The sequence below is a fragment of the Euprymna scolopes genome, chromosome 12, assembly GCF_053919585.1.
Source record: "Euprymna scolopes isolate OS-2025 chromosome 12, ASM5391958v1, whole genome shotgun sequence".
Taxonomy (NCBI): domain Eukaryota; kingdom Metazoa; phylum Mollusca; class Cephalopoda; order Sepiida; family Sepiolidae; genus Euprymna; species Euprymna scolopes.
In genome coordinates, this window is record NC_136493.1 from 89,470,238 (window position 1) to 89,521,608 (window position 51,371).

The 51,371-nt window shown below is 35.2% G+C and overlaps 1 protein-coding gene across 2 annotated transcripts; it reads right to left on the reverse strand.

Annotated features, from left to right (window-relative positions):
• Window positions 1-10,891: 10,891 nt before the first annotated feature.
• Window positions 10,892-44,474, reverse strand: LOC145291412 (uncharacterized). 2 transcript variants are annotated; one of them, XM_080137219.1, is made up of 5 exons: window positions 44,318-44,474; window positions 30,320-30,457; window positions 20,938-20,952; window positions 14,172-14,319; window positions 10,892-11,016 (listed from the first exon to the last, which is right to left on the reverse strand). In XM_080137219.1, the coding sequence occupies exons 1-4, from the start codon at window positions 44,406-44,408 to the stop codon at window positions 14,201-14,203; spliced, it is 363 nt and encodes a 120-aa protein (XP_079993345.1). In that variant the 5' UTR covers window positions 44,409-44,474; the 3' UTR covers window positions 10,892-11,016; window positions 14,172-14,200. The 2 variants fall into 2 exon arrangements, with proteins under 2 accessions (XP_079993345.1, XP_079993346.1); XM_080137220.1 differs by lacking the exon at window positions 20,938-20,952.
• Window positions 44,475-51,371: the final 6,897 nt, after the last annotated feature.

The window sequence follows — 51,371 nt, forward strand, 5'->3', positions numbered from 1 at the left end:
ATAACTTATACATTACGTATGCATTTACGAACACTTATTTAAAATTCTCTCTTTTCTCATTTAATCTTCTCATAAATTTCCATTGAGATTTTTATCCGAAATTTTATAGTTTTACATATTTATTTTATCTTACACTTCATAAGCATAAAAATGGCAGTAAATCAACCCCCGACCAAGGTCGGGTAATACTGCTAGTATTTAATAAAAACTCTGAGTTTCTTTAGTAAATATCTTTGTAGGTATGAATTTAAAAATATATTTGCCAAAAATAACCTCTCAAAATTTCTGAGTTAATTCGTATTAATTTTTATTTCAAGATTGTTTTACGATATTTTACGCTGACGGACCCAATCGATCGCCTTTAATGAGAAGTAGCGGCAATTAGTTGTACATTGATCGTACATAATTTTTAGTCGTACAGTTTTAACAAAAACCGAAGAAACAACCCTTTTTATATGATTTCCTCTACAGGAGCTGCGAACAACTTTTAAAAACTATTTATTTTAATTCCATTTTGTCTTAAAGTCTGTATTCGTAAAATTGCTTTCTCTTTAATCTGAGTACTATAAAAGACATCAAGTGGTAAAGCCATATTTAAGGGTTGTGGGGAATGTGAACTTGCCTCTTAGTTATGTAGTGGTCGATGTTTACATATCGACGTACAAAATCAAAATGCGTAAACGCGTTTGTGCGCATGTCGTCTGCGCATACAGTATCCTGAAAAAAAAACAAAAAACAAATAATTATATTTTTGGTCAATCAGAAAACTTTCTGTATTTATTTTAAATGGTCTTTCTGGGCGCCACTTAAATCCTTTAAAAAGCCAAATTTTTTCTTCAATAAACTAGTGGAACCCAATTGACCCAAATCGATGGATCGGTGTCGCTGGGTACCCCTCTTTGGGGGGCTGATCTCTGCAACATCTCTCTATTCACATATATGCAAACGCTAGCGAACACACAGGCACATACAACTTATCGACATTATCGTATGGCAATTTGTGGAAACTTTATTCATTGAAATATTTCCAATCTTTATCATTGAACTATTTTTCTAACATAAAATCAAATGAACAGTGACTCAATGAATTCTAATTATAAAATCAAATGAACAGTGACTTCAATGAATTATAATTTATATAAATGAGGGAGAGAAGTTCTAAAAACGATTTTCCTGACCCCTGAAACTCACGTCTCTTAATTGATTCAGACTTCTTCAATGTTTCAGCTAAAGAATCTTCCTTTATGTTTACAAGAACTCTAAAAACATTCATGAGCATTCTATCTTTTTTCTGTTGCTGTAAACTTCTATTTTAAACATAAAATATCTCTTTGTAAATATATGCCTTCTGAATTCTTTGTTTTGTTTACCGTATGACAAAGTCTTTCTTTTTTAGCACTTTTGATTATAAACCCTGCAAATTTTTTTTCACGGAAAATATTTCTCTGAATCTGGCTCATCCTAAAAATATTTCTTCCATTACAAAACACTCTAAAGTAAAACCCCCAAAACTGGCATGAACATATCCCTAAGACCGGCGACTGCATGCTAAGGTTACCATTGCTTTAATTAATTTTTCTTTACTCTTTGCAAAACTTGACAAGTTTTCTTCTTTAAAATATTCAAACCAAATACGACGAATAGATATTTGAAAAAAAAAAGAAAAAAAATTTTTAAATAAAACTTAAAACAAAAATTAAAATAAAACTTATTTCCAAAATACTGGATTCAAAATTAAATTACGCAAAATGAGTTGATACAACGTAAAACCGAACCAAACGTTTTTATGTTTATTAGTCGCTGTCATTTCTCGGTTTCTTTTTGCAACGTAATATTTGGGCCCTGCTTTATAAAGCCGAGAATTCTTGATCTAACTTATTTGTCCTTAGGTAATGTTAGACCGCGGACAAAAATGAGATATTTAAACATATAACTTTCTAACTTCTTTAAGTTAACTATGCCTCACACTGTGGGTTAACCATACCTGCGTAGGTGACAAAATCATCGTTTCTTGGTTTACGATATTCAAACACTTATATCAAGTTTGAATCAGATTTTCTTTTATCAAAAATTCTCGACACAATTTCTATTGTTACTCTAAATGAGGTTTTCAATTTTTAAAGGATTAAACTCGCATATTTAGTATTTTCTGCTAGAAATAAATATATTCCTTCAATATAATTTGCATAGTAAAATAAAATTATAATAAATAAATAAGTATAATAAAATATCATAACAATTTGTCGCTTAATTTAATTTTTATGAATAATTAAAAGACGCTAGTTTTTTGTTAAAATTAAAATGCCGTCTTTTGCGTCTGCATTAATTAAGAAGACTTTTTTTTGAGTCAATATTTAAAAACTTCTTTCAACAAAGAAAGTCAACAAAACTCTTTCTAAAAGAAAGATAGTACTTTAAAAAGACGTCGCTATGACCAACGTTTTGGAAAATGAAGAGATACTTGGAAAAAGCTATCTTTCGAAAGAAATAATAGGAGAAGACCAAAACTAACTGTTGATTCAGTTGTATTTTATTGAGTATTTCATTTAATTTCATCACACACACACACACACACACACACACACACATATATATATATATATATATATATATATATATATATATATATATATATATATATATATATATATATGACAGTCTTCCAAAATATATTTCGAGAAAAATCCTCTTTCTTAAATGACGGGTATTTCAAATCTTGAGATAGCGAGTATGAACAAGGACGCAGAAAATATCTTAGCAGTAAATGGAATCAATTTATTTATTTATATATTCAAAGTTGACACCGAAGTACTCTGTGTTATTTATTTAAATGTTAATTTATCATTATTATTATTATTATTATTATTATTATTATTATTATTCGCTAACAAGGAGCTTTCACACAGGTTATCAAAGATCTCTCCTTGAAACCAACCTGTGGCGTTCCCTGGAAGCTGAGTGACAACAAGTCTCCTCAGATTTCAAGTACTCTCCACCTCTTTCGATTTTATTTGCAAATAAATTCGAATTATTGCAACGGTCGCTTACTATTGATTTTTCGCTGGCAGCGACCATTAGTCTCCACTGGTATTTGAGTGGCAATAAACCTCCCCAAGTTCCCAATTCTTTTCGCACTTGTCTAACGGTGGCCTGGCCAACGCTCTCTCCTCAGTTTTCCATCCTCTTTGATCCTTTTCGACTGTTTTACATCACTCTTTTTGGGGTGGTGAGGGGGGTCGACGATGAGAATGAGGAGAATGGCATAGCAGACATAGATATGCAGCTTCAATGTTCTTGTTTCCATGTAACGCTTCTTCATCTTTTGCCTCTGCAGCAGTTTGTCTGGCCTGCGCATATGACTCATGTGTATTAGTCTCTGCATTCATTAATATTTCAGCTGCTTTCATTAATGTTATTTACTGTATCTTTCTAGCCATTCCTCCGATTCAAATTTATCCCATTTTTTTTTCAAAGATTTTTGGAATTGTTCCTAGTGCTCCTACTATTATAGGTATTATCTTGATTTTCTTCATCTTCCTTATCCCTTTCGGTTCTCTGGCTAGCTCTGTGTATTTGTTCTGTTTTTCCTTTTTCTTTGATATTTAATCTGTCGTCAGCTGGAACAGCAAAGTCTGCGATTTGACAGGACTTTCTTTTTTGTAATTATTACAACATCCGGTCTTCTTGCTTGGATGAGTTTTTCGGTTTGTATATCCATGTCCCATAGGATTTTGTGATTGCCGTTTTCAAGTACTGTTACCGGCTTATGCTTGTACCATTTATCTGTGCGTTCAACTGCAGTTGTTTGCATAATTCCCAGTGTACTGCCCTTCTCACTTGGTTGTGCTTGTTCTTGTATTCTTTTGGGGCCAGTTTGCTGCATTTACTTACTATATGGTTTATCGTTTCGTCTTTTTGTTCGCAGAGTGTACATTTGTTGTTTTCTTATGTTTTGTCGATCTTTGCTCTGATGTGATTGGTTCTCATCAAGTTATCTTGTGTTGCATTTATTAGGGATTAGCCCACCCTGTGAATGGTCCAGAGTATCTTACTAGTGATACTGCCCATGTATTTATACCTTTTATTATGTTTCTGTTATATAATTTATTTTCTAGGAGTTTTCTTGTTCTTCTGAGGCATTCCTTTCCAATTCTCTCTTTCATTTCTGTGTCTTTGACGGTATCTGCTTTAAAAACTCCCAAGTATTTATAGGCGTCTCGTTTTCCTAGTGCCCTCATTTCCATTTGGTTGGGTAGTTCCATGCCTTCTGTCATCTCCAGTTTTCCCTTTTCTTATAACTAGTAGTGCGCATTTTTCCATATCAAACTCCATTTAGATATCATGGCTGAAGATCTTGATAGTGTTTATTAGTGTCTTAAGTTCCTTTTCGGTCCTTTCAAAAAGTTTCAGATCGTCCATGTACATCATGTGGTTCATTTTTTCCTCTGTATTAGAGAACCTGTATCTGGCTTGGCACTTTCTCAGTATACTGTTCAAAGGCATCATAGCTATGATGAACAGCAATGGTGACAGTGAATCTCCTTGGAAGATGCCTCTTTGTATGTTAATTTCTGTTATGTGTTGTCCATCAGCTGTCAATTCCAGTCTCCATGTTTTCATTGCATTTTCTATCACGTTGATGATCCTGCTTGGTATTTTATACATTTTTAAGCATTCTATTATCCATGCTTGGGGGATGCTGTCGTATGCCTTTTTTTTTTTGTAATCGATCCATGTTATGGTCAAATTCTTTCTCCTTCTTTTTACCCCCTTCAGGATCTTCTGATCTATATATAGCAGATCATGTGTGCCTTTTTTCCTTTTTGCCTTCCTTTCTGTTCTTCAGGAAGAAGTCCGTGGCTATTCAGGGAATGGTAGATTTGTTCCCTCAGTTGTGCTGTTAAAATTTTCCACATAGTGGGTAAGTACGTGATAGGCCTATAGTTGCTTGAGACGGTTCCTTTCTCTGTATCCTTCTGTATCAGTGTGGTTCTATCTTTTGTCATCTAATCTGGCACGTTTGCTTCCTGTATACATCTTTTCAGTTGTTAAGCTATCCTTTCGTGTAATATTGTCAATTTTTGAACCAGTATGCATGTATCCCATCGTGTCCTGATGCTCTCTAGTTTGCCATTTTTCCTATGGTTTTCTTTAGGATTTACCTGTTCCTTTTTCGATGTGTTATAATTTTTCTTTCATGTCTTTCAGCCATTTGTCATTTTTATTGTGGTCCTGTCATTCTTCCTATATCTATTCCAGTAAAGTTTTGTGTCTGTTGGGTTTGGTTGTTCTGTTTTTGTTTTTCCTCCATTCACATTCTTGGTAGAATTGGCTCTCATTGTTTTTAAATGTGCGGTTTTGTTTGCACTGTTCAGATTTGTATCTATATCGTCTTAATCTCGTTCTTTTGTGTTATTTTTTTTGGTTCAGTTCTTCATGTTTCTTGTTAAGCCTCTCCCTGCTAGTCACATTTTTGGCTTCTTTTTTTATGTTTGTTGACTTGGGTTTCTAGCCTCATTTCCCATCCAGGTTTTGTCTGTGCATCTTTTCCCGGCTGTTTTTCCTACGGTGAATATTGCCATAATTCGTCGGTCACTAGGATTATTATTATTATTATTATTATTATTATTATTATTATTATTATTATTATTATTATTATTATTATTATTATTTACTCACTAGGAGTAGTCACACAAACCATCATTAAAGATTACTCTTTGAGAAAAATTTAAGGTGTATCCTTTAGTCTGAGTGACAATAAGTCTCCCCAAGTTTTCAGTACTCTCCGCCTCTTTCGATAACCTTTGCAAAAGAATTTGCATTATCGAAACAGCCGTTTACCATTGATTTCTCGTTGGTGGCGATCATAGGTCTTCACGGGAATTTGGGTGACAATAAGCCTCCCCAAGGTCATAGTCTTCTTTGTACTCATCCAGCGGAGGTCTGCCTGGTGCTTTCTTTCCTCTGTCTTTCCACCCTCCTTGACCCTCATTATTTGGTGTGGTGCTCATTTATGGTGACACGTACAAAAAGGGGGTTGGTATCTTACAATTATGCAGTTTCAGTTTTCATGATTGTGTTTTGCATCTGTAGTTGTTTCTGTGTCCAGTTTGTGTGAAGTTAATGTGTGCTGTTAGTCTCATCATTCAAGGGGGTTCCTTAATATTTCTGCAGTTTTCATTATTGAAATTCATTGTATCTTCTCTTTCAATCACTCCTATTCTTTGTTCAACATTTTTCGGTATCGTTCCTAGTGCTCCCACTATTAGTAGTGTTATCTTTACTTTCTTTATTTTTTAGATCCCTTTGAGCTCTCTGGTCAGTTCCATGTATTTACTCTGCATCTCAGTCTTTTTTTTTTTACATAGGCGTCACTACTTATCAAGGCCGATAGGCCACTCAAGGATAAGGGTTAAAGAGTGTAGAGTAGTCAAAAGGACAATATAGTAATCAATAGTAATGGAAGTTCGGTAAATTTGTTAACTTAAGTGGAACGGCTGATCAGAAACTTGTTCACGTTGGACTTGAAGACAACCATATTATAGACAGCTGGAAAGCAGGAAAACGGAAGACAATTCCACAGGCGTGCAGTTCTAAGAAAGAAGCTTTGATCATGGAATCTATGTTTAGGTTTAGGCACAGATAAAGAGTGGGGAAAATTATTGATAGTGTTTTCAGCTAGTCTAGTGTTTCTTGTGAAAGTTTGGCGAGGGGGGGGACCATAGATTGAAGCTCAGTCGAACACTTTCCATGAAAATAACGATAAAGCAGAGACAAACTCGCAACATCTCTTCTGTGAGATAGAGGTTGCAGCGAAGAGAAAAGGACATCTCCCACCAGGCCACAAAGTCTATTTTGAACCCTATCAAGGCAGGGCAAGTCTTTTCTAGCAGCTCCTGCCCATATGTGACAACAGTATTCCATCCTTGGACGTATCTGGCTCTTATATAGATAGAGAATTGCATCAGCAGTGAGATATCTACTGGATCGATAGAAGGATCCGACCATTTTTCCAGCGGCCTTGGCAACAGATTTGATGTACGTATTCCATTTAAGATCAGGAGTAATGGTCAAGCCCAGAAGCTTGTCAAAACTTGAGGCCTCCCCAAGACGAGAGCCATTCATTTTAAGTGATGCCAGATGGGGATCAGAACGTTGATGATGTAAAGAGAGAAGCTTGGTTTTAGATGCATTAAAAGTAACCAGCCACTCCTTTCCCCATTGTACAACATGATCAAGATCAGAGGAGAGAGAATCGGAGAGAACTTGGTCGTTTACTGTCTTAGATGTGCTACCATAGATAGTAGTGTCGTCAGCAAAAATGTCTACGAATGATGTAAGGATGTGATTTGGAAGATCATTAATGTAGATCAGGAAAAGAGTTGGGCCCAGGATCGACCCCTGAGGGACTCCAACATTTCCTTGATCTTCACTCTATGGCCTGCTTGAATGGCAAAATCTACAATCTGGCAAAGATTTCCTTCTTGTTAATTATTATGAAATCCGGTCTTCTTGTTTGAATGGGTTTATCCGCTTGTATATCCATGTCCCATACTACTGCCAGTTTGTGTTTGCACCATTTTCTGTGTGTTCAATTGTTTGCATAATTGCCAATGTAATCCATACCCAACTTGATTGTATCTATTTTATATTCTTTTTTGGGGCTAGTTTACTGCACACATATTATGTAGTTTATTGTTTCACCTCTTTGTCCACAGAGTCTGCATTTGCTGTTTTTTTTTTTTTGTCTTGTCGATCCTTGCTTTGATGTAATTGGTTCTAATTGTGTTATCTTGTGCAGCTGTTATTAGGGATTCAGTTTCTCTGTTTAGGTTTCTTTTTCGTTAGTCTCCTCTTTTGTCACCCTTATAAATCGTCTGTTTCTCTTCCCATTTTTCTTTTCTCGGCTTATTTCTCGTCTCTTTTTCTATCTTGTTTGTTTCTTCCATGTCTCTTGATTCTTTTGGTGTTCTGTATTATGTATTTTTCTTATTCTGTTTTTTTTTTTTTTTGTTATTTAAACAGTCTTCTATACAGACCAGCCTTCTTCCACCGTCTGTCCTTTTCACATATAGTTGGTCAGTATCATCCTACAGGAGTAGCACATTGTGCATCATCATGAGTCTCCTAGTCTTCTATTCAATATTTCTTAGTTCTACTTTGGTCCAGCTTATAAACGTCCCAGCATATCTTATTGATGACATTGCCCACGTGTTCATTCATTTGATTAGGTTTTGATTATTTAGTTTAGATTCGAAGAGTTTTCTTGTTTTTCTGAGGTATTCCTTTCCTATTTTCTTTTTCATTTTCGTTGCTTTGAAGGTGTCTGCTTCCAGCACCCCCAAGTATTTGTAGCTATCATGTTCACTTAGTACCCTCATTTCTGTTTGATTGTGCAGTACTATAACTTCTGTTGTTTTAAGTTTTCCCCTCCTCATGGTCAGCAGTGCACATTTTTCAAATCGAATTCCATTTGGATATTCTGGCTAAAGATTCTGGTCGTGTTTATTAGTGTATCTGGTTCTGCCTTTGTTTTTGCAAACAGTTTCATATCATCCATGTACATTAGGTGGTTCATTCTTTCTTTCGTGTTAGTAAACTTATATCTGGCTTGGCATTTTCTTAGGATGTTGTTCATGGGCATCATGGCTATAATTAACAGTAATGGTGATATGGAATTACCTTGGAAGATTCCTCTACGTATTTTGATTTCAGTTATGTGTTGTTCATAAGTCTCCCTTTTCTCCTTACATATTGATTATATAACCTGGTATTTTGTACAATTTATTTATTTATCTTTTATTATTATTATTATTATTATTATTATTATTATTATTATTATTATTATTATTATTATAAATAATAATAATAATAATAATTAATTTCTCTATTTTTTAATTATTTATGCTTAAATAGCCAGAGTGACCTATTTATTATTCGTTTTTATTTTTATTATCTTTTTCTTTATTTATAGTTTTTTAATTTTTATTTTTTACTATTAGTTAGTCTCGAAGGAAATGAAATGATAGAATAAAAACAGCCATACGCAGAGCAAATCGCAAAGAGCAACTAGACATACAACTTACAAAGATCGGTCCAACATTAAGACAACACCTATCCAAAACCAAAACTACACCAAAGCATGCTTATTATCTAACTACCCCATAAAAAACACAGGACTATGCGAACGCACATATTTAGAATATTAAATTCAATGTACCATATGCAATGAATCATATATCCGAAGTTCAATCAGACCGTTACATATTCAGATCAAAGAACACATTACAACCAAAGCCTTTTCTTTTTACAAGCACGTGTTTTACAAGCATAACCCCAATAAAAACATAATTGTTAAAATACTAACAGCTTAAAGAAACCAGAGAATTCTCAGATTGAAAGAATCAATACTGATCGAAAAATTAAAACAAAAAAAAAAATAATAAAACAGAAAAATCCAACATAGTTCTAATAAAGACACAAGAAAATTAATTACTTTCCTTAAACAGTCACAGTACTAATTGCCACATTTTAACAAAAAAGCTACCGAATTCCATACTAAACAATCAACGTAATTTTAGAAATATGCCTTAAAAGATACAAGCAGACTAATTACTTCCTTTAGACTAAGATATAATTATTCCCCTTAGATTAGAGCAGGAAATTTAAACAGAAATACACAATTACTTCACTTGGAAAAAAAATATATTGAAAAGCTAAAAAATGGAATTACCTCCCATTAACAGTTTACATAATTTTTAAACAAACAAAAAAAAACATTATTCAGAACAAAAGTTTAAACATAACGGCCGTTTGAGTTAAACACTTGTCGACAGCATAAGGAGTGGATTGAAAATGAGAGCTGTTCTCGAACATATTCGGAAATAAGTACCATATTTAGTCAAATATACTGTTATCAGTAAATAAATAAACAACATTATTGAATTACTGCTATTATTTATTTATCTGTTAACAATGACTGAATAAGGCCTGCATTGACAAGCGTTCAAACACACCTTATATATATATATATATATATATATATATATATATATATATATATATATATATATATATATATATCGGCGTATAAGAAGACCGTCAATAAGTCGAGGTACAAAATTGGAGCAAATTTTTATAAATTTATCATATATCGGTTTAAAAGACGGCTGCTAAACCATGTTTGTTTAGGCTAGAGATTGCAACACCCAGTATTTTATGAAATATTGGTTTTTGAAGATGATGCTTAAACTTTAATGGTCGTGTTGTACGCCAAAATATACGATATATATATATATATATATATATATATATATATATATATATATATATATATATATATATATATATATATATATATATATATATAATACGAAATCTGCATCAATAAATTTAAGCGTATTTTACGAACCGGCAAGGTAGTTAATATATTAATAAAAACATCATGGTTGTGGATTGACTTTTACAGCAGATATAGAGAAGACTATCATTATCACCGACCACACATATTAAGTAAAGAAATTAATCCCTGCTGTGATTTAATACTGTCATTATTTTCTTCGGTAAGATAAAAAAAATAAGATACTTGACGTTAATTCATATCTTAATTACATCCTTAAATAAGAAAGAAATTGTTGGCATTTGTACATAATATGGCGTCAATGTTGAAAATGAACGATCACTTGGGATCAGGAAACTCATTGATGAGAACATTACATTATCGTTGCAGAACTGTAGAATCGCCGATCAAAATACAACCTCTTCGCAAAGTTGAGTTAGGATACGTGTTAGTTACGACAAATGATTACGATAATCGAAAATATATTTTTTTTTTCGATAATTTTGATAATTTGTTAATTAGCGGTAAAAAAATGAAAACATGAATTTGAAATGATTTGAATAATTTTTATTTGGATTTGTTTCAGTTGATCTTGGTGTGTTTAACAAATTATCGTTCGTTGAGTCGCTCTCTCATTGTTTTTCACGAAACGCTTGCAACAGTTCGAAACTTCATCCCTACAAAGAAATAATTTATTAAAATGTTTGAATCATGTTAAGTGTATATTGTTTATGCATATATTTAATAGAAAGAAATCAGCATGACGTGTTTCCCATCCAAAGTCGAACAAAAAATCATCCTAATTATAAAGTACTGTTTAGAAGAATATACGAAGCGTAAAGTTATTTCTTATTTTAATCTACTTGATGGTTTTCGAATGAATAAAATCCAACGAAGATAATTATAGATTTAAAACTCTTCTTATTCATACTGTATTACTGGACGGATGTTTAATATAATCATATCCTTTTTTATCTAAAAGAAAGAACAGATCGTAAACGATGGCCATCATGTATGAAGATTTGTTAATGAGAAATGCGTTTTTTTTCACATTCGATCAAAACCAACAATCTGTCGACGATTTCAACACAACAAAAATAAATATTTGGCAATGTATGAATCATGAATCCATCGTTTCACCTCGGAGTCAAATTAGCAACTGACTGGACAGAAGCTGGTGAAAGCCGTCCAAAATGACCAAAGACTCAAACGTAAATTGGCAATGTATTAAAGATCTTTTAATAATTTCTCACACTCGATCAAAACCAACATTACACTCATTTACATTCATACATAATTAAAAATATATCTAATATTAATCATATAAATAAAAAAAAATGATTTAACTCCACTTTAACTTTTTCTTTATTGCTACACAATTTTTCTAATTAATTTCTAGATTCAGCAGCCATAATCACTTCAATACGCTAGTTTAAATTTGGCGTCTCTTTCAATCTTACCCCCACCCCCGCATTTTTTCTGACGAGGAGACAATATCCAAAAATGTTTTATTTATCAATATTTTATTTGTAAATATTAAACAAATAAATTAATATCGTTTCCGAAACGATCGTACACTTACTCTGATTTGTTATGTTTCACCCTATGAAGTTGATTAATAATTTCACAATTACTAATCTTTCATCCTCTGTATATATATATATATATATATATATATATATATATATATATATATATATATATATATATATATATTTAGTAATGTGATTGATAATTTAAAAGTCAAATTATAATTAAATTAAAAATCCGTTTCATAAGAAGGAACAACAACAAAATCAATTAATATAATTGATTTTGTTGTTGTTCCTTCTTATGAAACGGATTTTTAATTTAATTATAATTTGATTTTTAAATTATCAATCACATTACTAAATATTAAATAAGCTCTAGGATATTTACCTATCGAGCTTATTATAGATCTAAATTAAAACGAGCACTTTTTCTTTCCTTTATTTTAATTAAACTAGTAATTTCACTATTACATTAAAATACACTCTGCTCTTTAGACTATTGTTCTAATCTCATTTAAATTATATATATATATATATATATATATATATATATATATATATATATATATAAGTGAAATTGTCTCTGCGTATGTGTGTGTGGGTTTAAATTTCCCTGAGAAACCACTCTGTCAATTTTCAGTCTACAGAGTCGAGATTCGACATAAGGGATATTAAAATTTGCGAAAATCTTTTCAGTTTTCGGACAAGAGGTCAAAGTTCAACGATTTGAGCTTTGATAATTCTACGAAATTCCTCCCCCAACTTTTTGGTATAAACACTTGAAATTTTAGATGTAGGTTACTTGGACATAGATCAAACTTTTAATTTGATTTGAGCCCAAAACAATTAATATCAAGAAGTCAAAATTTGCGTCAAATTAAAAATAATTGACCTCTGCGGTCTCTACCAAATTACTCAGCCAATTTTTTGTCTAAAAATTTGAAATTTTACATGAAGCGTATTTAGACATAGGGCAAGTTTTTTAATCGTTTTTTTTTTCGAAAATTTGTCTACTAAGAGGTCAAAATTCAAAAGATTTGACTATTGCAGTCTCTAGCAAACTATTCAGACAATTTTGGACCTAAACATTTTAAATTTGACATAAAGGATATTCAGACATAAGTTTTGGGGCGAAAATGTGGCTGCCAAGAGGTCAAAGTTGAAAGAGGTGATCTTTAAAGACTCTATCAAACTCCTCCGCTAATTTTGGGTCTAAACACTTGAAATTTTAGATGTAGGTTATCTGAACATGAGTCAAACTTTTTAATTAATATATATATATATATATATATATATATATATATATATATATATATATATATATATATATATATATACACGAAGTATTTAGGGCCTTTATCCTGTTATGGCTGATGTAACAAGAGCATTCCACCCCAGGAAGTAAATAAAAGGTTCCGTTCGAAATTTTATCCAAATTCCTGAGTTGGAAAGCAACATTCCCGAGTTCATCAATATACACCTAAAGATGATCGGAGGTTACATCGACCGAAACGTTGTGGAAATGACACTCAATGCGAAAACAGTAGTCCGAAGTATCCAAATAATACGAATAACCAATCCTCATCTCCAAAATTCAGAAACGTAATACTCAGCCTAACATTCACAGGCAACATCAATTGGAACAAATACATTGAGGACATTGCCAAGGTTGCTGCAAATAATGTGGGCTCCATCTACTGTGCTAGAAAATTACACCAGAGAACACCCTATATCTTCAGAAGGCACAATTGGCTCATGCATGGAGTATCGTTGTCACATCTGGACTGGTGCATCTACGACTGATTTCTAACTTTTAGACAGGGTCCAAAAAGAGTCTCAAATCTAATAGGTTCAATATAGTCAACCAAGCTCCAACCTCTATCCCATCGCCGCAGTGTTGCCTTTTTATACAAGTATTCAATGAAATATGCTCTGATGAATTAAAAGCCTTTGTGCGTTAAATTATCGACTTAAATATCTTTGACTAATACGATAACCAGCAAAATCCCACCATTTTACTGTTGAGAATTCTAGATGCCAGAACGCCTTTTACTCTAATAGTTTTTTTCACTAGAACTGCTAGAATTTTGAATTCCCTCCCTGTTTCCTGCTTCGCTGATTGTACTAACCTGCGGAAGTTTTAATGAAATGCGATCAGACATCTCGCTATTCAACTTCCCAGTCTCCTTTTGGACACGATCCCAAGCAGTAGCCCTTACGTTTCAAGTAGCAATATGTCTTGCTCCTAGGGGGGGGGGTAAACTAGTCGAATGATAAACTCTATAGTAAGTTGATCTTACCCTTTGTCTGGCTTCTTTTTAAATAAGTCTCATTTCCTTGGCAAAGTACATACTATTACACCGACGGAAGCGCATACACATTTTTGATTTCCTCTTACAAAACCATCACCAATTGTATAAATTTTGTTATTTGCCGCACAATCGCCGGCTGTAAAAAACAAAACAAACAAAAAAACAACAACAAAAGCAAACAAAAAAAAACGTATCTACAAAAGTAAAGAAATAACAACTTAAATAAGAAACAAATATGTCTTTCATATTAACCAAGCTGAAGAGAATTAGTAAAATATAAATAGTTGAAAACTATGGAAATTGACATTAGACTCTTTTTATTGATGACGTAATTCACACTACCTCTTAACTGCAATCTGTTCTCTCAGCTTCTAACAACACGTCACGTTTCAATAAAAAAAATATTGGATTTTTAGATAACAGCTCATGGCAAAACCTTTGTCAACATCGGGGGACGTAGCTAAAATATAACCAAATAAAGCCGGTTTATTTCTATGATCTTTGTGATCAATAGTTTATTTTTTAAATACAAAGTATCAACTTAATTCTGTTTCGATATAAACATATAGTTTTCGTCCGAGTATCTTCTTAAAAAGAGCATTTCCAATTAATTACATACTATCTTCTGAAAATGAACGAACTTGACAGCACCATCTTTTGTGGAGTCGGACGTAATTCGCACCATCTTAACTGCGACCTGTTCTCCCAGCTTCTAACAACACGTCACGCTTCAGTGTAGCACGTGTGTGCAACTTACCTTTCTCAAAATAAGGAATCCCCCGTTCTTCAAACAGTTGCTTGTATACAGCCCAAGATCGTCTAATTTGTATACGGCGAGATTTCGGCGTTATTTCGCGCGACCATTGAAGACAAAGTAACCAGAGCGTCTCTATTTTTTTTTCTATTCTTCAGCAGACTGACCCTACCAAACGCACAGGCACGTAGGAGTTCTTTGAATCAAGTAATTTCCGCCCTCGTTACAACTTTCTCTACAATAGTTTATGTTTGAATCTTGTAAGAAATAGTGGAATTTTCCTTTTAGAAATCAGCAAAAAGCGTACTTCAATATGAATAAGTTCCTTTCCTCTTTTAGAAGAGCTGAACTTCATTTTAGATAATTATCATCGGCATTAAAATTACATGTCAAGGTTACTACAAATGGAAACAAATCACGGAAATTAAAACTATATTCAATCTAGAGAGATCAATGAATAAATACGACACGTTTTTCTGCTTTTATGTTAACTTCTTTAATTCTCTAATAAAGTGGTACATTTTGTCATACCGTATATATATATATATATATATATATATATATATATATATTGATATATATATATATATATATATATATATATGAACCCTTTTTCGGGGTCAATGGCCAACTAGCACCATGTGAGTTTGTGTGTTGGGGTGGAGAGGGCTCCCGTAAGCCGTGGTGAAGGCAACCTTTCTAGGAGAAGCAAATCTCTGATTTAAAAAAAAAACATAAAGCAGGAGACCAGTACCCGCATTAAGCTGGTCTGCAGTTTAACTTGTTGCTGGCTATCTTGCTCTTGCTTGTTGCTGGATCTCAACATTTTGAAACGAGAGAGAGACTTACCTGTCGTACAAAGCTAAGACTCTGTAACATCATCTGTGTATAGATACTCCATCAGGCATTTGTCTATGAAAATGGCCCTGTGGCGATGGAAAAGTTATGACGCATGGAGGCTTGAAATGCTGGAAACATGTAATAATTGATCTCAATGACCGTCTTCAGTGTCATGCCTGCTAGAGCGTGTGAATTCACCGGTAGGACTAAGAAAAAAAAAGTCATTTTTGGGCTCATGGACATTAAATGTCTGATGGAGTGGCACTCTCCTGACAAGACGTTGCAATCATCATATATATATATATATATATATATATATATATATATATATATATATATATATATATATATATATATATATCGTATATATATATATATATATCGTATATATATCTCGTATATATATATATATCTCGTATATATATATCGTATATATATCTTGTATATATATATATATCTCGTATATATATATATATATATCTCGTATATATATATCTCGCATATATATATCTCGTATATATATATATATATCTCGTATATATATATCTCGTATATATATATATCTCGTATATATATATATATCTCGTATATATATATATATCGTGTATATATATATATATATCGTGTATATATATATATATCTCGTATATATATATATATATATATATATATCTCGTATATATATATATAAATCTCTCGTATATATATATATCTCGTATATGTATATATATCGTGTATATATATATATCTCGTATATATATATCGTATATATATATATCGTGTATATATATATATATCTCGTGTATATATATATATATCTCGTATATATATATATATCTCATATATATATATATATATATCTCGTATATATATATCTCGTATATATATATATCGTATATATATATATCGTATATATATATCGTATATATATATCGTATATATATATATCGTATATATATATATATCGTATATATATATCGTATATATATATATCGTATATATATATCGTATATATATATATCGTATATATATATATATCGTATATATATATATATATCGTATATATATATATCGTATATATATATCGTATATATATATATCGTATATATATATCGTATATATATATATCGTATATATATATATATATCGTATATATATCGTATATATATATATCGTATATATATATCGTATATATATATATCGTATATATATATATATCGTATATATATATATATATATATATCGTTGAGCACTTTTAGTTGAATTTAGTCAGTTAATTTAGTTCTTATTCATAGATCATCGTATAACGATTAGATCACTGTGACTGACGTAAAGAACATTTAAAATACAAATGTTTAAATTCAATGTTATTTCTCGCGGTTAATGGTAGCCGCTTGGATACGGCCTTTATTAATCGAGCCAGAGATGTCTCGTGTTGGTATGTTCGAATATGTCGACTGGTGTTAATCGTGACGCCCTGCACTGAAGATTCCCGAAATGATGAAACCCTAGCGTCTGTAGGTATTTAATTATTTTAGTAAAAAAAATATTACACACACACACACACACACACACACACACACACACACACACACACACATATATATATATATATATATATATATATATATATATATATATATATATATATATAAAACTCATTCCCTTTTCCTTGCTCCCATTTGTAAACTATTCCACGGATTTCTGCCTTTTGGATTACTTTGGACCATCTTCCAATTACGCGATTCCCTTGGATTTTAGTTGTCGAAATGGAAACTTAACCAACTTTTTTGGATTTTGATTTTTGGATTTTACCGTTATTGGATATTTTACCCTTCACCAGACTATCCATTCACGTGAAATCACTTTTTCCTTGTCCATATTCCCTCTGTTTCACTATTTGTTACCAAGTAAGATCTATGACTTACTTGTAGTTTCATCAAATACTTTTGCAAGCAAAATCCGACCCCTCATTTTACTAAATCCTACCCTCTTATAAGAAGTAAATTATTTCTTCGAAACTCCGCGGATTAAGGACTATCCACTTATTTTGTGCTTCCTTTTTAAAATTAAATGTTTTTTTTTAACTCTTTTACTCTTTTTCAACGTCTTTTTTATTAACTACTTGTTCTTCACCAGTCTTCTTCTTTCTGCTTCGTATCCTTTAGTACTGTGGATGATGGATTGGCGCCACAGGCACCGATCCAGAGCTGTTGTTTCCCAGATGTGAAGATCAAATCCGGTGTTTTGTAGGGTGGTCTTGAGTTGGTCTTTGTATTGCTGTAGAGAGCGGCCGATAGATAATTTTTTCTGTGGCTAGCTCCGAGTACAGGGTTTGTCGAGTGTGCCTGTTTTCAGCCATTCTGAGGATGTGCCCCAACTAACGGAGTCTGTGCCTCATATGGGTGGCCTCAATATTCCAGCTGTTTGCTCTCTCAAGAATGCTTGTGTTGTTTACAGTCATACAATTTGATGTTCGGTATAGGTCGGAGTTTTTGTGGGTAGAAGTTTTCGAGTTTAATGAGACCACTTTGGTACATAGTCCAGGTCTCACACCCATACAAAACCGTGGGGATAACAATCGCGTGGTATACCATGATTTTAATTTTTTTTGATAGATGTTTATTTTTGAAGACTCGCTTCGTCAGTTTACCGAAAGCTCCATAGGCAAAACCAATTCGGCTTTCTATTTCATTCTCAATTGAGCACATTTCCGTTATTATGCTACCGAGATATGGAAAGTGAACTTCTTGCTTAAGAGGAGTCTCATTTATGTCAATGCTTATGTCCTGTAAGATGGTGGTGGGTACTGGATGTACTAACACTTTTGTCTTACCGATATTAACAGAGAGTCCGAAGCGGTGGTAGGCTGCCGTGAAGTTGGGTACGGATCTCTGGATGTCTTCCTTGGAATGGCAAAGAACCATGTTGTCATCTGCATATTGGAGCTCTGTGATGTGTTGGAATTTCACAAGGCTTTGAGATTTTAGTCTAGCAGGCTTGAAAAGTCCCCCATCATAGCGGTACCTAATGTCACCCCCAAAGTTATTTGGGGGAAGTTCGTGCAACATTGCAGCAAGATATAAGGAAAAAAGAGTCGGTGCAAGGACACAGCTGGTTTTAGTCCACGGGTAGCTGGAAACTTTTTTGTTTCCTTGCTCTGATGCGATACATATCCTGATATGCCGCCATGCAGTGCCTGGATGTGTTCTACAAAGTGGATTGAGCAACCAAAATGTTTGAGAACTTTCCACATTGCGTCCATTGGAACGCTATCGAATGCTTTTTGTAGGTCATAAATATTTTTTTTTTACACAGTGATCACCACTTATCAAGGCCCGGAAGCCACTCAGGGATAAGGGTTATTGCAAGTACATTACGTTAGTGTGGAGATTTGATGAAGTGTTTACTTAAGGGGGCGGTTCATTAGGAATTTGTTAACGTTGGACTTGAAGACATCCAAGTTGTAGTCCGGAGGGAAGCAGGCAGACGGAACAGAGTTCCACAGGCGTGCAGTTCTAAGAAAATACAAGAAAGAGGGATTTCTGCTGATCCCTGCTTTTCTCCTACGACTTTCTAGCACAGAAAATCATATCTATTGTCCCCCGAGAGGCACAGAAGCCGCACTGAGATTCTGGGAGGACTGATTCCGTAATTTGCAGCAAGCGATTCAGTAGTTTGCGCGCAAAGATTTTTCCCATTATGGACAAAAGGATAATCTCACGGTAATTCCCACATGATTTTCGGCCACCTGTTTTGAAAATGGTTAATATTACTGCGTCTTTCAGATCCTTTGATACTCAATAAAGAATCTGCTGCAGATGAGGACTTTCTCAAAATGGTCCCACAATGCCCACCGCAATTATAGATGGATGCACGACCATCCTTTCCAGAATTTCTGATTCCAATGGAGCAAATGGGAGTAAATAAAGCCTCAGGGCCTGATAATATCCCTTTCGAACTTATCCACCATGGTGGACAACATCTGAAAAAAAAAAAAAAAAACAGACAAAAAACAAGACTATTCACACTCATTCTTAAGATGTGGGAAGAACGTCAAACATATATATATATATATATATATATATATATATATATATTAGCAGGGAGACCCTAAGTTGCTCAGGATTGAATGATGATCAACGAATATTTTACACCCCTATATTTTTATTGTCATCGAAATCCATGAAAATCGCTCGGGAGGGAGGTTCACATGCCTCCATGCAGTAATTTAGTCCAAAATTATTACGATAGCGTGTGTGCTATTTTCTGTGTCATACCTACATCCGGGTTGTTTAATTGTTTTGTACTTCCATTTCTTGTAATAAATAATTTTATCAGCAATTCTTCAAAAGTTTTGTTTTCGGTTTCAATTATAGCTGATGGAACCCATGTCATTTAATTTTTTTAATAAATAATTTTACTAAGAATTCTTCATAATTTTAGTTTCGGTTTCGATTATAGCTGACGCACTTAAGTAATCTATTTTTTTCTAAATAATTTTACTAAGAATTCATCATAAATTTGGTTTCGGTTTCGATTTTAGCTGATGGCACTTTAGTAATTTATTTTTTTTATAAATAATTTTATCAAGAATTCTTCATAAGTTTTAGTTTCGATTATAGCTGAAGGAATTAAAGTATATATATATATATATATATATATATATATATATATATATATATATATATATATATATATATCAACATTAAAAGCGTATGAGCTTTACATGTCAAGTCAACCCAATTCATATAAATATACTTTTTATTTTTGAAATCACAACTTTATAACATATAAAAATCGATAGAACATTAACTCTATAATAATATATATATGAAATCTGCAAAAATTAAAATACCATATTTAAGCGTATTTTATGACTTCACTACGCCGGGCGACCCTTCTAGCTTGGATAAATACTTTTGCAGTTTTAACAAAAGAGCTAAAATAATATCAGCGCGTCTTCATTTTCGCAGAACATCTACAGAATGCCAACATCAATATATTATATATGAATCAGTCCCCTGTGGAATTTCAAGAGGAACCGCTAATATATGTTATTCTACATTGCACTTCAGACAACCTACTGTTTCTTTTATAAAATTATTTCATATGAACTTCTTTCCAGTTTACGAAAAAAAAAAAAATTAAGAAACTTACGTGCGGAGGTTGAACCTACAGACCACGTCATGTAAAAAAGAAAAACAAAACACGTAAATTTTCAAGTTTAAAAAAATTCTTTGCAATTAATGAAAAAAAAAACAATTAAGAAATTTACTGTAGAGTTTGAACCTACAGACTACGTCATGGATTAAAAAACAAACAAAAAAAACACGCTATTAATTTACCCACAGTAGAATTTTCACTGCCCATTGTTCTATCAATGTTGCTAAGCGACGCATAGAAAAATGGCTTTACCGATGATAGATAAATTAAAATAACTGTTTCGATTATTGATTATCGGTAATTAGTGGGGTATTCTGAGACAAAATTTGACTAAGATCACTCCCAGACCTATACACTAAAGTTTTGTAAATTTTAAAGAAAATCTGTTCAGCCGTTTCAGGTCCATAAGAATCTCTCTCACACACAAAGACAAAGTTGCATTTATATAATTATATATATATATATATATATATATATATATATATATATATATATATATATATATATATATATACTTTTGTGATGTATCCACCCTACTGATAATAATGAAATCTTCTATTTGTTGCAAAGATAGGGAGAATATGTCTCTCAGAATCAGGATACAAATTATCCACAAGTCTTGCACTTATCGCAGTCGGACTGACGTATACCCATGCTCTTCATTTGTTGTATTAACTTTGCTATTCAATATATTTTGTTTTCTCTAATTTCTGAGTTGTGTTTTTCTTTCGGATTCTTACGTGACCACAACCTATAGTAAACAGTAACTACCCACAAACACGTTTATTCATTCTTAATTTGCATATCTATTATTTAAAGAGCTTCTTTACATTTGAATAAATTAGGCCCAAGGCCATGGAGAGTATATAGAAAATGGATGTTATAGGTCATTCCTGGTCACAATTGCTGAAAATATCTATACAATTCTTAATAAGAATCATCAATCACCATAATACCACATTTACTCCAGGACCCTACTTTATATTTTCGAAATCATCAAAATTTTTTATTGAAGATGAATAAATAATGTTACAGATTAGTGCCCTGCAAGTGAAAAGATCCAGATACGTTAACTAGTAGATACAAACAAATTGTAACAATAAAATAATGGCTAATATTTTATTAAGCAAAAAGTAATGTTAAAAAACAAGTTTGCGATAAATTAAATATTTTAACGCCAGTTTAACATTTTTTTCAACAAGGAGAAAGTTTTACAACAAAGGTGATTGTGACAGTAATGAATCTAACAAGTGAATATCTGACAGACAATGGCAAATACGAGATGCCTTCAATATGTTTCCAGATTTTTTTGCGTATCGACACTTTTATTAATAGTACACACATTAAACTCTAGTCCCATTCGAAGTAATTTTCTTCGGTCGCAATGCGCTTGTTGTACCATTCCAATAATTTCTGAAAGGCCCCATGGAAGTCCTCTTGTGTGAGCGTGTCAATGACCCTTGTGTCACAGCCTTTTTGATCTCTTCAATTGTCTAATACCGACAACATCTACAGTTTTCCTTGAGCTTAGGGAATAACCCAAAGTACCAGGGAGCAAAGCCTGGACTATAGAGAGGATCAGAAACTGTCTTGATGCCCATTTTAGTCAAATAATCCGTGACAAGGATGGAGCATCCTTAGGACAAACTTTACGGCAACCATCCGCATCATCAGTTTCTCGTGAATAATTGTGTATGCATTTCCCACACTGACATCAAACTGTGCAATTATTGTCTATATAGACATATGACGGTTCTTATCTATGAAATTCTTTATTTGGCCAATCAACTCTGGTGTTCTGACTTCTTTACTTCTCCCACACCTCTTATCATCCCTCACAAACTCCCTTGCTTCCTTGACTATTTTATGTCATTCAAAAACTGATGCACGATTCATGCAAGATGAGTCAAACGTAGTCTGAAGAATTCCATCCGTTTCTGTAGCATTTTTTTTTTCAAATTAAAGCAGAATTTTATTGCATATCGTTCTTCTTAAGTGTCCTCGCGTCCAGAATGCTTTTTTTGAAATTCATCATCTGGGGAAATCGGGTTTTAATAGGGTGTATACCAATTCTTTCTGTAGCGGTTCAGTTGAATCTGAAATCTTAAAAATTAGTCAGCCATCTCATAAGATGTATAGCAACGACATACTGAATTTTCAAGAGTCTACGACAATTGTAAATGCCTGTATAAAATGTCTGGAAATTTATTGAAGATACCTCGTATTTCGTTAAGAAAAGTGAAAAATGTTATAAATAGTTTTAAATTGAGTTTAGAATGTTTACAAAACAAGGTAAGTTTAACAATAAATAAAGGATCGACTCTTTTACGTAAAATGCTTACGTAAGAGGGATCAATGCTTTTTTTTATATTTGCACAAAAACACGAATTGAATCAGTCAGAGAGACAGAGCGAGTTGGAGCCATTAGAGATATTAGCTCGGGAGAAATTGTCTCTTGCGTTCCGAGGGCTTTAAATGACAGATTTAGTAATGATGTAGAAATCTAAAGAGACGTTGTAAAACTCCAAGGGAAGCCACCAACCCGTTGATACATGAAATAAAGTTATATAATATATAACTGGGTAATTTTTTACAGGAAGGAATCGCTTTTTTCACCAGCATTTTCGGAAGTCATCCTCTCTTTTCAATTGACTAGCCTTAATTTAAACCCACGTCACCTCCGGTTTGGCGATGAGCAGAACAGCAAAGACGTCACATTTTTTTTTTTTTCACGTTTTTTCCTCCTTCACAGTACGGGTTCGAGCCTGCATCCTACTACCATTTTTTTTTTTTTTTTTGCTCAACACACACCTCCAAACACGCGAGCAACGCCGGGCACCATGGCTAGTATAATATATAACCAGAGTTGTCATAGTATTCCTTCGGATGGAAACATTTCTTTTACAGTGTCTCAAGACCAGGTGCCAACCGTCAGAGAAAAGTAACAGTAAAAGTTCTATTTAACAGTCAAGGAAAGGATGTTTATAATACGTTGTGTGAACTGTTTATTGTATGTTTATTTGTTCCATTTTGTGAACTTACTTTAATGTGCTACAAACACACGACGCACAACCGCACGCATGGACAAATGAACACTGGACCACACACACACACATACTAGAAGATACGGCTCGTGTAACAATATAATCAATGAACGACATATTGCACAGATTTAAGAGACATGTTCACTATATTATATATACATTTAAAGAGACACTGTAGGTCGTTTATATACACCCGCTATATTGTGCTCCATATTCTTCATACACGTTTTATATATATATATACACTTGTGCCCGATATTATTCATACCCCCCCTTGAAAATTGAGTTTATTAGATGTAACTTTGTAAGAATTTATTGTTTACGTCCATATTGATACATATTCTTTATAAACCTCTTCTGATCATTTTCGTCATTTTAAAATCTCGGGATACTTGTAATAAAAGAAATATACAGCTATTTATAAAATCTGCAATGTTCAAAAATAATCATACCCTCTTATTCTTTCAGTATTAATCGAGTTTCTGACTGTCTGTTTCCTGTTTGATTCTTATTTTGAATGCTTTTATACAACCTTTGATTAATTTCATTTCGTTTTTTGCATTTTTCAGAAATTAAAATGATATCAACTGAAAACCGATAAAAGAATAAAAATTATTAGAATTGGGAAGAAAAAAGAGCTTAGTAATGATCTTAGGACTAAAATTGTGAATTCACATAAGGATGGTTTAGGTTACAAGTCAATTTCCAAGAAATTTGAGGTCCCTACAGCAACAGTACAGAGCATCATCAAAAAATTCCAGAGCCACCCCACAACAAACAACTAGATTGGTAGAGGAAGGAAAAGGAAACTGTCTGCTAGAGCCACCAGGAATATTGTAAGAAGTGTTAATGCAAATCCAACCACCACTACTAAGGACATTTTAGAAAATCTAGAGTCTTCTGGCATAAAAATATCAAGGCAAACATTGCAAAGGACTCTGCATGAAAATGGTCTGAAAGGAAGAAGACCAAGAAGGACTCCATTGCACACCGGAAAACACCTTGCAGCACGTCTAAAGTTTGCTAGGACCCATGTGAATTCTCCAGAGTCCGTTTTCTCAAGTATTTTGTGGACTGACGAAACAAAAATTGAATTGTTTGGCCATATGGATGCTTCTTACGTTTGGAGGAAGAAAGGAGAAGCTTACAACCCAAAGAACACCATACCCACGGTGAAACATGGTGGTGGTAGCCTAATGTTTTGGGGCTCCTTTTCGGCTAGTGGTCCAGGTAGTTTGGTCAAGATAGTTGGAACCATGAAGAAGGAGCAATATTTGGAGATACTCCAGAAAAACATTAGACAGGATGCGGAGAAGCTCCATTTAGGACGAAACTGGGTCCTTCAACAGGATAATGATCCAAAACATACTGCCAAAATAGTCAAGAAATGGTTTGAGGATAATCAAATTAATGTTTTGGAATGGCTTAGCCAGAGTCCCGACCTGAACCCTATCGAAAACCTCTGGCACATAATGAAAACTGAGGTTAAAAAGCGGAAACCTAGAAATTTGAGGGAGTTGGAGAACTACTGCATTGAAGAATGGTCAAAAATCATTGTTGATGCTTGTAAAAACCTTGTTGATAAATATCCAAAACGGTTACAGGCAGTTATTAAGAATAAAAGGCATGCTATTGACTATTAGTAAGAGAGGTATGAATAATTTTGAACTAGTGCTATTATTGTTTTTCTTTGTATAATGTTTCAAACTTACATAATTTATTTATTTGTTGAGTTTAAATTAAATGTTTATGCTTGATTTATTGTTTGAAATCCCTTTAATGTTGTCTACCTTCTGGTTTGAGCAATATTCTTATAGAAATCTCAAAGATCCGAGGGGTATGAATAATATCGGGCACAAGTGTATATATATATATATATATATATATATATATATATATATATATTCACTATAGAACAATCCATGGATAGATGAAAGCCATATCTCCAAAGGCGTCTTGTATGGCAACAGGATAGCGTCCTAGAGGTCGCCTGGCTCTCCGCTACAAGGATGTATGCTAATGCAACCTAAAATTTACTAGCATCGACTCGGACAGCCGGGAACGGTTGGCAGACGATTGCAGCGCCTGGTGAGATGCTGTACAAACATGGAGTCGGGAGAGGAATGGACAACAGAAACCTGATGCTGGAGGACAGGAGACGACGCAGAAATCAACGCCAAAAAGGCCTCAGACCCCCAGCACACCTCCTCCTTCATGTGCTCATAGGGCTTCAGAGCCACACTTGAAGATGCCCAAAGACAATCTGCAGAAACACCAACACACATGTCATTATTCCCCGGGATTGAAGATTGCCTACAATACGTATGAATACAATAATTTTATTTATCATAGGTAAAAGGCCAAGGAATAATAAAAAATAATGTTTTAATGTATAAGCATTATCTTTTTTTAAACCTTTTCCAGCAACTAACATTATGACTTTAGCCAAAAAACGGCAATTCTTTCTCCTTTGTTAACAACCTCACTGTTGGAATGCGAGGACTAAAGGATAAAATAAGAGAAGCAAGAGTTAGGAGGCTGACGAAAGTAAACTCAATATTCACTGTCTACTCTCTATTATATCTAATTCCATTTTATCTAACACAACACTATTAACGTCATTATATCAACAAACTAGAGTTATATATTAGGACCCTACACCAATAAGTAGAGATTATGTTAACTAGTATGAATGTCATGCAGGTGTCCAATTATATGACATAGAGATGACGTCACATATTTGTTAACAAAACAGTTTTTAGTCAGTCAGAGTGGGGAAATGAGAAAGGCGACATGTGTCTGAAAATGTTTAGAATAACCTAAGAGAAGGTTGCCTCGTATGTTGTCATATTAAGATCAAGTTAGAAAAATAAGTTAAGAAGTCATTAAAATTAGATATTCGTCTCTCCTTTCATGAACATCCTCTCTAAATCAAAACCTTTGAATTCTGGAAAATTTATAACAGTGTAGTAATTAATGGGTAAGCAACAATCCCTTACTACTGAATAACATTGAGATTGTTTGCACAGCAACTGAAAAGGCAAATCAGTAATTCTGGCGAAAGAGGTAGCCCACTCAATTATCGCCCCAGTAGCCTCTTCTCTCTCTTTGCCAAAATCTTTGTATCCTTTATCAAGCATCAGAGAGAATAAACTTTTATCCGACAGTATGAATTTAGATAAGTCCGTTCTACTGCAGATATACTAACTGTAATCTCAGAACGTATATACTAAGCACTGTATAAGGTAGGAGAAGCTAGTTCAGTAGCCTTAGAAATATCTGAAGCATTTGACAAGGTTTGACACGATGATCTTCTCATGAAAATCAAACCATATGGTATTGCTGGACGTATGCTTAATATAATCAAATCCTTCTTAGATAAGAAAAATCTAGGTTATCCTTGATAGTCGTGCATCCAAACAACACTATATAAATGCGGGTGTGCTACAGGGGTCAATTCGTGATACCTTTATTCCTAATATTCATAAATAATCTCTCTGATAAAATTTACTCTGAGATGGAGATATTTGCTGATGACACCAGCCTCTATAACAGACATGAGGCTTAAACTTATGAACACATATCTAAGGAAATTGCTAAAACTCTAGAGGAAGTCTTTCCAGTCTGTAGTGGAATGGGGCTGTAACTGGTTAGTAACGTTCAATGCTGCCAAGACTTAGCTTATTTCCTTTAATAAATGCAAGAAACCTCAACCACTGAATACCATGGCTAATAACACACTGCCTGAAAATACTTCCTTTAAGCTCCTTGGGTTAACGTTTACAGACAACATGAATTGGATCAAATATATCGAGGTGATTGCCAAAGCTTCTGTGAGGAAGGTAGGCTTCCTCTACCGTGCTAAAAGGCTACTCACACCTGAGAGTATCCTGTATCTCTACAAAGCCACGGTTCGCCAATACATGAGGTATTTTTGCCACATCTGGACTGGTACATTTCCACTAATCTCTGGTTCCTAGAACGAGGCAGAAAACCGAGTCGCTAACCTAATAGGTCCTGAACTATCAACTAAACACCAACCTCTGTCCCATCGTCGAAACGTGGCATCTTTATGCCTGTTTTACAAATATGTCCATCTGACGAACTCAAAGCACTAGTATCTTCTTGACGACAATAAGCCCGACAAACCCGACAAGCAGCAAGCTCACATCCCTACACTGTAGAGATCCCTAGATTCCGTAAAGTCTTCTCCTCAAATAGCTTTTTCCCACAGACTGCGTCACTTCGGAATTCCCTCTCGGACCCCCTGCTTCCCTGGCTGTACTGACATGCAGAAATTCAAGTGTAATGTAAACAGTCATCTCCCTGTCCAATCCCTAAATAGTATCCCTGCAAATCACTCACATGCGAAAAATCACATATGCATAATTGTGCGCTTACATAAAAGACTATGTGCGAACTATTTGTGTAACGTTTAAAATGCTACACGAGAAATATAAACATTAAGCGGGTTGATGGTTAATTAAATGATAAATATTTTAATAGTCTTATAAATAATGTATAGGACTGTATCAATTTAATGCGAACACCTATTCATGCGGAGAATAAATATGCAGTGTTGACAGTTGCGGATGTTTAATATAACATTAGCTTCAGTTTCGTACATTAAGTTATGAACTCTTAATGAATCTGGTTAAATTTAATGGGTTCTTTTTATTAACATTTTCTGAATAGCATCTTAACCTAAATAGAAAACGTTTCAAAGTATAGCTGAGATTTGATAAAAAATATGTAAAATAACGTCTCCTCGTGGGCCTTGAATTTAATTTTTCCTTTATTAGGAAGGGTGCTTATGTACTCTATAATAAGAAGAATTTTTTAATTCTTATGATTTTGCGAACTTTAAAAGATTTCCATGTTCTTTTATCAAGATTTTATATAAATATTTAGCGGATTTATGATATTCCGCTATGTTCTGGTAAGGGATGCCGGGAACTTGTACATATATGTTACCATAATTAACTCGAAGTTTAACGGATACTTTTCAGAAGATAGCGTTAACCACCGGGATATGCCGAAAAATAAAAAAAGCAAATGTTAAAAACATGTTATTTATTTGTTCATTTATTATTATTTATTTTATTTATTTTTTTATTTTTTTATTTATGCATTTTTTTCTTTTGCAAATTTATGAATTTTTGTACCGTATGCAGAGAAGTTACTGTGCTATTTTTTAAACAATGTTTACAAGTTAAATTCAATAAACAGCAATATAGTAAACTATATTTCTGTTTATTAATTGTTAGATGGATGTACAGAATAGTTACAAAATAACCTCCCCCTCCTCATATTAAGAATGGGTTTCTAAATAATAACATTATTATTTCAGCACGATAACTTTTTTGCATGAGTACCGATTTTGTTTTCTCCAAATGTTAATAGGAGTAAAGTTATTATTTAGAAACTTATTCTTAACATAGGGAGTGGAGAGTGTTTTGTAACTATTCTGGATATTTTTTTTTTTTTTGTCTTCACTAAAATTTTAAATATTGGCCTTTTTCTCGTGTTTCATTGCCTAAGCGTTTCAGTATATCCCGGCAGTTTACATTATCAGCCGGAAAACGCCCGTGAAACTGCTGCTTTATCGCGGGAACATAGGTGCAGAACTATCGAAAATCGTTTTTTAAGCATATCTTTTATCGGGGAAAGTGCGTTGGGTACCACCAGAAGAATTATCTTTAAAAAGTTGCTAATTAGGGTTTATTGAATTTGCATCAGGTGTATTCGGGTCTGTTACGAAGGAATATCACATTTAAAATTTTCGCTGACAAGAACTGTTTACAATATACTTTCACTATCCAGATATTTACTCTAATAGTTGTCTCTGGCCGCCATTTTTTCAAACTTCGTTTACGACGGTAAAAATTGGTTACTAAGCATGCTCAATAACAGTTAATGGTCAGTTTTTACTGCATACAACAATTGTGTATTGAAATTTTCACCTGTAACATTTTCTTTCCAAATTAAGATAAAAAATGACCATTTTGTTTCCAACTTAAGACAAAACACACACACACACATTTTTACTATCATTCATTATTTTTTCCAATTTAAGAAAAAATTCCATTTTCGTTTAATTTTTTTACAACCTTTTTTTAAATTATATTTTCTTTCCAAATATAAAAAGTAATTTTTACCCCTAAAAAAATTAAAAAAAAGAAAAAACACACAATTTTACAATCATTAGAAATTTAACATTTTTGTTTTCCAATTTTTTAAACAAATTTTTAAAGATAATTCTTCCTGCGGTCAACACTTTTATCAATACAGGTATTAATTGCAGGAACAATTGATTAATATGACAACTTTACGTGGACATTTTCCAGTGTTGCAATAGTATCTATCTCGACCCCCGCACACGCATACTGTGCAATTATCGGCCAGTATATAAATGTCTCCTTTCTCCACCAAGATGCCGTCACGTGCGCATTGGTTAAAGTTTGGAGCAACTAAAAAAACAAAAAAAAGAAAATCAACTTAGATATGATGAATAATCAAATCATTACAAAGATTTTACAACATATCCCCAAAGCAATGCTTACGGAAATTCCCTGAACAATGTTTACGGAAATCCCCATAACAATGCTTATGGAAATTCCCTAAAACAATACTTACGGAATTCCGCTAAACAATGCTTACGGATAGCCCCTAAACGTATTACGTAAATCCCTAAAACAACGTTTACGGAAATCCCCCAAAGAATGTTTACGGAAATTCCTTTAACAATGATTATGGATATCCCCTAAACAATGTTTACGGAAGTCCCCTTAATAATGCTTACAAAATTCTCAAAAAATAATTTTACGGATATCTTTGAAAACAATGCTTACCCCAATATCCTCCAAACTATGTGTAGTGTTGTAAATAAATGAAGACGTAAAACAAAACCCCTTTCCAAGGTTTTATTGAACAAAATTCACAGCTACTAAAGCAAGAGAGAAAGAACTCAGTCTTTTAAAGAAAAAGGAACACGTGCAAAATCACGTGGCAAGAAACTGAATTTGCATATCTTTTTTTTTTAATAGTAAGAACAAAATAATGTAAAGGAAAATATAACACTATGTTTACGAAAATTACCCAAACAATGCTTACGAAAAATTTCCCCAAATAATGCTTACGGATATCCACCGTTCCTGTTGAGTTTCACACATTTTAATAGATCTACATTTAAAGAATGTAGAAATTTTGTTTTTATTTTTCTTTATTTACCTCCTCTTCCTTCCCCCCTCTAAATTGGTATACTTTCTTCTCTCTTTCTCCCCTTCTTTTCTCCCCCTCTCTCGGTGAATCTGGTGCTACTACTTCTGGCTGTGTCTCGCGATATTCGATAAAAGGAAGAAAAAAAAACACAACAGACTGGCAGAAGAAAAGGAAAACGCCAGAGCGGTGTTGCAACTTTGGGATTACGACAGAGTAGATTTGAGGCCTCTACTTTACACCAGAGCGGTGTTGCGACCTTCGAACTAAAGCACCAGAGTGGTTTTGCGAACTTTGATATGCCAAAAGAAAAAAAGCAAGTAAAAAGTATATTTATTATAAGTGTTCTTTATGAACCGCCAGAGAGATAGATTTTGGCAGTCCAGCCGAACTATACATTTCCTTCTATGACCTTCACCTTCACCAAGGTGAACGATTTATATGACCTTCACCGAGGTGCGCGACTTGACATACAAAAATAAACCGCCTCTTAATCACCTGTGTCAAAAAGGTGAAGGTCATAAGCTATTTCGGCGATTTCATTTTGTCTCTTTTCCTGGACAACTATGGCTGGGGCAAAGTTTGATTTAAAACTGATACTCAGTCGACAACAGAAGTGGATCCGTCGAATTCGGGTATCAGTTTTAAATCAAACTTTGCCCCAGCCATAGTTGTCCAGGAAAAGAGACAAAATGAAATCGCCGAAATAGCTTATGACCTTCACCTTCACCGAGGTGAACGATTTATATGACCTTCACCGAGGTGCGCGACTTGATACACAAAAATAAACCGCCTCTTAATCACCTGCTAACGCACGCGTCACTGTAACGTCCAATGACAACAACAACAACAACCTTCTCACTCGACTTTCCTTTATACCACTATCTCAATCCCTTCTCTTGCACATGCGCCTGCAGATTCCTGACAACCTCGAGACTTCTGCTTATAAAAACCCAAGTTTTGTTGTCGCGCATGCCTATACAAGGCACAAGCACGAGGGCGTTTGTTGTATTGGTAAGTACTACACTCCCCCCTGATCTGATGATCACATAGAGTGCACTCTGGGGGTGGCCTCTTAGTTCGTTGGCTTCTGCGAAGGGTGGTATTTACACTCTCGGATTCAGGTTCTGGTTCTGGTTCTGGTTCTGGGTGTGGTTCTGGTTCTGGTTCTGATCCTGCCTGATCAGACGAACTACAACTACCACTCTCTTGCTCGGTGACCTCACTCATTAGCAGCTCATCATCTGATGATTCATCGCTCTCTGTAGTTTCTGGCAGCAATTCTCTTGATGCTGCGATGGCTCCTCTCAGCAATGCCATTCCCTGATGGCACATGAGCACATCGCAGTCGTAGTCGGACACCCCACTCATTCAACAACTGCCGAACTTGGTGGCTACAAAAAGCAGCATCGTTGTCCGTCAATATCTCTTCCGGCGCACCTCGCTCAGAAAAGATAGATGACAGTTGGTGGACAACATTCGCTGAGTCCTGCCTGGTCATTTGCCACCACACCGCAAAACGAGTGGGTTCACAGTCGATAAGGGTTAGAAAGGGCTTACCACTGTAATGGGTAATATCCATCGCTAATCGTTGCCACACATGCTCAACTTCCAATCGCCCCTTCTGCCATTGCTCAGGTGCTGGATTGATAGACTGGCATGCCTCACAGTGCTTGATGATCTGCCTGACATCCGCCCTTGTCACTGCCGGGTCCACGCGCCTCGCAAAATACAAAGTTCTTTTGATACCTGGATGTCCACTCTGCACATGAATTCTTTGTATTTGGCATGAGCTAATCGCGCCAACTGCGCAAGATCGAGCAATGAACTCCACGCCTGTCTTCACAGCTTCATACCATTTGTGAGGCACACGGGTTAGTTGGTCTGCACGATTACAGTGTGATGCCACGAGCGTTACACTCACCGACAGGTCATATTCTGATACCAGACTCTTCAGGGTGTTTAGCCTCCACCGGATTAACATCTCACTGGCTGCCTTAGTACGGACTCTTGTTCGTCCCGAGAGAGTGTCGGACACCCAGTGGTAGACGCAGAGAGAATCCGTGTACAAGTGTAACTTCTTCGACTGCCATTGCAGTGCCAGATTTAAACCCTTCACAACAGCATCCAGTTCCACCAGGTTGATGTGTTGAGCATCATTCACGGGTCGCAGCCAGCATGTGTCTTCAATTACATTTCCACGTTGCTCCAATAACACTCCCAATGCCAAAGAACTAGCGTCAACCCACACATTCACAGTGTCCCCATCGACACACCATTCTCCACGGGCAGGATCCTCCTTGTTAACTCTCTCTAGGGTTTCTGTCGTCATCAGAGTTAGAAGAGCATCATCAGATACATCATCCCAACCTGTAGTTACTAAACTTGCCCTGCGTTTGATGACGCCCACAGCTGCTCGGAGCCAGCCACACGCTGGTCAGTGACCAATAAGTTTCCCACACAAGGAAAAAATAGTCCGCCGCGTGATAACATCAGGGATGGTTGGAATCTCACTGCCACACCTCCATCGTAAGGTACCATCTTTCCCGCAAACGTCCAATCCTAATACCCGTGCTCCATCCCTCAGACGTTCGGGATCCTTGCACTCCAACTCGAATTGAGCTAACTTTTCTCTGATGTGCGACGCAGATTGTACGTCTTCATTGACGTACACATCATCAATATAGGCCGATGTTGCATCCTCAGTGGTCTTTTCCTGGGACAACACTGCATTTACGATGGTCTTCATGATTTGCGGTGCCACATTCAGCCCAAAGCCAAGCCGAGTAAGGCAGTATCTCTGACCCCGGAACCACACTGTCTGGAACGGCCACAATGTCTCATCCACTCGCACCTGCAAATAAGCCTTTCGCAAGTCTACTATAGACACATTGGAGCCCTTCTGGCGCCATTCTCTCAGCTTGCTGGCGCACACGTCAGCATCGGCAGTGTACGTCTCAATGTATCTATTGAGTTCACGATAGTCCAGCACCGGACGAACTTTTGATTTGTTATGCTGGACTACCCCCATTAAGGGAATCAGACCCTTGGGTGGTCCCAGCTTGTTGGGGTAGGGGATCAGCCATTCATCCTGGATCCATGCCTCAAGTTCCTTCTCGTATTCATTACGAGCCTCGTCGGCTATCGAGTACTCTGCAATGCTATTCTTGAGTTCTGTTGGCACCCTTCCTTCTGTCCACTTCCACGATGCAGTCCATGCTTTTTGGTGAGGGTCGTAGTCCACCTTAAAATCAGGCCGATCAATGTGAACTGTAGCACACACTGGGGTTTCCAAAAATCGCACAGTCCCATCTCTTCCGATAACCACTCCCCCCAGTGCCTTAATAGCATCATATCCCAACAGTACATCAAATCCCAGCAAATCCCCTCACATCACCAGCACGTTAATGTTTGCGGCCACACCAGAGTCTGTGTGGACTTTGACAGTTCCGGCTCCACAGCAAGCTTGCGTATTGCCACCTATTGTGGTTACTTTGATGTTCTGCTTTGTCCAGTTTCGACACAATTTGGCACTCATGATGGTGTGTGAGCACCCGGAGTCGAGAAGAGCTGAACAAAGCACTTGGTCCACATACACATTTATTGTCGGTTGCGCCTCAATTAAATCTTGTTCGGGGAACAGGGCAGCGCTGACGTCCTGCCCCCTGATGCATTTCCCGCACAATTTTGGGATAAATGTCCATAGCTACCACATTGGAAACAGCGCGGGCGCCCCCGCCCCTTGTTAGTACAATTTCTTGCGATATGGCCTCGCTGGCCACAGCAGAAACATTTTCCATTGGTCGTGGGTCTCAAACTGGGACTCTTTTCAGCATTTGTCTTGGCTGCCTGCACCATCATTACAACCGGTTCCCTCAGGTCCTCCTCATCTCTGATAATGGCTCGAGCGCGTTCTAACAAATGTTCCATGGGCGTTACAGATACGCTGGTGGAAGCCCTCAACAGTTGCTTAACATGGGTGGGAAGGCCGGCCACAAACGCATACGCCAGTGTTTGCTCTGACACTCCATTGCCAAATAGAACTGCAAGTTTCTTCAGCTCCGCGAAGAAGACATCCACGATTTCTCCTGGCATGAGCTTCCTAGTGGCAAATGTTTCGTAGGCCGTACAGGGATCCATGGCAAATGCCTTGTATAAAGCATTTTTTATACAGGTAATATCAGCCTTCTCCACAGCACTCAGTTGCTGATATACACTTAGGGCGCCTCCAGCCAATCTCAGGGGAATCACGGTATGCACCCCCTTTACTTCACAGAGGTTGCAGGTCAGCTCAACCCTTTCGACCCAGTCGACAACAGAAGTGGATCCGTTGAATTCGGGTATCAGTTTTAAATCAAACTTTGCCCCAGCCATAGTTGTCCAGGAAAAGAGACAAAATGAAATCGCCGAAATAGCTTATGACCTTCACCTTCACCGAGGTGAACGATTTATATGACCTTCACCGAGGTGCGCGACTTGATACACAAAAATAAACCGCCTCTTAATCACCTGCTAATGCACGCGTCACTGTAACGTCCAATGACAACAACAACAACAACCTTCTCACTCGACCTGCCTTTATACCACTATCTCAATCCCTTCTCTTGTGCATGCGCCTGTAGATTCCTGACAACCTCGAGACTTCCGTTTATAAAAACCCAAGTTTTGTTGTCGCGCATGCCTATACAAGGCACAAACACAAGGGCGTTTGTTGTGTTGGTAAGTACTACACCTTCCTTTCCTATTTTTCTTTCTGATAAAATTTATTCCCGGTTACCTTGGCCTCCCCCTTTTTTAATGTGATTAAATTTCTTTAGAACACTTAATCTCGTGCAACGGGATAAAATTTGTTGAACGTGACGATAAAATTCCCGTTACTCTGCCAAATCATATGAATGATACTACATGACTTATTTACTAGTAGTATTCCTACCTTGAATGGTTTTTTACACTGGTCTTACTAAGATTTATGTAAAGCCATTTTTTTTTTCTTTTTGAACCCAAAGTTTAGTTTCTCTAAATATTTCTCTATACGTAATTATTGATAATTATTTCATCCAAATTCTATAAAAAGCATGTTCACCTGACTGTGGCTATTTTGGTTCTACATTCTGCCTTATTGACTCGCCATCTTGTCTTGTTCAGTTTCGGGTTATGGCGAACTTTTAAGACGTTTGTCTTAAAAAAAAAAAAGAGGTCTTTGTTTCTGATCTTTCCTGAACTGTGAAAAAATTAATTTCCAGCAAAGAATCAAATGACCGCTCAGATCAAGAAGGGAGCAATGCACTTACCTTAGATTGCGAAAGAATTGCCCCCTTCTGCAACGTAACCGTCTTGTAGTATCTTCGCCAGACAAAAGTGGAAAAGATTTACTTTCAATCGCCGGCAACTGAATCAGTTTGTGGTGAAGGAAAAAAAGAGAGACAAGACAAGGGAATCTCCCCTCTTATATAATGGAAGGATCAGATGATTAACTATCACGTGATCTGGAGCACAAAATAAAACTTTAAAAGGGTGAATAACAACAACAATTCTTCTTGGTTAGTATTCAAGGTAAGTGCACGCCGATCCTTCTCTTCTCGAGCAATCATTAATCCTTTTTTTTCACATATTCCATCGTTTTCTCACTGTTCTGCTTTGATTTAGTTAGTTAACATGGCAACCGTTTCTGTGGACTTCTTGTTAAAGAAACTGAAGTATACCCGAGAGAAAATATTATTTATATTTGAGTCTCTAGGAGATTCAAAGGAAATTGATGAATCCAGATATGTATTGTATAAGACCCAAGTAAATGAGCAATTGGCATCGGTGGACCTTCTTGAGGAGAAGTTAGCCAATGTCTACCTGGAAGAAAATATCCAGGATGAAATAGTGGAAGCTTTCAACAAAGAGAGTTCAATATTCAAATTACATACTCTAGAGAAATTGGCAGGACTTTCTCCTATCAAGTTAAATGGTGACTCCTGTCTTAAGTCTTTAAAAAAGGCCAAAGGTATTAATTTGACCCCGAAAATTGAATGTCCTAAATTTCACGATAAGGACTTGGAATCTAACAAATTAGCCTTCTTGAACTTTCATAGGGAGTTCTTGAACTGTGTTTCTAATTTGGATAATGACGCGTTGAAGCTGATGGTATTAAAAAAAAAACCACTTATCGGGTTACGCGTTCCAACTGATAAAGCATCTTTCTGTATCGGATGAGAATTATCCTGTAGCTATAAATCTTCTATGTAAAGAATTTCTAGATGAAAACTGTAGTAGAGTCTATCTTCTCTTCCTGGTTAGACGTGGACTGTCTATACGGCAGTTTTGCAGTGAAAAAATACTTGAATGATATGAAAACTCAAGTACATGAGTTGAAAAATTCTGTTAAAATAGATTTCCGCTTCCGGGAATCGCTTGTTGAGCTTTATAATATTTAAGAAGCTCCCTGCCTCGTTTAAATCAGAGCGGATTCACAAATTGGATAATAATTATCTCTCCCTTGTACAAATTTTGGACAATAGTACCGATATCCTTAGAACCTTGGAATTTTGCAGGAACGACTCTAGAAATCGTAAAGTAGTGAATTATGGAAGAAAATCTTTTCCCCAAATTACTCTTCCCTTGCAAAATAGGAAGCCCTCTACCTTGGAAAATTTTCACGTTTTTAAGTTATACTTGATTAGTTTAGCCCAGAGTCAATTCTTCGGTAAGGAGAGGAATTTCTTACAACAAACCAAAGTAGAAGAGATACCTCAGTTGGTATCGAAATTCAATTAGTTTTTAGATGAAAAGGGTTTAATACGGTGTCGTGGTCGAATCGATAGTTTTGATTACTTTTCTATTGATGTGAAACACCCTATTTTGTTACCAAAATCTTATCATATTACGGATTTGATAATTATGGATTGCCATATTAACTGTAAACACTTAGGTATTGCTGCAACTCTTAGTAAATTGCGTACTGCTAGGTTTGGGATGCCCAAAGCTAGACAGGCAATTAAAACTGTCCTGGCTAGTTGTGCCTTGTGTAAAAGGTATAATGCCTCGTCTTTTAAATATCCGAAGGTAACTAATTTACCTAAACATAGGGTAAATCTTGTTAGACATTTTCTGCACACGAGGATAGATTTTACTGGTCATTTGTGGGTTGTAGACAATAGTGAAGTTAAGAAAATGTATATCTTAATCTTCACTTGTTTTAATATCAGAGCTATTCATCTGGAATCATTACCTGATATGTCTACCCATTCTATAGTGTTGGCTTTCTTAAGATTTAATCAGTTTGGTGTACCCTCACACATTTACTTAGATAACGCCTTGTTCTTCGTCGCCGGTTGCGACTTGATTAAGAAAATGTTTGTGTCTAATAAGTTTAAGGGAAGTAACGATACTTGTAGTATAAAACACCTTACTATTCTGATGTATTCAGCTTGGTTTGGAGTGGTATGGGAAAGGTTGATTAAGACAATTAAAAATTGTTTGTTTAAGGCCATAGGACGTAATAAGTTGGACTATTTTCAACTATTGACGATACTATCTGACTTAGAAAAATCCATAAATGAAAGACCATTAACCTATCGTTGCTCTGACGATTCCAGTTTGGAAGTAATCACCCCTAGTACATTCATTCGTCCCTTCCATGGAAATACAGTGTTTTTGAATCTCGATGAAGAACTTTTGCTGCGAGTCCTCCTAATCGCAATGATTTAATAGAAAGTTTAAAGGGTAGAGATTCCTTGTTGGAAAAGTTTAAATTGTTATGGTACGAAGAGTACTTATTAAGTTTAAGGGAATTGTCAAAAGACTTGTATCAATCCAATTTTGAAAATAAGATCAGGATAGATGATGTTGTATTAATAAAAAAAATTTACTAAACCTAGACCTTACTGGTCCTTAGGAAGGGTAGTAAAGCTCAACTACGGAAGTGATGGGATAGTTCGTTCTGTACAGGTTAAGAAAGGAGATGGATTCCAGGAACATTCTATCAAACATCTGTACCCTTTGGATCTCACTATTTCACATTCGTACCAAGTACCATCTCTTGATTCTAGCGATAATGTATGTAGGTGAAGAAGAGATTCATAGCAAATCTCAGTCGAAAACTGTTTGAGCGCGAATATATATATATATATATACATATATATATATATATATACAGACTACTTCATTTACTCACATAAATTATATATGAAAGTATAAATTTATGTGTAAACCTTAAGTATTTACTTCAACAGTGCTCAATACGTAGGTAGAGCTTGTTAGTAAGTTATAAATATATATGGCGTTTAAGTTACATTGAATATTCCGCGTTTAATCCACTCTAGGATTCTTCAGGCTTATATATATATATATATATATATATATATATATATATATATATATATATATATATATATATATATATTATATTATATTATATTATATTAGCAGGCAGCCCGGCGTTGCCCGGTCATAAAATACGCATGAATATTATATTTTAATTAATACAGGAACTGAGACTTGTGCATAAGAGTATTATGTTTTTTTTTTCTAAACCGTTCACTTCTTGAAAGTAAAAAAAAGAAAAAAGTACTCGAGCTGAGATCGAAACCAAATCCTAAAAATAATGAATCAAGTACGATAACCATTAGAACAGCGTGACATGTTCTTTAACATGTGTTTTCAAACTACTTATTTTTAATATAAGTAATCAGTAAACTGTTCACGCATGCACAGTCGTTAAACAGTTAGCAAACAGATAAAAAAGGGATGACTCCCACGGAACAATTTTTCAATTTTTACTTCTTAGCAGCCCATTTTTCCGGATGAAAACATATTTTAAAAATATTTCACATGTCTGAATAAATTTCAAGTCTGTAGATAAAAATTCGTTGAGTATATAGGTTAAGAAGTGTCCTCACACACATTCTCACTTTTATAGATGTATAAATTAGAATTGAATTATTCAACGTTCCTTTATCTACTTTCATCGCACAAAATGCATGTTGGAGATTCATGATGTTTGAGAACAAATTTGACTTTTTTTTAATTCTCCGCATTTTGCAAGTAAATCAAGTTAGCCAACACGAATCGTTACATTGAATGCTTCCAAGACAAAGCTCGTTTCCAACCACCGATTGCCATGTCTAAGAACACTATCTCAGAATCCAACATTCAAACACCTCGACCAAATATTTATACGTAATACGATTCTGAATTTTTTAAATGAGGATTATTCCTATTATTTGTATTCTTCAGACTACTGTTCTAATCTCCAGTGTTATTATCACAACGTTTCAATCGATGTACCCTCCGACCTTCTTCAGATGAATCTTGTTGAACTCCGCAAAGACCCGTGGTGTAGTGGATAAAATACTTGGTAAAATTCAATTGTAAGGTTCCACTTTTCTGGTGGTTGAAGTTTCAATCCTCAGGTCAGGCGACACTCAAAAGCATGATTGTGATTTACATAGAGACTAGCAGAGTAGGGGCGCTTTGTCCGGGCGTAAAATACGCTAAAATATGATATTTTAATTTGTCCAGATTTCATATATATTATTATAGAGTCGTGGTTTCAAAAGTTAAAAAAACAGTATTTAGGTGTCATTTGCTGGAATCTAAACTGTAGCATTCAAAGTTGGTGACGTTACCACTGTACCAACGTGACACGCATATAAACTAGTCAAAATCAATAAGATGAATGTACGATTATGATAATGATTAAAGATTTCTTTTTCAATTTTGACCCTTTCTTGACCTCTTAAAATTTTTTTTAACCTGCTAAAGACTCATAAAAGAACGGCTTGTAAAAAAAATCCAATCATTTGAGGTCCATAGCACCTCTCTGTGATTTTTAGGAGATAGAGTTTGAAAATATGGAGACAGACAGACAGATAGACCGGTTGACAGACAAATATATAGCCGTTTGTATATATCTATCTATCTATCTATCTATCTATCTATCTATATATATATATATATATATATATATATATTAGATTACTTACTCATGGCTGACGAAACAAAAGCATGCTACCCTCGTGTATTAAAGAAAGGGTTCCATTCGAAATTCCACACAGATTCCCAAGTTCGACATCTGAAGAAGGTTGAAGATTACATCAACTGGAGCATTGTGAAAATAACATTCAAGAGTAGTCCACCGAATCCAAATAATACAAACATGAACAAAAACAAATACATAGAATATACTGACAAGTCTGCTGCAAAGAAGATGGCCCCTCTCTATCGAGCTAGAAAATTATCTCATCTGACAGTATCTCATATCTCTACAAAGCCACCATTCACTCATGCATGGAGTTTTGTTGCTACATTTGACCTGGTGCACTAGCAACTCATCTCCACCTCTTACCAAAGGCTAAAAAGTAGCCTCTAATGTACCAGATAACCTACTGTTTTCCAAGCTCCACCCCCTGTCTCATCACTGTAATTTTGCATTCCTGCATTTGTTTGACAAGTACTTCAATGCAATGTGCTATGATGAACTTCTTCCTCTTGTGCCCCCTTAACGAAATATCCGAACCAAATCAGACAATCAACAAAATCCCAGTTTTCATTGTGGAGATCCCAAGATACCAGAAAAACTTATCCTCTAATAGCTTCTTTCTCTGAACTATTTAGTTTTGTAATGCCCTACCCGCTCCTCTTATTCCCGACTGTTTAAACATGCAGAAATTGGAATGGAATATGGGCAGAGATCTTGCTGCATCCGTCCTCTTCCCTCGATTAGCATGCCTTTATAAATCTGGCCCCTAATTCAGAGTAGCCCTTAAGTGCCTGTGGCCAATTTTTTTTTTAGAATGAATACAAGTAACAAAAAAAAAAGAAAAGAAAATATTTTTTGATTTGTGGTTATAGAGGAAAAGGGAGAAGGAGAAAGTGAAAAAAATAGAGGAAAAGAGAGAAAGAAAAAGTGAAAGCCAAAGAGAGAGAGAGGAAAATAGACGAGAAAGTCAGACAAAGCAAGAGAGACAAGAGAAAAAAGAGATAGGAAAAGGGAGAAGGAAATAGAGAAGGAGAGAGAGGAAAATAGAGAAGGAGGGAATGAAAGAGAAAGAGAGAGAGAAATAGAAAAGAAAGAAGGAGAAATAGAAAAGGGGTAAGTGAGAAAGAGAGAGTGGAAAAGAAAGAAGGAGAGAGTGAAAGAGAGAGAGAGAAAGATAGAGAGAAAAAGAAAGAAGGAGAGAATGAAAGATAGAGAGGGAGTGAGAGGAAAATAGAGTCAAAGAGACAGGAAAAAGAGAAAGAGAGAGGGGAAAAGAAAGAAGGCATTGTTTTTACTATATAAACACCGCTTATCAAGGCCCAGAGGTCACTCAAGGATAAGGGATAATGTGTATCGTTATGGTAGAAACTGAAATTTATTGTAGAGGACAGCTTACTAAGAACTTGTTTATGTTGGACTTGTAAACGACCCTGTTATAATCAATTGGGAAGCAGCTCTGCAGTATTGTGTTCCATAGACGAGCAGTTCTGAGAAAACCGCTCTGCTCGTAGAATTTCTCTGTCTCTGTCTCTGTCTCTGTCTCTCTCTCTCTCTTCTCTCTCTTTCTCTCTCATATTCCCATGGCAATTGTTTGGTGGCCCTGATGTAAAAACTTATCAAGTGGAGAATCAGTTTGACTTTATGACCAGGTTCATATATCATGATCAGCAGAAATCGTCACACCCTACACTGATGATTGCGTAAGCATGAAACACTACTGTCTTTAGATATAAAAATAATTACTGTTTATATATATATATATATATATATATATATATATATATATATATATATATATATACTAAAAGAATACTTGTCTTAGGATAAGTAAAATTGATTCTGCACACAGAAAAGTTTTACATAAGTTTTATGTCTCCTAAAAAAAGACAAAAATGAAAGTATAATGCTACCACAATCCACGACTAGAATCCTTATTCCAATTTTGAATAAAATCCATCATGTAATTCTGAATTGAAGTAAAATGTCCAAAATTGCAAGCTTCGGCTTTTTACCCCATCTTTGCTCCCTTGCAAAAAACAAATTAAACGAAATATAGCCCACGTTAGTAGCTGTGTTCTAAAATTGTTAATAATCGATTAATTAATTTAGGAGTAGATCTTGTATGCTCAAATATATAAACATAACATTCATAACTTATGAAGTTATCGAAAAATACAGTGCTTCTCTGTATCACAGTTCTTTGGTGCAAATAAACTAGCAGTTGTTTGAAATCGAGATCGAACTTAAAACTATCTCCTAGATAGACAGAGGCGACTTTAAACACTTAGCTACGAAGAAGGCGCTATTTATAAAGACAGAGATATATGAAATTCAATAAATATTGGAAAATAATCAATTTTGAATTTAAAACCTCTTCTCAAATATATTGTACTCACCAACTAAATAAAGTCTAACAAAACTAGGCCAACTCGGTAGTCTTTTATCTGTCCGGCTGAGGTATTAGTGCTGTGTAGTCCAAAAAGACCACTCTCCAATTCCTTACTTTCCCTCTTAGTAGTGTATGTTACTTGCTGACCTGTATATACCAGTCAGGGATCTTTTTTCGACAATCAGTTTGTCAGAGATTGGTCCAACTCTCTACAAGTAACCATTCGCTCATGGCGGTAGTATTGTTGCTAATCTAAGCTGGTGAACCAACAATTATTCAAATCTATAAACACAAAAACATAACCTAACTTTATGACGTCTTCCACAGACATAATGTTTCACTGTATTACAGTTCTTCAGTGCAGCTAGACTTGCACTCACCTCAAGTGAAATCGAACCTATGACTATCTACTAGATGATTGCTGGCACTAAACACTCAGCTACAAGTTGGGCGCTATTTATAAAGACAGGGATATATTCGTAATTGTCTGGAATCGTATTTGATTTGTTAGGCAATAAAATTCAAGTAAAAGATTGAAGAATGGAGCCGATAACGAAAGAGAACGGAATTCAATATATTTTGGCAAAGAATCAATTTAGAATCTGAAACCTAAATAATATATTATACTTACCAGCTAAATAATGTATTATGTTCACCACCTAAATAAAGTATTATACTCACCAGCTAAATAATGTATTATACTCACCAGCTAAATAATGTATTATACTCACCAGCTAAACAACGTATTATACTCACCAGCTAAAGTAAGGTCAATCAGACCGCAGAATACCAATATCCAAAACAAATCGAGCATTTCTACTGATGAGAGATTCCTTAATGAGCCCATGAATAAAATTGTTCCTTTTTTATGCCAAAAATCTCATTAACTATTATTGACGCTTCGACAAATTCTGCTACAGCTGTTCTGTATAATCCGTCAATTAATGTCTAAAATAAAAAAAATGAATCAATAAATATTTCAGATCACATAGCCATTTATCTTCACCTTAGAAATAGACGTTTATACTTAATGCTTGTCATTTTAGTTAGTTTTTTCCAAGATAAATAAATTAATTTTGCAGGTTGGTAATAATCAAAACATCCATTGTGGTATAATTAACAAAATGTGTATTTAGCAAAAGTTTGCTACAGAAGCACACGTCATGATTCTGGGGCCATAACTGCCATGAATCGCTACATCAATGATTAGATGTACCTATATTTATTTTCTCTAGTAAATCCATTCTTCCTAAAATTAGTAGATCAGCTTACCCCATAGCAACCCCTATACTTTGTAAGGAGTTAATATCTTTTCCCCTTCGAGTTGACTTCCATGAAGCCAGTTTTTTTTTTTTTCACCGTTCGCTTTTGAGAAATTACTTGTTCGACTGATAACTCGAACGTGTCAAACACAACGTCCATTAGTTCTTCTTCTGTCGTGTTGTCGTCTACAGTATCGGAATATCTTTTCGTGGTTTCATTTAAATGTTACTTATGGGTAAATTTTGGTCATTTCACCACATAGAGCATATCCCGAATTCTTTCATCTACAATCGCGATTTTTCAAAATGACTTGTTATTCTTAAGCATTGTGAAATGGGGATTATCGACTGGTTGGTGCTTGTTAATTCAATTTATTTTTTCAAAAGATTAATACATTATTGGAACATTATTGTATTATTCTGTGTATGTTAAAAAAGGTTCAAACGAAAATTGGTAGTTTCAAAAGAAACGATCCATTTATGAATGACGCATCATCGTAAATATCCGTTTTCTCTTTTCGTTCTGAAGGTGTCGTTATCGCTCATGCATTGGTGACTGCTGAGGGGGTGCACTGGCACACAAGTATACAAAATATAACAAAACACAAACTGACACATTCTGTCGATGTCAGTTGGGCTCTGAGTGCGTGTATAACACCATCGTGCGAAACTACGAAGCGCTAAAGTCCATATCTTAGTTTTCCTGTTGTGGTCGAGTTCATTAGTTGATACCAGCTCATCCCAATCACCCATAGCTCTCCAGACTTGGTCCAAGCCACGATCTGGCTTCCACTGTTTTTAATTCGCAACTGTCTCCAACTGTGTCGTCAAATGTCGCAAACTCAAAACTCTCCACAAACATAACCCAACTGTCGCCAAACTCATTGATGTTCGGAAAACAAACTCTAAAGTATATTGACTTTTGGGTTTGTTTAGCAATCTAGAGAGGTACGAAAAAGTAGTAAAAAATCAAATATATAACAAATAAATGTTACCAAAGGCAAGATAAGTTACTCTTTGTTGTAATATCAAAAATTACCTGCATCATGGATTTTTCCAGTACTATACTACGATGTGAGATGACACTTTCAGGGGCAGTATCATAATACCATAGAATCATCAGGAGTACTGATAGTGCGCAACGCGTACTACTACCCACATTGAACACCACCAGATAGTAAGCTCCACTTATCCTTTACCCTATCCTTGTAACCTTTTATTAATATATCTTTCTTAGACCTAATCCGTGTTTTCCTTCCGTGTTCTCAAACTTGGGTCCACATCAGTGATTAGAAAAGGATTCAAGAAACGCACTCATGCTTAAATCCTAATATCTGACCAGTCCCACATCGATAACGAAAGAAAGATTCAAGAATTTCATTGAGAATTTCATCCCCACCACATCAGTAGCGACAGAGGCCCCTTTTAGTCACACAGCAATGTTTAACGACAAATTAAACTAGCATTACTACATCAACAATTACACATAAAATAATATGCTGCTTACCAAAATCAGTGCTGAACTAGCGATTCAACACCTACGGAATATTGAAGATTATTTAAAGTCTGTTCAAACAATATAACGGCCAAAGTTTCGAGAATGATTGTTTTCACAAAAAGCGGTTTGTTCACAAAACAAATTGACAAACTTAAGAGTTCTTTGCTTTTCAAAAAAAAAAAAAAAAAAGGGCAAGTTCTCACACAAAAGAAAAAAATATCACAAGCTTTAAAAACAAATGCCAAACTCTGAAAAAGACACAATTTTTTCCCCCAGAGTATAATCTATAAGTCCATTAAAAAATGTGAATACATACTAGAGATCGACAAAACATTTGAGACCTTTTACAGACGCTATGAAAATATTTTCATCGTAGGTATGTTTACTATTAAGAAAACTGGGAACTACCGAACACAGCAGGTTCGTGGATTTCATATTACCTAAGAAAACCACAGACTTTTTAAAAAAATTAGTAAGATCCTCTCGGAACTATTCGGACCTAACACAACCTTGTTTTTCTGAAAAAGATAAAAACGAATCTCATATTCTAAATCACACAATAAACAAAACTGCTCATAACTTAACTCGTTGTTTGTACGTCAACAAAACGAGGAAACCCAAGAATAAAATAAGGCAAGCTCAATCAGACAACATCGTTAATAGGAATTTAAGAAAGTCTGTGACTGTTGATGTTTAATTACTCCGTAAAATTCCAGCTTTATTCGGATTCTGATCTTTTTGGTGCTCGTTTTTCACAGATAGTAACGTTATCTACATGGACAAATGTATCTGATATTTTATTCCTGACGACAATGCTTCTATGGAACACACTCACTCCGTTGATCACACTGAACAAACTGAAGCGACAGTGAAACTGATGTAAGAAATTATAACAGATCCACAAAGGGAGGTACAAACATGTAGGAAGCCGTACTGGAATTATGCAATGCAACCACACTTGGTATGCGCGGTTCACCAACATAAAGGTTCTATTCAAGGCGCACTCGCTCTGTGCTAGATTTTGAAGCTGCAGATTTGACATTAAATAACCTGAAAAGGGTTGATATGCCGTAAAACATAAAAACCAAACCAAAACCGAACAATGCTGCCAATGCTTCTTTGGAACGCACTCACTCCATTGACTACACCAAATAAACCAAATTTACCATTGTAAGTATAGGGTTCTCAGCGACTATAATGCTGAGTGTTTTAGTAGTGGCCTCTATATAGGATTTGTTGAGTTGCTGCATGTTGTGCATTTTAATATATAGACAGCATATATTGTCTGTATTCCAAATACTGCTCTACTGCGTGTTTGCATCGTCAAGTGGCTGTTGATCTGTTATTTAACTTAAGCGAATAAAACTCATGCATGGAACAATCGAGACTTGTTGCAGTTTCAAAGGTTTTATTGAGAAGAGATGTTCGTTCACGAGGGGAGAGACTAAAAGACAGGCTAAAATTAATTCCTTTGTACTTAATTTTCTTACTTTACCTTAAAAATGTTCGACGAATGGATAAGTCTCGGGGAAATATTCATTTTGATTTATACATTGCCAGGCACATCTGGATCTCGCCGTTTCCTACACCTAAAACTGCTTAGAAACTCTGTCATGTGCCCAGAATATGTGATGTTATTTTTATCTAATAATTCGACACCTGCCTTCGAGCGTGTTTTGTCTAGGGACCTGATCTTTGAACCTACGCATCAATCATGCTATGGGCACTGTGTCTATTTTCGTTTGCTGCCAAGCAACCCTGACATGTACTTAACGTAACCCTCCCGACATTCATACTAGTTAACATAATCTATTCTTACTTGCGTAGGATCTTGCAGTAAAATATGATACTCAACAACAACAATAACAACAAAACAAACACGAAATAGATAGTAAAAACAAGATTTTTATATGCAGAAATTCGACAGTTTATTTTAGACTTAATTATTACATTGTTTTTCAATATAACAAAGTCGGCAAAAAAGACCACCTCAAGGGGATGCAAAATGAGTAACATGCTTTGGTGATCATGTCCTTGTCGAAAGCAATGAATGATAAAAACCTGAGAAAGTGATTTCGATGTGCAGCGGTTATTCGATCGAAGAAAGAAGTCTGTGAAATGTTACATAAAAAGGGAACATTCAAAAGAAACAGGGAAAAAAATAACATTGTCTGCTAAGAGGTGCTGGACCGAAGGAGTAAATTCAAGATTCTCTCTCACAATGTGATTTATTATTTGTATTGAACTATGTAGCACAATATTACTATTTGAGTATTTATTAGTACTTATTAAGTTATCTCATTTGGGTCAGTTGTGTATTTAAAATAGAATAGACAAAATCTTCATAGAAATGTTAATAAACTCATTTGCTGTGTGCTATTAGTTTTCCTGTTCAAAAAATTATTTTTTTGCGCTATCCAGAAAAATATCAGCAGTAACAAAGCATACTTGTTAAATAAATACATTTCTCATCCCGTGGAATTTTCAGTGGTTCTGATAGTTCTTATAAATTTACTATCAGTGAACGTGCTGGTTGGGAGCCGACCTTTGAACCTTTGCATCAATTGTGGTGCACTGTGTCTATTTTCGTTTGCTGCCAAGCTACCCTGACATGTACTTAATGTAACCCTCCCGAAATTCATACTAGTTAACTTAATCTTTTTTTACTGGCATAGGATCTTGCAGCAAAATAGAATACTTGACAACAACAATAACAACAACAAAACAAACGCGAAATAGACAGTAAAATTTTTATTTGCAGAAATTCGACAGTTTATTTTACTACAGTTAGATTTAATTACATTGTTTTTCAATATAACAAAGTCGGCAAAAAAGACCACCTCTAGGGGATGTAAAATGAGTAACATGCTTTGGTGATCATGTCCTTGTCGAAAGCAACAAATGATAAAAACCTTTAGCAAGTCGATCTTGTTGTGAGCGTGCTTGTTGGTCTTGACCTCAATCACCCTCCTCGAATAAATACTCAAGTTGCTTGTAATTGGATTAGGAGAGCGGTCACAGGTCTGTAGGGAACATTGTTTATCAGCCACGCCACAGAAAACTGTTTCACTGATAAAGATACCCTCTCCTGTACATAAAACCTCCCACCTTGGTAATAAACAACAATGATAACAATAAGTTTACACTTAATACAAGCACCCTCAAGTAAATATAATTATTATGCTCAAACCCTTTGACAATAGGAATATACCTCACCCAATATCTAACTCATTCAGCAACTAATGGATTTTTAAAGGTAAAATGTCAATCCACGTCAATGAAACCATGGCATATCTCCTAAATATGTACTATATAGTATTTACATAAATAATGTGTATATATACATGCATACACACACATATGCATATGCATGTTTTCTACATTGTGCAAATTATACGATGAAAACGGTTGGGCTTCTTGTGACTGAGCAGCCTTTTCAGGATAGAACTGCTCACCCAAGAATTTGGGAGGGAACAAGAAAATGCGTCCTAAATAAAGCTGCCTTTGACTTGTTGATAAGCAACCTGTGGCTAACGGCTGTCCATATTAGCAGGAACAGAAGATATTATGCTAAACGACACCCACTCCAGCTCTGTTGCTGGAATGTGAGAACACTTATTGACAATGGTAAAAGACTAAAACGGAAGACTGCAATTTTGGCTACAATGTAGATATTGCTGCACTCTCTGAGGTGCGTTTTGCAAGTAAGGATCAACTGGTTGAGCATGAGTGAGGCTACCCGATCATCTGGTCTGGTAGGTCTGAAAAAGTGAGACGTGAGGCTGGTGTGGGCTTTGTAGTTAAGGACTTCTTAATTGACTAGATCGTGAAGCCATATGGCATTGGCAGAGTCAATTCAGATGGTATGCTGCTCCTCCATCTCTGCAGTGAAATAAATCTTGTTATCACCAACACTTTTTTACACCAGAAAAGCGAGGAGACTTGGTTCCATCCCCAGTCTAAATATGGTAATTTTCTTGATAACATATTGTGTTCTGTATGAAGTGAGGTTCAGTGTTGTATGTGCCAAATAAAAAAAACAAATGGTCGTCTGACCTCTTCAGGGAGATACAGACTGCCTACAATGATAGCGATGTTAAGACATTTTACACTTTGCTTCGTCAGGCCTATGGTCCAAAATCTTCTTCAACTCCTGACGAAAGATGGGAGAACCTTGCTGAAAACCTCAGATGAAATTATGCATCGATGGCATGAACACTTCCATGATCTTTTTCACAACCCATCACATGTTGATGTCGCTGCAATAGAAAGTATACCTCAGTGTTCTTTTCATCTGAAACTTAATGCTGAATCGACTCTCATGGAAACAGTTGACTGCATTAAACAGATAAACTCAAATAAAGCCCCTGGGCTGGATGGCATTTCTTTTTGAGCTGCTGAAACATGGTTCACTTCCCATTTTTCTGCGATCGACACCTGGAAAGTGAATAAAAACTGGTCAAAAATTTAACACCACTTAAAAGTCTTTAAAAAGAAACGTTTTTTTTTTAAGATAGATTTTAAGCTCTTCCAACTTAAGGTTACTAATACTACAATCTAAAAGGTTATGGAAACAAAAAAGTTCATTCCAAAAATTTTATTTAAATATTTGCATTTTTATTAAATTAGGCTTTTTACGCATGATCAAAATTATAAGACCAAGGGTATAAATTGTTAGATTTATGGTAATTCTTTAGTTTTTAGTTCAGTTAGAGATTAGCAATCACTGTGTAAAGGTGTTACCATGCCTAAAGCAACCAAATTAACAGAAGTTGTAGCGCTCTCGAATTCTAGGATTCCATAAGCAAGGTTTGTTGCAGCAAGCGATAGCTATTTGCAATTTTCTAAAGAACACTGAGAATTATGGAAAAGCAAAATCCTTTTGTAGGCCCCATAAAATTTTTCCTGCATTGAGTAGGAGAATCAGACGAGTTGTTATGAATGACAGAGGACTTTCTTCTAGTCAAATTAAGGAGATTACAGATGCTGATTGTATGTCCAATAACCATCAGACGACACTTACAACAAAAAGGCATGGTAAATAAAAGTA

What these genes read in the sequence shown, in the direction of transcription:
- LOC145291412 (XM_080137219.1), bottom strand. Translation starts at nt 44,408, where the DNA reads ATGGGCTCATTAAGGAATCTCTCATCAGTAGAAATGCTCGATTTGTTT. An exon ending in GATTGACCTTACTTTAGCTG is followed by an intron (nt 30,458 to 44,317) that starts GTGAGTATAATA and finishes TTGTTTTTTTAG; the next exon opens with TTGCTCCAAACTTTAACCAA.